Source organism: Muscardinus avellanarius (assembly GCF_963383645.1).
Source record: "Muscardinus avellanarius genome assembly, chromosome: 1".
Classification (NCBI taxonomy): Eukaryota; Metazoa; Chordata; class Mammalia; order Rodentia; family Gliridae; genus Muscardinus; species Muscardinus avellanarius.
In genome coordinates this window covers 239217148-239275003 of record NC_137786.1, presented here as the reverse complement: position 1 = coordinate 239275003, position 57856 = coordinate 239217148, and the positions used below count along the sequence as shown (strand labels likewise).

The 57856-nt window shown below is 61.5% G+C and overlaps 7 protein-coding genes across 9 annotated transcripts in view; 5 read left to right on the top strand and 2 right to left on the bottom strand.

Moving 5' to 3' along the window:
* Positions 1 to 4816: 4816 nt before the first annotated feature.
* On the bottom strand, positions 4817 to 9400 carry PIDD1 (p53-induced death domain protein 1; the record flags this gene model as incomplete). The annotated part of the gene is made up of 14 exons (XM_080693948.1): positions 4817 to 5075; positions 5302 to 5501; positions 5594 to 5707; positions 5778 to 5896; positions 5970 to 6093; positions 6175 to 6536; positions 6637 to 6784; positions 6874 to 7053; positions 7167 to 7292; positions 7366 to 7567; positions 7662 to 7716; positions 7800 to 8009; positions 8328 to 8741; positions 9088 to 9400. 14 exons carry the CDS (start codon positions 9398 to 9400, stop codon positions 4817 to 4819), a joined length of 2826 nt encoding a protein of 941 aa, XP_080550074.1.
* Positions 9401 to 15320: 5920 nt separating this feature from the next.
* RPLP2 (ribosomal protein lateral stalk subunit P2) lies at positions 15321 to 21122 on the top strand. The gene is made up of 5 exons (XM_080703798.1): positions 15321 to 15374; positions 15554 to 15677; positions 18664 to 18712; positions 20835 to 20933; positions 21015 to 21122. Exons 2-5 carry the CDS (start codon positions 15555 to 15557, stop codon positions 21089 to 21091), a joined length of 348 nt encoding a protein of 115 aa, XP_080559924.1. The 5' UTR covers positions 15321 to 15374; position 15554; the 3' UTR covers positions 21092 to 21122.
* Positions 21123 to 24449: 3327 nt separating this feature from the next.
* PNPLA2 (patatin like domain 2, triacylglycerol lipase) lies at positions 24450 to 32209 on the top strand (the record flags this gene model as incomplete). 2 transcript variants are annotated; one of them, XM_080710245.1, is made up of 9 exons in its annotated part: positions 24450 to 24636; positions 30026 to 30258; positions 30343 to 30408; positions 30674 to 30883; positions 31085 to 31145; positions 31231 to 31383; positions 31472 to 31604; positions 31725 to 31847; positions 31930 to 32209. In XM_080710245.1, the coding sequence occupies 9 exons, from the start codon at positions 24450 to 24452 to the stop codon at positions 32207 to 32209; spliced, it is 1446 nt and encodes a 481-aa protein (XP_080566371.1). The 2 variants fall into 2 exon arrangements, with proteins under 2 accessions (XP_080566371.1, XP_080566372.1); XM_080710246.1 differs by lacking the exon at positions 31231 to 31383.
* A 3011-nt stretch (positions 32210 to 35220) lies between these two features.
* CRACR2B (calcium release activated channel regulator 2B) lies at positions 35221 to 38052 on the top strand (the record flags this gene model as incomplete). Of its 2 annotated transcripts, none has more annotated exons than XM_080705851.1 (9): positions 35221 to 35397; positions 35473 to 35584; positions 35875 to 36064; positions 36281 to 36427; positions 36504 to 36591; positions 36660 to 36752; positions 36816 to 36982; positions 37546 to 37617; positions 37878 to 38052. In XM_080705851.1, 9 exons carry the CDS (start codon positions 35221 to 35223, stop codon positions 38050 to 38052), a joined length of 1221 nt encoding a protein of 406 aa, XP_080561977.1. The 2 variants fall into 2 exon arrangements, with proteins under 2 accessions (XP_080561977.1, XP_080561976.1); XM_080705850.1 differs by having other exon boundaries at positions 37507 to 37617.
* Positions 38053 to 39064: 1012 nt separating this feature from the next.
* On the top strand, positions 39065 to 42313 carry CD151 (CD151 molecule (Raph blood group)). Its single transcript, XM_080710635.1, has 9 exons — positions 39065 to 39106; positions 40131 to 40187; positions 40806 to 40895; positions 40965 to 41156; positions 41270 to 41344; positions 41679 to 41783; positions 41852 to 42010; positions 42082 to 42168; positions 42238 to 42313. The coding sequence occupies exons 3-9, from the start codon at positions 40812 to 40814 to the stop codon at positions 42295 to 42297; spliced, it is 762 nt and encodes a 253-aa protein (XP_080566761.1). The 5' UTR covers positions 39065 to 39106; positions 40131 to 40187; positions 40806 to 40811; the 3' UTR covers positions 42298 to 42313.
* Positions 42314 to 45307: 2994 nt separating this feature from the next.
* POLR2L (RNA polymerase II, I and III subunit L) lies at positions 45308 to 48774 on the bottom strand (the record flags this gene model as incomplete). The annotated part of the gene is made up of 2 exons (XM_080698897.1): positions 45308 to 45416; positions 48680 to 48774. The coding sequence occupies 2 exons, from the start codon at positions 48772 to 48774 to the stop codon at positions 45308 to 45310; spliced, it is 204 nt and encodes a 67-aa protein (XP_080555023.1).
* Positions 48775 to 56058: 7284 nt separating this feature from the next.
* Positions 56059 to 57856, top strand: part of TSPAN4 (tetraspanin 4) — a gene marked incomplete at both ends in the record, with an annotated part of 10260 nt that continues 8462 nt past the window's right edge. Inside the window, one exon of the mRNA XM_080693448.1 lies at positions 56059 to 56406. Within this exon, the coding sequence (XP_080549574.1) occupies positions 56059 to 56406 (348 nt within the window). The remainder of the gene's footprint in view (positions 56407 to 57856) is intronic.

The window sequence follows — 57856 nt, the reverse complement described above, 5'->3', positions numbered from 1 at the left end:
AGTGTCCAGAAAAGGGGCCACCCTTGCAGCCCCATACTCCGACGCTGGGGGGCTGGGAGTGCCCCCAAATCCTGGCAGCAGGCAGTGGCTGGGGGCCAACCACCCCTGACTCAGCATCCTCCAGGCCCAGCGGGAGCCTGCCCCACAGGTCGCGCAGCCCCAGTGAGGGGACCCACTGGCTTTGTCCAAGGGGCCACCTAGACATTTGTCTTGGCCACCCCGCCCCAGGACCTGGGCCCCACTCAGCCCACAGACCGAGCCCCTCACCCATCCTTCGACAGCTGATGGCGGAAGAAGTCATTGGCCGCCAGCTTGATGGCCTTCTCAGGGGTGACCAGGGTCAGGTTCACCGCAGCTCCTGGGAGGCATCGGGGGTCAGATGGGGTCAGGGGGGTGGACACGCTCGGAGGCCGGCCGGGAAGCTCTGGGCCAGCACTTGCCTCCTGGTTGGCAAAGCCCCACCCAGTTGCTCCCTGGCACTGCCTCTGCCCTCTCACCCACATTTGGGCGGGTGTGTGCCAGGTGGGCGGGAAGCGGGTAGGATAGGGGCCGCGCTGGCACCTCCTCCCTTCCTCCCTCCACCTCCATCTGTCTGTAGAGTCTGGCAAGAACAGGCCCACCCTGTGCCAAGGTCAGACCCCAGCCGTGTGGGCCTCCCTAGGCCTCCCTCCCAGGAGATAGAAAGCTCTGAGATGGCAGGGCTGGGCAGGCTGCATAGGTGGATGGCTGGAGGAGAGCTCTGTACTCAGGCCCCACGGCATCCTCAGGCAAATCCAGGCTCTGATAGCTCTCTAAGCGGCTTTGCACGATGCCCCTCCCCTTCCCAGTCTCCAGCGAGGCAGGGGAGCGCAGTCCTACCATGCGCCAGGTCCCCTGCCAAGGCCGCAGGGGATGCCACCCAGGCCAGCCCCACCCCAAGCCTCACCCCGGTACATGCCGAAGTAGCCCTCGGAGCGGATGGTCTTGACGAGGCAGTCGGACCTGCGGCGGGCGAGGGGCAGGGTGAGTGGGGCTGGGGGCCAGGCAGCCAGGCCTCCCTGCCCAGCCAGGGGTGCCCAGCAGTGCCCTGCCCTGGTCTGGCCGGGGTCCCCCGCAGCTCCCCTTCATCATGCGGGGGTGCAGAGTTGAGGGAGCCGTGTCTCTCACTGCTGCCCACCCCGGGCACACTCACATGCTTGTGTACATGCGCTGGCCATTCTGCTGGTTCTGCAGCCTCGTCTTGGCCAGGTCGATGGGGAACACGCAGGTGACCCCGATCAGCCCAGCGATACCGCCATTGATGAGCTTGGCTGGCAGGCTGCGTGTGCAAGGGCAGCGTCAGGACCCTTCCCCCCACCTAGGCCAGGGTAGGGTCCGGGTGGGGAAGGGGCGTGGGTGGAGTCTGACCTGATCTGTTTATCAGCCATTTAACTGAGCACGCCCAGGCAGGAGCAGGAGAGGTGGCCGCCAGATGGTGGTGGAGGAGGTGATGGAGAACGGGAGGGGAGGGCGGGAGGGGGAGGAGGCCCTGGGGTCTGAGTTTCAAGGTGTCAGTCACCACTTGTCCTGGAGGGAGAGAGGAGAGGAATCAGGAGGGTGGGGCCCTCCAGGGAAGAAGCCCCCTCCCTTTGCCCCTGGCTGGAGCCAACCTTGTCCTGGGGATGCGCAGGGGAGCGGGGAGGAGGTGCCGGCCACCTGGACCCATCCCTGGGGCCACCTGGTTTCCCCTAATGCCCTCCCCAGTGTCCTCCCAGAGCCCCACACATGCTCAGTACGCACACACTCACGCGCACATGCACACAGGGCAAGCTCCGGCTTTTAAAGGGCCAGGCACCACCTCTGGGGCAGTGGCATCCCGACCCTAGACTGGACTGTGGTGGTTGCCCCCCCCCCCCAGCCTTGAGCAGAGGCAGCTGGCCCCTGCCCTCTTCAGGATCAGGGCAGGCGTCCCCTCCCTGATGCCCCAGAATCCTCCAACTGCCCAGATGGGCTTCACCAGCCCAGGGACAGCTCCTGCCTCCCAGCAGGGCAGCCCCACTCGCCGCAGAGAAGCACCTACCCACGCCCAGTCTGCCGTCCACCCTCCTCTCCGCCCCCCCACGGTCTCACTCCCAGACACCAGGACACAGTGACCAGGACCTGGGGAAGCCGCAGCGGTGTGTGGCATGGGAAGGCATGGACGATGGCTGCCCGAGGCACCCTGGGTTGGTACCCATCTGCTCCAGGCTGAGGGGCCTTACCCATTAGCCAGCCTCAGCCCCCATTCCCCATGGGGGACAGTCATAAAAACTGCACTGTGGGGCTCCCCGCAGCCCCTCAGAGGTCAGCTGGGGTGTGGGGGCTGGCTCCCACCCAGGGCTGCCACCAGGGGCACACGGCCAGCTCACACCCTCGGCCCTCAGAGAGCTTGTGACCTTCACCTCCATTCTGCCCCCTGCCTCCCCAGCCAGACGCCCACGCTGGGTCCTGCTCACCCCAAGGTGCACACAACTCCTCCACCGCTCCAGCAAGCCGGCTCACCAGGGAGATAAGGCCCCAGCCAGGCAGGGGAGGAGGCGAGGGGCCCAGGGATTGGCCAAGGGGTGGGGCGGGGCGGGCCTGGGGGAGGCGACTTTCTCTTTCACTTCAGGCAAACTGGGGATCCCTGCAGCTTCGGGAGAAGGAAAAATCTGGGGTGAGACAGCTTCTGGGAGGCAGGGGACAGAGGGAGTCTGGCGGGCTAACCCTGAAGGCCGGGCCTCAAACCCACACCGGTGGGTTCCTGTCTGCAGCCTGTGGGCCAAGCCAGCATCTGTCTGGGCCCTGGCATACCAAGGCAGGCCCTCTGTGTGCACCTGCCCGTGCACCCTCTTGGCTGGGGGGCCTCTGTTGGGCCAGATGCACACAGTGACCCTCTTGCTGGTACTCCAGAAAGGGCAGCGATGGGCAGGGATGGGTGCCTGCGTCTCCGAGGGAGGCTGCCATGCACAGGCTGCTCACCTGGCAGGTCCAAAGGGCACGGAGCTGGCACTGCTGGCACCCTGTCCTCAATCCTCCCACCAGCATAACAAGGTCCCGGTGGGAGGCCTGCTTCTCCCCGCCCAGCGCCCAGCGGGGGTGAAGGCCTGACCTCTGAACCTCAGCCTGAAATCCCTCCCCGCCCCACCCTCCCGCTGTAAGTAAGCCACATCCAATCCCAGAGGTTGTCTCTACCCTGGGCAGTCACCAGGACCCCTCCTCCCCAGACCCCGTCTCCTCCTGCCTGGGATGAGGGACAGGACACAGGAGCGGGGCGGCCCTGAGGTCCCCGGCACTCCGGGTAGTAAGCGAGCATCAGAGCGGGCCGGCGGCCCGAGGGGCTCTGCTGGGGCTAGCCAGCGGGCGCCCTGGACTGGGCCCTCCTCCACCTTCACTCCCGGGCTCCACCCCTATGCACACAGCTGTCAGGGGCCTCCTGCACTCTCCAGGTTGCCATAGAAACCTGGCCACCCAGCCAGGCCACTGAGGCCCTAGGGCCAGGTCCGCCTGGCCGTCCCAGCCTTCCCCAGTCAGGTAAACTGAGCCACAGGTGGGCCGGGAGAGGGCAGGAAAGCACACAAAGGCTGCCCACAGGACCAATGCGCTCTGTGCCCGCTCTGGGACTCCCCGAGAGAGCTCGAGGCAGCCCCTCCCATCCCAAGCCAGGCTCGGGGCAGACGTCCAGAGTCCGGGCCGGCCGCCGGCTCCCAGCTCAGCCCCCCAGTCCCTCCCTCCAGGGCAAGCGCTTTCAGTTCTGCTGGCTGGAAGGGGTCTGCAAGGGCGAGGCACCGCATCCAGGAACAAAGGGAGAGCGAGCGCGGGCTGCCGCTAGGTCCCAGCCGGGCACAGGCCCCGCGTGCCCGTCTGGGCTCAGCCGGCCTTGCGGTCCCCCATCCAGGGATCGGACTCCGGCCGCGTCTGTGCTCCTGTCTGCGCCCAGCACGGCCGGGTGGGTACCACGTGTGTGCCCCGCAGCCTGGCCTCCAGCCCCAGGATGCCTCTCCGCGGGGACACGTGTGCGCAGGGAGCGCGCCCGGCAGACCGGGGCCGAGCACGGCCTCCCACACCCGGCGACAGCGGCTCGGAGCATCTGCCAGTCCAGGCCCCCCAGAGCCGCCGTCCCGGCACCCAGCACCTCCCCGGCCGCCGCGGCACCCCCGGGCCCCGCCGCGCTCGGGTGGGCGACGCGGAGCCGCCGGGTGGGCACTCACCGAGCTCGGCCGCCGCCGCCGCGCTCGCCTCCCCGCGGTGCCGCGCCGGCCTCTACCTAGGCGGGGAGGCGCGTCCGCTCGGCGCGCGCGTGCTCCGCCCCCGGCCCCGGCCCTCCGCGGGCTCCGGCTCCCCCTCCCGGCCGGCGCGGCCACTGCGCCCAGCCGGGCCACGACCCGCCCCCTGGCGAGCCCCTTCCCTGGTCTGAGCAGGTGGCGAGGACAGCGTGGATGGGGGGGGCGTCCGCGGCACAGTAGGCGCACAGTGGACTGAGCTGCCTAAGCTCCGGGACGGGAGACACACAAGCCTGTCCAGCTGGAGACTTTGTATCCACCCCTGCAGCCGCTACTTTGTAGAGCCAGCTTCTCTCCCAGCCAGGGAGGATCTGGACCCGCAGGAGACTCGGGCGTAGGGTGGGGAGGGGAGCGTGGGGAGGGGAGCGGGGGCAGCGGCTGGGCCTCAGATCACCTGGCCACCCCTGCCCTCCAACTGCCCTGCCGCCTCACAAATACACCAAGCTGAGAGGATGGGTGAACAGCTCAGATTTGTTGCACAGGGGCACCGTCCACACACGAGGGAGGCCGAGTGGACTCTGCCAGTCCACAGGGGCAGGGCAGACAGGCAGGTGGGGCTAGGCCTGGGCAGGTTCTGCGGGCTGAGCCGCTGAAGCGCCTGGCACAGCTGCGGCCTCGGGGACCAGGCCCGTGCGCCGGATGCTGTCCTGGTACTTGTGGTGGCCGAGTTCCAGGACAGCCCGCACCTCTTCAGCCACATCCTGCCGGTCACTCTGCTCCAGGGCCTGCACCAGAAGCGCCACCGCCCCTGGCTGCCCAGCCTGGCGCTCGGCCCAGGAGAAGAGCATGTGGCGGATCTGCCCGTCCAGGTCGTCCCTTGGAGGAGAAGGCAGACAGTGATGGAGGCCTCCTGCCCAGGGCACCTGGGAGCTCACTCCCTTGCAAGGGGTTCCTGGCCCTTGGCCCAGGCGTGGCCAAACCCTTCCTTCCCAACCTGGTGCCCACTGCCCACCTCCCTGGAACAGACTTCTGCCAGTGGCCAGCATGGCCCCCAGGGGAGCCAGGGCCTGGCCCGAGTCTGCGTGGCTGAGAAGATGCTCACCGGAACTCATGCCGGATGCGCTGCAGCTCGCGATAGGGCATGCCCAGGTGCAGGGCCACTGCTGGCCAGTCGGGACCCAGGCGGCTGGCCACACTGAGCAGGTTGCTCTGCGTCAAGAAGCCGGTCTCAGCATCACCCAGGTTCAGGGGTGCCAGGGAGAGGCCAGTGCCCGGCCTGCGCCCCTCAGCCAGCCGAAGTCTCTGTTGGGAGGAATGGCCGTGAGCCCCCATCCCTCCCTAACGCCCCGGGTCACCCAGGACCGCCCCTCCCCTGCCTCAGCTCCCCACCGCACCGGGAGCTTGATGGGCAGAGTGGCCATCCAGAGGGTATCCATGCCCTTCCTAAGCCGGGCGGCCTCCGCCTCCTGGGGCACCTCCACAGGCACCGAGCCCCGGTAGAAGGACACCTGAGGAGGCAGGCGCGCTTTAGCTCTTGTCTCTGCCCCTGAGGCTGGGAGCCCTGCCCCGCTGGCCCACCTGGCCTCGCACGGCCTGAGCCTCCCGGTCCAGCGTGGTGGTGATGTACACCTCCTTCACATTCTTCAGGTGTGAGTAGAAGACAAAGCAGATCCTGCCCTCCACGCAATCTGGGCGGTCTGGGGGAGGGGCGGGCTCAGCAGGGGACGGGGTGGGGTGGGAGACCAGCCGCTCTGGGGCAGGGAAGCCTACCAGCATCCACGTTGATGCCTCGCTCAAAGGCGGCAAAGAACTTCTCGCCCTCGAACATCTCAACCGTGTCGGAGGGCTCGGGGCCGCGGTAGCGCTCCTGCAGCCGCTGCAGGGTGGCCTCCACCTGCAGGGCACCCACCTGGCTTGGAGCCAAAGCCCGTGCGCCCAGGCCTCCAGCTCACGTGCGGCCACCCCTGCTGCCCACCTTGCTCCGGGGCAGGCACTGCAGCAGGACCTGCTCGGGGTCCCGGCGCCTCTGCAGCGCAATGAGGTTTACTCGGTGCAGTCGCAGCCGCTCCCAGGCCTTCTTCGCCAGGCCCCCCACGCATGTCTTGGTGGTATACCAGAGCCAGTACCTGGAGGAGTCGGCGGCAAGGTGAGCCGTGCAGGCAGACCTCAGGAGGGGCTGAGAAAGCCAGGCAGGTACTGACCAGGAGAAGTGTGTGACCTGGAAGCGTGCGTACAGGTGGGTGAGCTCCAGGACCACCTGGGTGGTGATGTCATCCCAGGAGGCTGCAGGAGGGGCTCGGTACAGCAGGTGCAGGCGGGAACGGTCCAGACTGAAGCCTAGACGGAGGGCAGCAGGCTGAGGGCCCTGGCTGTGTGGCCCCCAGCACCATCCCTTCCACCCGACGTGATGCCCAGGGATGTGGCGTGGTGGCCTCACCTGTGACACCAGGGGGCAGAGGCAGCTGCACCGTGACTGGTCTGAGGAAGCTGGAGGAGCTGCTCTGGGAGAGGCACAGCAGGGGGCTCGCCGCGGCCTCGGGCTCCTCCAGGAGAGCGCGCAGCTCTCGGCCGGCCATGCGCACCACCTGGACAGACAGGCGGCCTGAGCGCCTGCCTGTGTGGCCGCCTGAGTGCCCGTGTGCCCCATCTGCCACCCTGGTGCTGCCTCCGCTACCTGCATGGAGACGCGACGCGGCTCCTCCGTGGCGCCTGGTGGAAAGGTGACCTTGACTCCAGGATGGCCGGAGGAGCACAGCAGCGTCCCCTCTGCTGGCACCAGGCAGGCGTTGGAGACAGGGCGCAAAACCACCAGGAACCAGGAGAAGTGGGGCACCTGGCACCGAGCCCAGAGCCGCTGGGACGGGAGGGATAGAGGCACGCAGGTCACAGGGCCGGTCACAGCGAGGCGTGGACAGAAGTGCACTGGCCGCGCCCTGCCTCCCTCGCCCGCAGGCCTGGCAGCCCCACCTTGGGAGCCTCTTCCTCCAGGTGGGTCTCCAGGTCACTCCAGCTGTTGCCTCTGCGGGTCCTGACCACCACCTCCCAACAGCGACGGGTCCGCGGGGGCACGAAGAGCAGCCACAAGCCCACGTCCTAGGAGGCAGCAGAGGTGTGAGGGCGGGGCCAGCCTGCAGCTCCCAGGCTGTGCCCCCAGCCCCAGCCATGCCTGGTGGAAGGCCACCCCATGTGGCCGCAGCTCCAGGACACCACTGAGCAGTGAGTCGTGAGGACCCAGGGAGATGAGGTCTGGTTCTGGCAGCCATAGTCGGTAGTGGATGGTGACGGGGACAGTGGTGGCCCCTGCGGGGAACTGCATGCGGACACCACCGGCCAGGGTCACAGAGCAGCCTTGTGGGGTCACAGGGAAGCTGAGTGAGGAAAGGGAGGGTCAAGGTCAGCCAAAGGGGGCAGGGGTGAGGAGCAGCGAGGGGGCAGATCTGGCCTCCCCTTCGCACCCCATACCTGTCCACATCTGAGGTCAGGAAGAGTCTAGGCATTTCTGGAACTTGGGACGTGCCTGACAGAGACAGACCGTGCTGGATGGCGGTGGTGCCTGCGCCCTCCCGCGGGCCCGGCCCTCCCTCTCCTCACCAAGCTTACCTGGAGAACTGGGGGCGTCTGGCAAAGCCTCACCCAGGGGGTTCCCCTGCAGGCGCACAAAGGGGGCGCCTAGGAGCTCAGGGGGTAGGTCCCGGAGCTGATTGTCCCTGAGGTCTAGCCGAGTGAGCCGCGGGAGGTGGGCCAGGCCAGCAGGCACAGAGGTCAGCGCGTTGCTGTGCAGAACAAGGAGCTGCAGGGACCGCAGCCCCACTGCAGGCAGGTGCGAGTTGGGGCTGGCAGAGTCCTCTCAGGGCCACCCAGGCCCTGGGCGCCAGGCACTCATGCTGCAGCCTCCAGGGAGAGCTGTTTAAGCCTCCCCAAGGCTGAATATGGCTGCATGGCAAGCCCTGGGGTCAGGGAGGAGGGAGGGTAGCCCCGGAGAGGGAAAATGCTCCAAGGTGGCCAGCCCACGGTGCAGGTGCCCCTATGGGGGAGGAAGGGGCCAGAGCCCAGGGAGGAGTAGGGGCCTGGGCAGGGGCTGAGGTGCTCCTACAGGCAGGTAACCCAGGGCGCCCAGTGGCTACTCACCAAGGGAGTCCGGGAGGCTCTGCAGGCGGTTGGAGGCCAGATTGAGCTCACGGAGGCTGCTCAGGCCGCCAATCTCGGGGGGCAGAGTGTCCAGAAGGTTCCTTGAGAGATCGAGGCGCTGCAGGGTGGACAGGGCCCCCAGCGCTCTGGGCAGTCTGTGCAGGCGGTTGTGTGTCACAGTGAGGAAGGTGAGGGCGGTAAGGGCGCTCAGGGTCTCAGGCAGCTCTGCGAGGCGGTTGTCAGAGAGCAGGAGCGCGTCCAGGCCACGCAGGCGCAGGACGCAGGCTGGCAGTGTCTCCAGGCTGTTGAAGCTCAAGTCCAGGTGGGCCAGGCGGGCCAGGCCACTCAGGCTGGTGGGCAGTGTGGTCAGCGTGCCCTGGAGGCAGGCGCCCAGAGCACCTCGACTGTGCCCTCCTGGAAGTGAGGAGGCAGGTGTGACCCTCAGAGGCAGGGCCACAGCTTGGCCCTGCCAGCCAGAGGGAGACATGGGAGAGGCAGAGGCAGGGGCTGCTCCTGCTGGCGGGTGAGTCACCGTGGCCTCCAACAGGAGGTGTCTGCCACTGGGGCCTGGGGAGACCCCCACCGGGCAGCTCCAGGCCCAGCCAGCCCATGCTGGGAGGATGGTGATGGAGCTGAGGACGGGGACCAGGAGGCAGGGCGGGCGGGGCTCCAGTGGGGAGCAGGAATGAGACTGGAGCTGGGTCAGGACTGCCTCTGGGAACAGCTAACACAGGGTCGGGGCAGTGACCAAGACACTTACCTTTGAGGACCAAGGAGCGGAGGCGCAGCCGGCCCCACGGCACCTGGGCCAAGGTGGCTGCTAGCAGCTGCGGGTCCTCGTGGGTGCTCAGCCGCAAGAACTCCACCTGCAGCAGCAGCTGTGGGGGCCGCTGGGCGCACAGCTGCAGCAGCCAGTAGCAGCCCTTGGGGTACAGGTCCAGGTTCAGCCGATTGCCGGCCAGGAGGGGCGGTGGCCCCGGCCCTGCGCCCACAGCCTCTGCAGCAGGTCCTGCAGTATCTTCTGCAGCCGCCGCAGCCTCCTCTGGCTCCAGCCCCTCCGACGCGGTAGCCATCACCCACCAATGGTCCTTGGGGGCCAGACATGTCCCAGCACGCCAGGCAGGCCTGCTCAGACAGGGCCCGAGGAGGCTGCAGAGGCAGGGGGAGGAGTGGGGAGTGAGGAGGAGTGGGAGCTGTGCCCTCCTCCCAACTGGCACAGGCCCTTGAGCCCCCATCTGGCCCACAGAACCCAGGGTCTGGCTGGGCAGGGTGGGGGGCCCAGGGCTAGGAGGGGCGCCAGGCAGGGGGACCCCAGAGCACAGCCGCACGGGGAGGGCTGCCTCAGTCTCCTCTCTGAAATCTGGCCACACGGTCCCTAGACCCATCGGGGCCTGGGCCTGGCCCCTGCTCGGGGTTAAGCGCCCCCTCGGCTCTCATACCCCTTGGATCTGGGAGCGCAGACCCTCCTTCACAGGGGGCGGGGTGGCTGTGCCAAAGACCAGCGCACAGTGTGAGGCGACGGGGACTCAGCGTCCTGGGGATGAGACCCCACTTCCCGCCGTGGGCTCCAGTTCACACCTCGGTCCGATAGGGAGAGCGGGGCAGCCCTGCCTGGCCCGGCGCGATCCGCAGCACCCCGCCGCCCTCGGCGCTGCACTCCCGGCGGCTGCCCGCCCAGCTTCCCGCCCGCGCGCTTCCGGCGGCCCGCGACAGAGGGCCGCCCCCTCCGGCCCCGCCCGGCCGGCCTCCCTCCGGTGCAGGGCCACCGCCAGTCCCGCCCACCCCGCTGCCCGCGACCCCGCTGCGGTCCGCGGCAATCTGGCCGTCCCGCCGCCCTGCGGGGCCGCCGGCGTCCGCGGGAAACCCGCCTTTTCAGAGGTTCTTGGCGCCCAGTCGGGCTTTAGGGCTGTGCCTTCCTGGCCCAAGTAGAACCCAGGCCAGGGTCTGGGGGGGCTTTGGGGACCAGTCGCAGCTGCTGCGGCACACCCATCCCTTACTAGAATCCAGATCCAAAGCTGCCCGTTTACAGCCAGCCCTAAAGACCTCCTTCTCTGGCCCTGCGGAGAGGAGACCCTCCTGGATTTATGGGCATTACTGGGGCCAGTTCCCCAGGCATTGAGCTTCCTGGCACTGCCTCCTCGAATCCTCCAGTCAATTCATCTCACAGGGAGGAAAAGGAGGCTCTGAGCAGCGGCGTGGTGCTGCTCACCTGTAATCCCAGTGCTTGGGAGGCTGAGACAAGAGGACCACAGGTTTGAGGACAGCCTTAGCAAATTAATGAGACCCTGTTTCAAAACTAAAAATAGAAGAAAAAACAAGGGCTCAGCCTGGTGTGGTGGTGCACACTTGTAATCCTAGTACTTGGGAGGCTGGGACAGGAGGAGGATCGTGCAGGTTCAAAGCCAGCCTCAGCTACTTAGTGAGACCCTGTTGCCAAATAAAAAATATAAATAGGTCTGGGAGTATAGCCTAGAGATAGAAGACCCCTGGGTTCCATCCTGAGTACCACCATAAAAAGGGGGGGGGGGGGCTCGTGTAGCTGAGCTGTCAAGTACGGAAGGCAACACTCACCAGGTCCTCACCAGAGAACTTCACAGCAGATGGGCCTCCTCCACAAACCGCGACCCCACTGATGGTCAGTCACCCGCGGCCTCACTCAGCAGTCCAGCAAGCAGGTCCGGGTCTGGAAATGAGCAAACTAAAGCTTCTTTTCCTGCCCGTCCTCCAGGCTAGGTGTGCGGTGTGCGCCTCTTCCCCTCAGCCGACCGGTCCGGAGGGCGGCAAACTGGCCAGGGCCCTCTTTGCACCCCCAGCCCTTCCTCTCATTCTGCTTGTTTTGTGTGGTGTGGCTGAGAATTAAACTCAGGGACACAGCTGCCTCTGAGCTACACCCCCAGCCCTGTTTTTTATTTTATTTATTTATTTTTTGCCACTGGGGATGGAACCCAGGGGCATTCTACCTCTGAGCCCTATTTTATTTTTTATTTGGAAACAGAGACTTGCTAAATTGCTGAGGCTGGTTTTGAACCTGAGATCCTTCTGTCTCAGCCTCCCAAGTAAGAGGATTACAGGCACATGTCACGGCGCCCAGCTTCTCATTCAGTTTCCACATACCTGCCAAAGGCAGAGTTGTTTTATTTCGTATTTTGGTACTGGGGATGGAACCCCGGGGCATTCTACTTCCAAGCTACACCCCCAGCCCTATTTTCTATTCTTTTTTTTTTTTTTTTTTTGGTGGTACTGGGGTTCCTGGAAACCCTTCTACCTCCGGGCTACACTCCCAGACCTATTTTTATACTTTTTTATTTGGAAACAGGGTCTCTTAAGCCAGCTCTATTTTTTATTTTGAAACAAGACCTCACTGAGTTGCAAAGGGCCTCATTAAGTACCTGAGGCTGTTACCGAACCCTAATCCTCCAGTCTCAGCTTCCCAAATGCTGAGATAACAAGCTTGCACCACCACGCCCCACAGTCAAAGGCAGAGTTAGAAAAAACCAAACTGGACCAGGGCATGGTGGCACACGCTTGTAATCCCAATACTTGAGACAGAAGGATTGCAGTTCGCAGTCCAAGCTACTGTAAAACCCTGTTTCAAAATAAAGAATAAAAAGTAGGGCTGGGGTGTAGCTTGAAGGTAGAATGTCCCTGGGTTCCACCTCCAGTGCCACAAAAATAAATAAAGAATAAAAAATAGAACAGAGCTTGGTGGCGCACGCTGGTAATCCCAGCATTTGGGAGGCGAAGACCAGAGCTTAGTGAGGTCGAATGCCCCTGGGTTCCATCCCCAATATCGCAAAAAGATAAAAAACAGGGCTGGGGGTGTAGATCAGAGTAGAATACCTCTGGGTTTAATCACCAGTCCAAAAAATAAAAAAGGGAATACAAACTGTGAAAACATTATGCCAAATAATAAAAAAATTCACAAAAAAAGACTGCATAATTCTGCTTAAGTAGAGTACTCAAAAGCATAGAATCAAAATGTATTCCATTGGGAGGCACCTGGGGAGTTGAACGGGCAGTTTCAGTTCACGGTGTGGGGTCAGAGTTTAGAGATCCATACCTGCAGAACCGGGCGAATGCACCTTTTGTTTCTTGGTGGTACAGGGACTTAAACTCGGGCGTTCTGGCTGAGTTACCCCCGCCCCAATCCTATTCTGTTATTATTTTTGATATTGCAGAATGAACTCAGGGCATCCTACCTCCCAACCATACACCCAGCCTTCTTATTTTTATTTATTTTTTTGGTGCTCAGAATTGACCCCAGTACCCCACCTTGGCGCTATCCCCCAAACACCCTTTTTTTGGTTCTGGGGACAGAACTGGGGGCATTCTACCTCTGAGCTCCGGCCTAAGTAGCTGAGGCTGGCCGTGAACCACGATCCTCCAATCTTAGCCTCCTGAATGCTGGGATTACAAGCATGAACAACCACACCAGGCTTTTTTATTTTTTAAATTAAATTAAATTATTTATTTATTTTTGTGGTACTAGAGGTGGAACCCAGGGGCTTTCTACCTCCAGGCTACACTCCTAGACCTATTTTTTATATTTTATTTGGAAACAGGGTCTCACTAAGTTGCCGAGAGTCTCACTAAGTAGCTGAGGCTGGCTTCGAACCTGCACAATCCTCCTGTCTCAGCCTCCCAAGCGCAGGGATTACAAGCGTGCGCCACTACGCCCGACCAGGCTTTTTTATTTTGAAATGGGGTCTCACTAAATTGCTGAGGGCCTCATTAAATTAAGACTGTCCAAGAATCTGAGCTATTGCAGTCAGAGATTTTCAAGTACTGAGATTGTAGGTGTGCACCACCGCACCTAAATGTGCTGTACTTAATGCCGTTGTTTGTTTGTTTGTTTCTTTCTGTACTGGGGATAGAACCCAGGGGCTTTTCTACCTCCAGGCCAAAAAAAAGGGAAAAAAAAACTACTAGCCCATTGCTGTTGTAACACTGATATGATACCAATACAAAATTTAAAGGCTGGGGTCCCGAAAAGGGGTCAGCGTTCCATTTATGGGCTCTCCAGCTGCTTTTTGCTACTCTTCTCTATTTTCTACATTATTTATTTATTTTTGCAGTACTGGGGATGAAACCCAGGGGCATTCTACCTTCAAGCTACATACACCCCTAACCCTACCCTATTTTTTATTTTTATTTTGAAACAGGGTCTCACTGAGTTGCAAAGGGCCTAAGTAGTTGAGGATGGCTACGAACCCTGTTTCATCCTCCCGAATACTGGGATTACAAGAGTGCTCTACCACGCCGGCTATTTCCTTCTTATTTGTAATAAAGATTTGTTAAAGCTGAACTGAGCTGCCTACTAATCTGTTTGTTTTTTGTGAGTCTGGGAGTGGAACCCAGGGACATTCGACCTCTGAGCTACACCCACTGCTCTATTTTTTATTCTTTATTTTGACTTGCGGAGGGCCTAGGTAGGCTAGACCAGATCCTCTGGTCTCAGCCTCCTGAATGCTGGGATTACAAGCGTGTGCCACCACGCCTGGCCTGCCTATTATTTTTATTTATTTATTTATTTATTTATTTATTTATTTATTTATTTATTTTTGCGGTACTGGAAATGGAACCCAGGGGCATTCTACCTTCGAGTTACACCCCCAGCCCTATTTTTCTTTTTTTATTCTTTATTTTGAAACAGGGTACTACTAAGTTGCTGAGCGCCTCATTAAGTAGCTGAGGCTGTCCCTGATCCCAGATCCTCCTGTCTCTGCCTCTCAAATGTTGGGATTACAACTGTGTGTCATTACGCCTGGCTAGTGTTTCCTATTCAACAAACTTTAGGTGACTAAGAAAAAGATCCCACAGCACCAATTAAACCGTAAGAGAAGTACAGCTCAGAGAGAATGCCTCTGGGTTCCACCTTGGGTTCAACCTTGTGTACCACAAAAGGGAGTGGGGGTTTGGGGTGAAGCTCGGAGGTAGAGCGCCCCCAGGTCCAATCCCGAGTACATTAAAAAACCACCACCAGCACCGTGCCAGGTCCCGGTTTAACCATCGTCTCCTCTTTGTCATTCACTGCTAAACCCCTAAAATGCTAAGCAGGCTTCCCTACTTCACCCCTGCCTCGTGACTTCAGCCAGAAAGCCCTGTCCAACCTTCCTCTTCTACGGAAGGATGAGGCGAAGCTGGGGGACGAGGCCGGGCTCGCACGCCGGCGCGTGATGCGCGCAGCAGGGCTGCGCTGTAGCTGGAAAGCGCCTGCCGCCCCCAGGCTGTCCTGCCTGCTGCCTCCTCTGGCCCACGTGCAGAGCCGCCCTTTCTCATCTTTCAGCTCAGAGTCGCCGCCGCCGGGTGAAAGCCTGCACATCTGGGCTTCCTAGACCTCCTCAACGCTCTCACCGGGCTGCTTCCCGGTCCCGCTCTGCGGGCCAGGGTCGCGCCTGTTCCCTTGCAGGACCCCTGAGACGCGAGCGGCTGGCGTCGCCACGTGGCCGCCGGCCTCGCCTGGGGGTCGGGACTCCGCCTCGGCCCGGGCCACCTGACCCACGGCCGGCCGCGGCGGCTGCGCCCGAGGGGCCAACCCGCCCCGCGGAAGCCCACGGCCTCCTCGAGAACCCACGTGCGCTGCGCAGCCCGGCGGACGGCCCGCACTTCCGGCAGCGGTGCACCATGGGCCTCGAAGTTCGCCGGCAACGCCGACGTGGCCGCGCTGCATGCTGGGAATCGTAGGCGCCGCGCGGCATGCTGGGAACCGTAGGCGCCGCGCGGCACTGGGAGTGCTGTGTGACGAAGGGAGCCCCGGCTCCCTTTGGGCCGCCCCGCGGATTTCGGGAAACACTCGACCCAGGATATTCGCGCACTTGGCCCCGGAACAGCCCGTAGCTGGCGGCGGCGGCGGCGGCCTCCGTGGGGACGGGACACCGTCGCCTCCGCGCCGTCATCGACCGCGCGCCCGTGACGTCACTCGAAGGCGCCCGGAGACCGGAGGCTTCTGGGTAGCGGTTTACCCCCGCCCCCCGCGCCGGCGCCTTCCTTTCGCTCCCCGCCGCCGCCGAGGTCGCACGCGTGAGGCCTGTTCCTCGCTGCCGCCGAGTGAGTGCCGGCCGGGCGGCCCGGGCGCGGATGGGAGCGGGCTGCGGCGGAGGAGGGCGGCGCGGGCGGCGGGCTTCCCCGGGGCGGGCGCCGGGGCGGCCACGCGGGGCGGCCGCGGGCGGGCGGGCGGGCTGGCGGGCGGCCTCCGGGTAACGCCGCGCCCCGTCCGCCCGCCGCAGCATGCGCTACGTGGCTTCCTACCTGCTGGCCGCCCTCGGGGGCAACGCGTCCCCCAGCGCCAAGGACATCAAGAAGATCCTGGACAGCGTGGGCATCGAGGCGGACGACGATCGGCTGAACAAGGTACTGCCCCCGGCCCGCCGGCGCGTCGGGGCCTGGTGGAGGGCAGGTGGAGGCCGCCCGCGTGCTCATCCTTGAGTAGTGTTTCGAGAGTCTAAAGACCAGGCGCGGTAGTGAGTGGGAAGTAAGGCCGTGGTCATCGTGGCTCAAAGCTTAGTTAAGCGGACCAGGTGTGCAATTTTTCCCCCTTTCTTGGCTGCTGGGGCTCTAACCCAGGGATTCCTGCCTGTGAGCCAGGTGCGTTTTTGAGCTGTACTCCCAGCCAAGAAAGGCAATTTTACTGGCACACTGCATCAAGGAAGTTTTTGCAGTACTGTTGGTTGGGACCAGGGATGTTTTATCTCTGAAAATCCTTGTCTTATTTTAGCTGTACTGTGCGTAGAGCCCAGGGGTATGCTACCTTGAGCAACACCCCCAGCCCCATTTTCTTCTTTTTTCTTTTTTGCCGTACTGGGGATAGAACCCCGTGGGGCATTGTACCTCCAATCACACCTCCAGCCATATTTTTTAGTCTTTTTTTCCTTTGAAACAGGGTCTCATAATTTGTGAAGGGCCTCACTAAGTAGTTGAGGCTGTCCACGAACTATGATCCTTCCGTCTCAGCCTCCCAAATACTGAAATTACAAATATTTGCCACCATGCTGGCTTCCCCAGCTGTTTTTTTATTCTATATTTTGAAACAGGGTCTTACTGAGTAGCTGGTGCTGGCTGGGAATCTGCAGTTCTCCAGTCCCCACTTCCCCAAGTACTGGGATTACAAGGGTGTGTCACCATTCCTGCTTCCCACAGCCCTCTTTATTTATTTATTTATTTGCAGTACTGGGGGTGGAACCCAGGGGCATTCTACCTCCGAGCTACACCCTCTAGCCCTATTTTTATTTTGAAACAGGGTCCAGCTGAGCTGCAAAGGACCTCACTAAGTAGCTGAGGCTATGCACAAACCGTGATCCTCCTGTCTGAGCCTCCCCAAATGCTGGGATTACAAGCTTACGCCACCATGCCTGCTCGCAACTCCCTTTTTGCGGTGGGGTTTTCTATGTTACCCAGACTGGTGCCCCGGAATGACAAGCATGTGCTAGTGCACCTGCTAATCTAATTTACTTGTTTGTAGTATCAGCGGTTGAACTAAGACATTTTACCTCTGAGCTTTACTCTTAGTCATGGGTGGGTGGGTGGGTGTGAGAGGGAGAGGGAGGGAGACTGACTGGCCGACTTTGGTAATGGAACCCAGGGCTTTCTACCTCAGGATACACTCCCAAACTTTTTTTTTTTCCTTCTTCTTCAGGTATGGGTATGGAACCCAGGGGCATTTGACCTCCGAGCTACAGCCCCTGCCCTGTTTTTTATTCTTTATTTTGAAACAGGGGTCTCACTGAGTTGCGGAGGCTCTCAGTTGCTGAGAGCCTCACCCTCACTTGAGTAGCTGAGGCTGGCTTCGAACCTGCGCGGATTTCCTGTCTCAGCCTCCCAAGTAGTGGGATTACAGGCATGCACCACGTCCAAGTGCTGCCCTGTTTTTTGTTAAATTTATTTATATTTTTGTGGGATTGGGCTTCCTGCAAGGCCTTCTACCTCCGGGCTACACTCCCAGACCTATTTTATACTCTATTTAGAAACAGGTTCTCTTGAACCTGCACGATCCTCCTGTCTCTGCCTCCCAAGTGCGGAGATTGCAAGCGTGTACCGCCATGCCCGGCTATTTTTTATTCTTTATCTGGAAACACGTCTCCCGGATTTGCAAAAGGCCTCAGTAAATTGCTGAGGGTGCCAGTGCAAAGTGGTCCTCCTGCCTCACAAGTGCAGGGATTACAGCATGCACAAGCATGCCTGGCTCCTGCCCTTTTTTTTTTTTTTTTTTTTTAAAGTCTGGGGTGGTGGCACACTCTTGTAATCCCCGCGCTTGGGAGGCTGAGACAGGAGGATCGCACAGGTTCAAAACCAGCCTCCATCCTCAGCTACTTGGGCTCTTAGCAGCTTGGTGAGACCTTATTTCCAATTTGGAATGGTATCCCAGAGGTACAAAGCTTCTAGGGTTCCATACCCAGCACCACAAAAAAGAGTCTTGCTAAGTTGCTCAGAGTGGCCTTCAACTTGTTAATTTTCTACTTTGGATCCTCAGTTAAGGTTTTTTTTGTGTTTTTGTACCTCTGAGCTACACCCCCAGTTCACAGATAGCCTTAACTACTTGAGGCCCTCTGCAACTTAATGAGACCCCGTTTCAAAATAAAGAATAGGAAATGGAGATCCGGGCATGCTAGCGCACGCTTGTAATCCCCGCGCTTGGGAGGCTGAGACAGGAGGATCGCGCAGGTTCAAAGCCAGCCTCAGCTACTGAGTGAGGCTCTCAGCAACTTAGTGAGACCCTGTTTCCAAATAAAGTACAAAATGGGTCTGGGAGTATAGCCCAGAAGTAGCCTCTGGCTTCCACCCCCAGTACTGCAAAAAGACCTGGAGGTCAGCCAGGCCTGTGATCAGTACATGGAGGGCTGAGACACACGGATCTCAAGTTCAAAGCCAGTCTAAGCAATTTGATGAGGCTGTCCGCATCCTAGAAGAAATAAAACCAGTCTAGGGGTGTGGCTCGGGAGTAGAATGCCTCTAGGTTCAACCCCCAGTACCAAGAACAGTAAACACAAAACAAAGTAAAAGCTGGGCGGAGCATGGTGGCACACTTGGCAATCCCAGCATTTGGGAGGCCGAGACAGGAGGATCATGATTCACAGACAGCCTTGGCTACTTAGTGGGTCCCTCCACAACTTAGCCCATTTCAAAACACAGAATACAAAATGCTGGAGGTGTAGCTCGGAGGTAAAATGCACCTGAGTTCCATCCCCAGTACTGCAAAAATAGTAGTTGGAGTTAGGAGACGCCGTTACTCGGCACCCGCGGCGGCAGTTGGCCTCCAGTTTGAGCGCTGTGGTGGAGCGCCGCCCTGCCCTCTGCAGGAGAGCTCCGCCTTGGCTGACTTCTGCCTTGCTTGCTGCTCTAGGTCATCAGTGAGCTGAACGGGAAGAACATCGAGGACGTCATCGCTCAGGGTGAGTCTCGGGCGGCGCTCCCCGTGCTACGTCCATCCTAATCCCTGCTGGCCAGCCTGTGGCCAGCCAGGTTTCGCTTGTGGACCAGAGCATCCTAGAAGCTGACCCAAGTAAAGAGTGAGGCCTCCGTGGGCTCACGTCGGGGTGCTTCTGGACACTCGGAGCGGCCTGTCTCTGCCCCTTCCCAGGCTGTGTGAAGCTTTCTGCTCTTGTGTGTAGTGCTCACTGACCCCTTTTTTTTTTTTCTTTTTTTTTTCCCTCTTTTTTGGGGGGGGTCTGGGTCTGGAACCCAGGGGCATTCAACCTTCGAGTTACATCTCCTGCCCTATTTTCTTTTATTCTTTATTTGGAAACAGGGTCTCACTAAGTTGCGAAGTGCCTAAGTAGCTGAGGCTGCGTAAACCACAATCCTCCTGTCTCAGCCTCCAAGATGCTGGGATTACAAGCGTGCGTCATCCCACCTGGCTTGTTCACTGCTTTCTGTAAAGGGATTGGGAGCAGGAACTCAAGAGTTCCAGTGGCTGTCATGTTCCTCCCCCTTTTCAGAACTGGTGATTGAACCCAGGGGCATATTACCTCTGAACTATACCCCCTGGCCTTTACTATTATCCTTTTTTTGTGTGTGTGGTACTAGGGGTGGAACCCAGAGGCTTCCTACCTCCGGGTTATATTCTCAGACCTATTCTATGTTTATATTTTATTTGGAAACAGGGTCTCACTAAGTTGTTGAAAGCCTCATGAAGTAGCTGAGGCTGGATTTGAACCTGTGAGATCCTCCTGTCTCAGCCTCCCAAGCACGGGGATTACAAACCATCACGCCCGTCCTATTTATTATTCCTTATTTTCAACCAGGGTCTCACAAAGAAGAGGCGGGTCTTCAAACTGCAGTCCACTGTGTCTGCCTCCCAAGCACTGGAATTAAACATGTGTGCCAGATGTGGTGGCACATGTAATCCCAGTGCTTGGGAGGCTGAGACAGGATCGTGCAGGTTTGAAGCCAGCCTCAGCTACTTAGTGAGACCCTATTTCCAAATAAAGTATAAAATAGGTCTGTGAATATAGCCCGGAGGTAGAAAGCCTCTGGGTTCCTTCTGCCGCAGCACCCAAAAAAACTTGTGTGCCAGCATGCCTGGCTCCCAGCTTTATGTTTTGCTAATCTGGGGATAGAACCCCAGGGGCATTCAACCTCTGAGCTACACCCCCTTCCCTGTTTTTTATTCTTTATATTGAAAAGGGGGCTAAGTTGCAGCGAGCCTAAGTAGCTGAGGCTGTCTTTGAGCCAGGATCCTCGTCTCAGCCTCTGGAATGCTAGGGTTACAAGCGTGCGTCACCACGCCCGGCTTATTTTTTGTTTTTGTAGCAAGGTCTTGGTGAGGTCCTGAGGGTCTTACTGTTTTGTTTGTTTGTTTGTTTGTTTTTTTGGTGGTACTGGGGTTCCTGGAAGCCCTTCTACCTCTGGGCTACACTCCCAGACCTATTTTTATATTTTTATTTGGAAACAGGGTCTCCTAAGCCAGCGCACAGCTGGCTTCGAACCTGTGCGATCCTCCTGTCTCTGCCTCCTAAGCGCGGGGATTACAAGCGTGCGCCACCACGCCCGGCCAGGCTTACTGTATTGTCATCCTTTACTCCGTGATCCTCCTGTCTCGGGCTCTCAAGTCTGGGATCCCAGGCCAGTGCCACTGCGCGCAGCCTCGCCACAGGCTTCCGCGCCCTTTATTTAGGCCGATGGCTTTCTGGTGACAGCAGGCTGGTTGGAGTTGAGTTGTTGCGGGAGCCGTCCCATCCCTCTGCACGTGACAAGCTGGGACAGCAGGCTCCCTGTGCAGTTGTAAACATGTTTGTTCCCTTGTCTCCTGGGTGGGGCTGTTGTGGCCCTGATTCCTAGAAACTGTTCTTGGAGGATAGGGTACTTCCTTGGTAGGTTAGGGTATAGGGGAAGCAAAGTTCCCGAACATGTAGTAGGGCCCTGCCTCTTGTCTTGAAGAACAGCAGCCTGCTTACTGGTGCTGTTAGTTGGGCACGCTGCCCAGCTGTGCCTGCTGAAACCTACCTCCCCAGGACACTCGCCCTCGGGGAAGTGTTTCTGGCTGGGCACCTGCTCACCCTCTGCTTCCTGCAGGCATCGGCAAGCTTGCCAGCGTACCAGCGGGTGGGGCTGTGGCTGTCTCTGCTGCCCCCGGCTCTGCAGCACCTGCTGCTGGCTCTGCCCCCGCCGCAGGTAAGTGGGGGCCTGGGGGTGGCCAGGGGGCCTCCTGATGGGAAAGGGGGATTCAACTCACCCTGTTCTTCCTTCTCACAGCAGAGGAGAAGAAAGATGACAAGAAGGAGGAATCTGAGGAGTCTGATGATGACATGGGATTTGGCCTTTTTGACTAAATTCTAACTCCCCTAAATAAAGCCTTTTTACATGTCTTGAATGGTGGTGTGTATCAGGCACATTGCACTGCACTCCTGTACAGCCTGACTCCCTCTGCGACTGGGTGGGTGGGGCTGGGTAACAAGGGACAAGCTCAGTGTGGCCCCGGAGGGAGCTCTGGGGAGACCTCAGAAACATGGCGCACGCCTATGTTCCTAGTTCTTGGAAGCTGAGGCAGGGAGATCACAGGTTTGAGGCCTTCCTTGGCAATTTAGCAAGGCCCTCAGAAACTTACACCCTGTTTCAAAACAAAAATAGGGCTAGGGTGTAGCCCTGGGTTCATTGCCAAGTGCCTTCCCACGCACACCACACAGGAAGCTGAACTGGCAGAGGGTTCAGGTGGCCTGGGCTCTGCTGTGGGCCTGGCCTGGCCCAGGGTGCTTCCATTCCCCCGAGCCCCTGACTGCGGGCCTCTGCTGGGCAGTTTAGGCCTGCTTCCCCTGGCTGGTGAGGGCCGTGGGGTGGCCTGTGGGCAGAGCACCATTGGTCATCCTGTCCTTTTGGTATGACCCTGCTGTCCCTCCTTGCCCTCTGCCCACCAGGGCAGGAAACTGCAGTCTTAGGACTGCCATGTTCAGGGGAGGAGTGGAGTGAGTGATAGGCTGGGGGCTGAGACCCGCAGGCCAGTCCTGGGGCAGGGTGGTGGGTGTGGGAGGCCAGGACCCGCAGGCCTGTGCGTGGGTCGTGCTTGGGTGTTCTGTGGTACCTGGGATGGAGCCCAGGGCCTTCCATTTGCTAGGCTAGCACTGTACCGCTGACCTACATCCATCCTCACGATACAGGGTCTGCCTTAAAAGGTCTGTAATCCAAGTGCTTTGGAGGCTGAGAGGAGAACCAGGTTCTCAGCCACTTAGCCAGTTCTCAAAAAAATGTATGATAGGGCTGAGGGTGTAGCTCAAAGAGATGGCCCTGGGTGCAATTCCAGTACCACAAAGTGCTTCCCTTACTTGTAGAAGCCAATCTCAAACCTGCAATCCTCTCGGGATCCCAAGGGCTGGGATTACAGGATTCACCACCTTTTTTGGCTTAAATTGTGTTTTTAAAAGATCTTGGGCTGGGAGTGGTGGTGCATGCTTGTAATTAGTCCCCAGTGCCACAAAAAATAAAAGGGTCACGGGCTGGGCATGGGGTGCATGGCTGTCATCCCAGTGCTTAGGAAGCTGAAACTGGAGGATTGCTTTTTAGAGGACAACCTATAACATGCAGCAACATAGCAACGTCCTACTTGGAAACGGGGTAGGAGTGTAGCTTGGAGAAAGAATGCCCCTAGGTTCAATCCTCAGTACCCAGTACTTGGGAAGATGAGACAGGATAGTGGGTTTAAGGCCAGCCTCAGCAACTTGGTGAGACCATTTCAAAAAGGGTTGAGTATGGCTCAGAGGTAGTGTTCTTGGATTCAATCCCCAGCAGAGCAGCCTCTCCCCCCACAAAAAAAAATCTCTGGTCCCGAGGAGCAGGGACTAAGGTGTGACAAAAAGAAGGCATGGGGTGTGTGGGGGGGTGCTGGTAGATGGAAAGGAAAAGCCCTGGCAGGGGCCCCAAAGGGGGCTGGGGGACCGGGCTGTGTGGCTGGCAGGACAGGCTGGGCCTGGGGTGGAGGGCTCCCTGCCCTGGGAGTGGGCCCATGGGCAGGGTCTGGGCCCGAGGGGAAGGGTCCTGCCACCTGGAGTGGACTGTGGGAATGGGCAGGCCACTCCTGGGAGTTGAGGCTGTGGATGGGGCCCAGCCCAGCCAGGGTTCTGGGAAGAGCCCGCCCTGTTCCTGGCGCCCAGGCCTCCCAGAGGCCTGGAGGAATATGTACCCAAAACAGCCTGAGCCTGTGTAGAAATGAGGGCAGAGGTCCCCATGCACTGGTAGCACCGCGAGGCCTGTGCTGGGGCAGGCGGTGGTGAAGGGCCTGAAGCCCCCGCCTCCCTCAGTGGCCGCCCTGAGGCGCCTGGGGCTGCTCTGCTGTACCACATCCCCAAGGTTCCACAGCAGCGACCTGATGGGGCTGTGCCTGACCCCACCCACCCTGCTTCTTCCCCTGCCCAGTGGCACTGCTGCACTATACAACGCGGTCAGGGTCACGTCCCTGCTCGGCCCCTCCCCACACCCTGGCTTGTGCTGTCTGCCGCCGGGCAGCGCTACCTCCTCACCTGGTCAACTGCTCCTTCAGCCTTCGGGCTCAGCTCAGCAGCCCTCCCCCCGCGAGCCCCCGGGACCCTTGGGTGCAGCTTCCTCCCAGCCCCTCCACGAAGCGGGCTGGGGCCCGCTCCCTCCCACGGAGGAACTGTCCTTCTGAGTATGGGTGGCCGCCAGCCCAGGCTGAAGACGGGACAGCCTGACCCCAGCGGGCCCCGGGCCCCAACCCCCTGCAGTCCTGGCACCAGCTAGGGCCAGCGCTGAGCTCCCCCTGGGGAGCCACTGTTCCCAGGAAGACAGACGCACGCTGCGGGCCGCCAGCCCAGCAGCCCAGCCCCTCGCTTGCAGGGTGAGGCGAGGTGAGGGCTCCTCCTGGGTCCAGGCCAGCCCGCCCCGCCCCCAGAACGCGGTAAAAATGCGAAAACGGGGCGGGAAGGCGATGTCATCGGGAACGCTCCGCCTCCTGGCTGTAATTAGCGCGGACGGGACGGGGCTCTAGTCAGATCCAGGTAGACCCCAACCCCGGAGGAAGCAGGGCCGAACCAAGGTACGGGCCAGGAGGTGACCAGGACAGAGGGGCGGCGGGGCCGGGGGGGGGGCGCGGCCGACGGAGGGCAGGGGTCGTGGTGTGGCCGTCTGTGGGGCGTCGCTCCGGCCTGGATGTTTTTGAGTCGGTCTGAGGGTGGGTCAGTAGGTCTTGAGGCCCGCGGCCTGCGAGACGTGAGGTTTCCAGGTCCCGGTATGGACGGTGATACCTGGCCAGGGGCGAGCACCTCGGTGTCCCGGTGGCTACCGTAGGCGGGCCCCGGAGGAGAGGCCGGCAGCCACCCACCCACCCAGAAACCGGGGTCCTCCCTCGCGGACACTCAGATCTGCGCGGGGCTAGGGATGCCCGCCCGGCCCGACTGGGCTCCCAGGCGCCCGAGATGCGGGCGGGGGCGCGGGGCGCTTCGCCGGGGCAGGTGGCTGGGGCGCAGGTGTCCGGGCCCAGCGGAGACTCCGGCTGGGGCGGGGCATCGGGCGGGGCCCTTCCCCGCGCGCTCGGATTGGACCGCGCGCTCAGGCCACGCCCTCCACAGGCCACGCCCCCTCCGCGCTAAACGCCGCCGCCGCCGCCGCGCAGCACAGCGTCTCCGCCTCCGCGGGCGGGGACGGACCTCAGCGACGGCGGCCGCCGGCGGACCCCGCGCCGCGATGTTGCCCCGCGAGACCAAGTGGAACATCTCGTTCGCCGGCTGCGGCTTCCTCGGCGTCTACCACATCGGCGTGGCCTCCTGCCTCCGCGAGCACGCGCCCTTCCTGGTGGCCAACGCCACGCACATCTACGGCGCCTCGGCCGGGGCGCTCACGGCCACCGCGCTGGTCACCGGCGCCTGCCTGGGTGAGCGAGGCCGCGGGGGGCCGGGGCTGGTGCGGAGAGGCGGGGCCGCGGATGCTCTGCGCCTGCGCACAGCGCCCACCCGGGGGCTCGGGGGGCTCGGGGCGCGGAGGGCAGTGGCACGGTGAGGGGCCGCCGGCCTGGGCGGGGCCTGGTTTGTTTTGCTCCGAGGTGCCCAGGGGTGGGCGGGCCGGCGCGCTCCCGGGGCACCGGCGGGGCGGCGGGCAGGTGGCGCGGAGCTGTCTCATTGGATAGAGAAAGTAAGTCGTGGGCGGGGCCGTGGGGCCGGAGGCGGCGCCCAGGGGCGCTGGGTGCCAGGGGTCACCGCGTCCCGGGCCGCCGTGGCCGGCGGTGGTCCTAGTAGGAAGGTGGCCTCAGAGGGCGGTCCGGGCCCTGTGGCCTGGCCTCTTCCGAGGCCCCTGGGGAAGAGCCCGGCTGGGCTCAGCGCCCTCTGCTGTGCACGACGCCCGGCTGCTGCCAGTTCTGCTCAGCTCACCGGGTGGGTGTGCTTCTGGACTCTGGAGCCCTTGGTCAGGAGTGCAGGGGTCAGTGTGCGCTGGGCTGGGCCTCTCACACACACTTGCCGCTGCCACGTGGAGATGCTGTTTACAGCACACAGCGTTCTCAGGAGCCCGGAAACTGCCCCGCCCCAGGCGGCTAGGCAGCCAGCGCGACAGGGATCCTGCCCAGGTGAACCTGCCTAGGTGTGTCCCGCCCCTTGCATGGCCCTTGTCCTGAGGGGTCAGGTAGAAGGGGCACAGGAGCTGGGTTCACTTCTGTGCCCCTGCCCTCCCGCTCCCACCAGACAGTCCGCAGGATTGGACCCAAGTTCTGGACACCACTCCTACACAGCTACCCCACCCCATTCCCAACAAGCCTCTCACTAGTGGTCATGGGCAGGTAGCGCCCAACAGCATGGCAGGTGCCAGCTGAGAGCATCCCTGACCCAGCAGGGGTACCGGGGGAGGGCATGGCCCTCAGCTTCTCCCTCAGGCCCGCCTCTCTCTGGGAGACCACTCTGGCACTTTCCTGGGTCAGCGCCCCTGGGCCCCCAACAGGAGCGTTGGGTTGCTTGCTCTCTGCTGCCCTGGGACTGGTCTTCTTTTCCCTGAAGGTGGGCCCACTGCCTTCAGCCCAGTGCCCTCGGGCCTGTGACTCCTGGCTGGGCTGGGCCTCCTGCGTCTTCCTGCCCACCCCCATCTGGCCAAGTAGGTGAAGGCTGAGACTGGTCAGAGTTGAGCCGCTGCCTTCTCGTCTCTCCCGGGCTCCCTGCCATGCCACGCCAGACCCGGTGACTCATGGGGACAGGCAGTTGGGAAATACCAGGCAGAGGCCAGTTCCCAACCCCAGCTGGCCAGCTCCTGCTGTCCACCATCCCTGGGGTGGTGGCTTGCTGCCCTCTACCTAGAGACAAATGGCAAAAGTTGTAACTGGACAGGCAAGAAGCTGGGGGTATAGCTCTGTGGTAGAGTGACCCTGGGTTTAATGAACAGTACCCCCACACACGTAAAATAAGAGCCAGGTATGGTGGTGCACCCCTGTAATCTCAGCACTTGGGAGGCTAATACAGGAGGACCATAGGTTTGAGGACAGCCTCAGCAAGTAGGGAGACTCTCACTAGAGAATGTGTTTCAAAATAAAAATAAGATAGGGCATGGGATGTAGGTCATAGGTAGAATAGCCCTGTGTGCAACTTCTAGTACCGCAAAAAACAAATTAACTGAACAGAAATGAAAAGGGGTGTTAGACGTGGTGGCGCACACTTGCAATCCCAGCATTTGGGAGGCTGACACAGGAGGATAGCAGTTTTCAGATAGCCTTAGCTACTTTTTTTTTTTTTTTTAAACGGGTCTGGGGATGGAACCCAGGGGAATTCGACCTCTGAGCTACACCCCCCTGCCCTATTTTTAATTCTTTATTTTGAAACCGGGTCTCACTGAGCTGCAGAGGGCCTCACTAAGTAGCTCAGGCTGTGAACCCCAATCCTCCGTTCTCAGCCTCCCAATAGCTGCAGCTACTTAGGCCCTTTGCAACTCAGTGAGACTCTGTTACAAAATAAAGAATACAAAATAGGGCTGGAAGACAGGCGTGGTGGTGCACGCTTGTAATCCCAGCATTTGGGAGGCTGAGACCAGAGGATCGCAGTTCGCAGACAGCCTCAGCTACTTAGTGAGGCCCTCCGCAACTTAGTGAGACCCTGTTTCAAAATAAAGAATAAAAAAACGGCACAGGATGTAGCTTGGAGGTCAAATGCCCCTGAGTTCCATCCCCAGACACACACACACACACACACACACACACACACACACACACACACACACACACTAGGGCTGGGGATGTAATTCAGAGGTAGAATGCCTCTGGGTTCAAGCCCCAGTATCACAAAATAAATAAATAAAGAATAAAAAATAGAGGCCGGGTGTGGTGGCGCACGCTTGTAATCCCCACGCTTGGGATTACAAGGCAGAGACAGGAGGATCGCGCAGGTTCGAAGCCAGCCGCGCGCGCTGGCTTAGGAGACCCTGTTTCCAAAAAAAAAAAAAAAAAGTAAAAATAGGTCTGGGAGTGTAGCCCGGAGGTAGAAGAGCTTCCAGGAACCCTGGTACCACCAAAAAAAAAAAAAAAAAGAAAGAAAGAAAAAAAAAAGAAGAAGAATAAAAAATAGGGCTGGGGCTGTAGCTTGGAGGTAGAATACCCCTGAGTTCCATCCTCAGTACTGCAAAAAATAAAGTGAAATAAAATTCAAAGGATTGGGGCTAGGTGTGGTGGCACGTGCCTGTAATCCCATGACTTAGGAGGCTGAGATAGGAATGCAGGTTTGAGGACAGCCTCAGCAATTTTTTTTTTTGTGTGTGTGTGTGTGGGTCTGGGGATGGAACCCAGAGGCATTTGACCTCAGAGCTACAGCCCCTGCCCTATTTTTTATTCTTCAATTTGAAACAGGGTCTCACTGAGTTGCAGAGGGCCTCACTAAGTAGCTGAGGCTGTCCGGGAACCACGGTCTTCCAGTCTCAGCCTCCCGAATGCTGGGATTACAAGCGTGCGCCACCATGCCTGGCTACAGCTTCAGCAATTTAGTGAGGCTCTCAGCAACTTAGCATTTTTTAATTTCAAATTAAAAAATAGGCCGGGCGTGGTGGTGCATGCTTGTAATCCCCATGCTTGGGAGGCAGAGACAGGAGGATCGCGCAGGTTCGAAGCCAGCCACGCGCGCTGGCTTAGGAGACCCTGTTTCCAAATAAAAATGTAAAAATAGGTCTGGGAGTGTAGCCCAGGGTTAGAAGGGCTTCCAGGAACCCCAGTACCACCAAAAAAAAATAAAAAATAAAAAAAATAGGGCAGGGGGTGTAGCTCAGAGCTTGAATGCCTCTGGGTTCCATACCCATACCCACAAAAAAATAATATGAGCATGGTGGTGCATGCCTACAATCCCAGTACTTGAGAGGCTGAGACAGGAGGATAGCAGGTTCAGAGACAGTCTCAGCAACTTAATGAGGCCCTCAGCAACTTAGCGAGACCCTGTTTCGAAATAAAAATAAAATAGGGTCGGGGTGTAGCTCAGCTAGAATGCCCTTTGGTTTGCTCCTCAGCACCAGAATATAAAAAATAAAGGAAGAAAGAAAGAAAGCTAGTGGCTATAGTTCAGAGGTAAAATGCCCCTTGGGTTCAATCCTTAGTACCGTAAAAAGGGGGAGGGTGTTGGGGATGTGGCTCAATTGTAGGGCGCTTGCCTAGCATGTGTGAGCCCCGAGGTTTAATCCTAATACTGCAAGAAAAAATGAAAAAAGGAAGCCAGGCACAGTGGCACATGACTGTAGTCCTATAATCCTAGTATTGGGAGGCTGAGATGTTTAAAAAAAAAAGCCAGGTGTAGTGGTCCCAGTACTTGGGAGGCTGAAACAGGAGGATCATAAGTTTGCTGCCAGCCTCAGCTACTTAATGAGGTCCTCCACAACTTAGACCCTGTTTCAAAATAAAGAATGAAAGGTCAGGCATGATGGCGCACACTTGTAATCCCCACGCTTGGGAGGCTGAGACAGGAGGATCATACAGGTTCAAAGCCAGCCTCAGCTACTTAGTGAGGCTCTCAGCAACTTAGTGAGACCCTGTTTCCAAATAAACTATAAAATAGGTCTGGGAATATAGCCCAGACGTAGAAAAGTCCCTGGATTCCATCCCCAGTACCACCAAAAAATAAATAAATAAATAAATAAATAATAGGCTGAGACAAGAGGGTCGCAGGTTCACAGCCAGCCTCAGCTACTTAGTGAGACCCTGTTTCAAAATAAAGAATAAAAAATATAGGGCCGGGGGTATAGCTTGGAGGTAGAATGCCTGAGTACCATCCCCAGTAAAACACACACACACACACAAACACACACACACACACACACACACACACACACACACACACACTAGGGCTGGGAGTTTAGCTCAGAGGTAGAATGCCCCTGGGTTCAATCACCAGTCCCCCAAAACAACAACAAAAATAAATAAGGAGAGCACGGTAGTGCACACTTGGGGAGACTGAGACAAGAAGATTGCAGGTTCGAGGACAGCCTCGGCAAGTAGTGAGACTCTCATTAACTTAGTGATGGTACTGGGGTTCCTGGGAACCCTTCTACCAACGGGCTATACTCCCAGACCTATCTTTTCTATTTTTATTTGGAAACAGGGTCTCTTAATCCAGAGAGGCTGGCTTCGAAACTGCCCTCCTGTCTCCGCCTCCCAAGCGCGGGGATGACAAGCATGTGCCACAATGCCCAGCAATGAGACCCTGTTTCAAAATAAAGACTAAAAAGTAGGGCAGGGGGTGTAGCTCAGAGGTAGAATGCCCCCTGGGTTCCACCCCGAGTGCTGCAAAAATAAAAACAAATAAAAATAAATAAATAAGAATAAAAAGTAGGAGCCGGGCGTGGTGGTGTACACTTGTAATCCCAGCATTTGGGAGGCTGAGACCTGAGGATCGTGGTTCGCGGACAGCCTCAGCTACTACTTAGTGAGGCCTCTGCAACTCAGTGAGACCCTGTTTCAAAATAAAGAATAAAAAACAGGGCTGGGGATGTAGCTAGGAGGCTGAATGCCCCTGGGTTCCATCCCCAGACCCGCAAAAAAAAAAAAAAAAAAAAAAAGTAGGGCTGGGGGTGTAGCTCAGTGGTAGAACATCCCTGCATTCAATCCCCAGTTCCACAAAAAAAAAAAAAAAAAAAAAAGAAAGTAGGGCTGGTGTATAGGTCAGAGATGAACCCAAATATCGAGCCCCTGGGCCCGGTCCCTAGTATAGCCACACACATACCCCATCAGTCCTCCTCGTGCAGGGCAGTGGGGCGTCACGGTTCAGGGGGTGTTGCCAGGCCCGGGAGTGCTGACCGACCCTGGCCCGCTCCTGCAGGCGAGGCTGGGGCCAACATCATTGAGGTGTCCAAGGAGGCCCGCAAGCGGTTCCTGGGCCCCTTGCACCCCTCCTTCAACCTGGTGAAGACCATTCGTGGCTGCCTGATGAAGACCCTGCCTGCTGACAGCCATGAGCGTGCCAACGGGCGCCTGGGCATCTCCCTGACCCGGGTCTCCGACGGGGAGAACATCATTATTTCACACTTCACCTCCAAGGACGAGCTCATCCAGGTGGGTCCTGGGGCTGCTGGGGGGGGCGACAGGGAGCCCCCCCCCCCCCCCCGCCCTGCTCACTCGGCTCTGCCCTGCCCTCAGGCCAATGTCTGCAGCACTTTCATCCCTGTTTACTGTGGCCTCATCCCTCCTTCCCTCCAAGGAGTGGTGAGTAGCCCGCCTGGCATGCTGGGCGCCTTCGGGGTGACAGTCAGCTGTTCTCTGGGCTGTGGGACGGGTGGCGGAGGAAGGCGGTGGTGCCCAGCCCGCGGGCCTCGCTTCCTGTTGTGCAAGCAGCCCAGGGAGCTTATGCTTCCTGTGCCCCCCGCTTTGTGCCCATGCCAGCCACGACCAGTGCCTAGTGGGGGAGAGGCCTGGGCCGGGCCGCCGGCTGCAGCCCCCCACCTGTGACCGTGGCTCTCTCTGTGTGAAGCGCTACGTAGACGGTGGCATCTCGGACAACCTGCCGCTCTATGAGCTGAAGAACACCATCACCGTGTCGCCCTTCTCGGGCGAGAGCGACATCTGCCCGCAGGACAGCTCCACCAACATCCATGAGCTCCGCGTCACCAACACCAGCATCCAGTTCAACCTGCGCAACCTCTACCGCCTCTCCAAGGCCCTCTTCCCCCCGGAGCCCATGGTGAGCCCGCCCGGCCGCCCAGGGGCTTCTCTCCGCTGGCCCGAGGGCCAGGGCGGTGCTGCGGCCTGGCACCCCCTCAGGGAAGGCAGCCTGCCTCTGCAGCCTGGACTTGGGCGGTAGGAGGGCCGGGGCGGAGGCGGCCGCTGCAGGCGCTCGAGAGCAGGAGGCCCTCGGCTCCAGGGTGCCCTACCCCTGCTGCAGGTGCTGCGGGAGATGTGCAAGCAGGGCTACAAGGACGGCCTGCGCTTCCTGCGGAGGAACGGTGAGTGGCAGCTGCAGAGAGGGGGCCGGCTCCCGGCGGCTGGGCCCAGGGCCGGCTGACCATGGGTCTGCCGCCCTCCACCCAGGCCTCCTGAACCAGCCCAACCCCTTGTTGGCACTGCCCCCTGCCTGCCCGTATGGCCCAGAGGAGGCGGCAGAGGGGCCCCCCGCAGAGGAGCAGCCTCAGACGCAGGAGGAAGATCTCATCCTGGAGCGCCTGCCTGCCCGCCTCAATGAGGGTGCGTGCAGAGAGGGAGGGGGGCATGGGAAGGCAGGCCCGGTGGGCGCTGGGCCGGCTCCCCTGACCGGCGCCTCCTGCACCCACAGCCCTGCTGGAGGCCTGCGTGGAGCCCAAGGACCTGATGACCACGCTCTCCAACATGCTGCCGGTGCGGCTGGCCACGGCCATGATGGTGCCCTACACGCTGCCGCTGGAGAGCGCGGTGTCTTTCACCATCCGGTGCGAGGCCTGGGGCGGGGGCAGGGGGCGCTGGGGCAGACCTGTGGGACCAGCCTGAGCGAGTTGGCTGGGAGGCCGGGGGCCTGTCCTCAGGCGCTGAGGCCTGCTCCTCTCCCCCAGCTTGCTGGAGTGGCTGCCTGATGTTCCTGAGGACATCCGGTGGATGAAGGAGCAGACGGGCAGTATCTGCCAGTACCTGGTGATGCGTGCCAAGAGGAAGCTGGGCAGTCACCTGCCCTCCAGGTGAGCCGCCTGCTGCCGTGCCCGGGGCACCGTGGCCTCGAGAGCCCCCACTGAAGACCTCCCTCTTGCGTCTCTGCCCTAGGCTGTCTGAGCAGGTGGAGCTGCGCCGAGCCCAGTCGCTGCCCTCGGTGCCTCTGTCCTACGCCACCTACAGCGAGGCGCTGCCCAACTGGGTCCGCAACAACCTCTCCCTGGGGGACGCGATGGCCAAGTGGGAGGAGTGCCAGCGGCAGCTGCTGCTGGGCCTCTTCTGCACCAACGTGGCCTTCCCGCCAGATGCCCTGCGCATGCGTGCGCCTGCGGGCCCCGCCCCCGCGGAGCCCTTGCCCCCGCAGCACCCGCCGGGCCTGCCCCCTTGCTGAGCGCGGGCCCTCCCGCCTTCCCAGGCGCCAGGGGTGCCCCTCGACTGGGGTCCTGGGCCTGGCTGAGGTGCACCCTGCCTCTCCTTGCCCACTAAGGAGGACATGGGGCCCTCACGGCTGCATACGGGGCTGTGAACCCCCTCCACCAACCACTCACTGGCCGCACTGAGTGGGGAGGGGCGCGGAGTGCCCTCCCTTGGGGCCACAAGACCCCTCGCCTGTGCCTTAGTCTTTCCCTGGCCTGCCGCCCCTTCTCAGTCCAGGACTACTCCTGAGAACACCGCGCCTGCTCCTCCCCAAAGAATACGTGTGAAGAATTATTTATTTTCGCCAAAGCAGATAAAATAAATGCCGTAGCTCAGCCTCTGTCTCTTTCACTTCTGTGTGACCCCCCCTTGCTTGGGGGCGGTGGGTGGAGTTTGTTCCCCTACCCCAGCGGAGCTGGCCATTGTCTATAGCCAGATGTCAGGCCTTCCAGGGTTGCCCTCCAGGCCTGGGGCCACTGCTCTGGCAAAGACCTGGGCATATGGCCTGCGCTGCCCGAGCCCGCCTTGCTGACCCTTGGGCATAGCTTTCCAAGGGCCAATAGGAATATATGGTCCAGACGGGGGTACAGCCTGCGACAGCGTACCTGTCATGCACCAGTCTCTGGGTTTCATCCCCAGCAGTACAGAAAAAAATGTTTACAAAAGGTGTCACCCACACCTTCGTTCCACAGTGACAGGGTTGGACTACAGTGGAGGGTGAGGCCTCTGAGGCCGGGACCTGGGACTGTCAGCCCCGCGCCACCTTTGGCACCTGCCCAAAGCTTTGTGCTTGGCTCCATTCTTCCAGGACAGGACGGGACGTCACCACTCCGTGGGCCAGGTGCACCTGCCTCCGGATCCCGCCCGTCCTGTACCCTGTCTACCGCCAGTACCTGGAGAGGCTGCAAGGGCTGGAGCACTGACGCGGGTGAAGTCCTGGCTGAAGGTGGCCTTGTCCTGGAACACAGGGCTTCCTGAAGCGACTGCCAAGGGGGCAGTTCTCCGGGCCTTGGGGTGAGGGTGCTGGGGCAGAGCGTGGGTTTGGCTGGATTTCTGGAGTTGTGCCCGGCTCAGCCGCCACCTGCCCCCACCCAGGGTGTGGGGCGGCTGCGGTGGCAGCCCCCAGCCAACAATAACGGTAGTGGGACCTGGGGCAGCCGGACTGGGTGAGCCGGCCAGGCAGGTCCCCGGCCTGTGTGCCAGGGCCACCCCCTTGGTCTTGTGCTGGAAACCCAGCCTGTTGTGGCTGCACTGGAGAAGCAGAGGCCACAGGTCCTGAGAGCTGCTGTGGCAGGTGGGACGCCGGCCTCCAGGTGGGTGACGGCCAGGCAGGGAAGAGGCCAGGGCCCCGGCAGGGCTGTGCTCCAGGAGTGCCGAGGGGTGCCAGGTGGCCCTCTGCCCCACACCCTCACAGGAGTGCGGAGGCTGCCTGGTTAACGTCACTGTCTAGTACTGCATGGTATCGTTTAAGAAGCTGGCAAAACCAAAATCTGAGAAGGAAAGAGCGGAAAGCCAGGTCCGCGGCCGGGGTGGGGGAGCTCCCGGAGTCTGTGGTCAGCTTCCCGCCGGCGTTTCCGACCCGCTTTTTGGCGCTTGGTCTGTGTCCTTGGGATGGGGGAGCTGGTGTGCACGTCCCGGAGGCCGGCCCGCCCTTGGCTCTGCCTGGACCGCCGCCCGGCCGCAGGGTCCGGCTGCCGAGGCAGGGGAGAGGCGGGGACACCAGGGTGCCTCCGCCCGGCCTGCGAGGGGCCGGCGCGGTCCCCAGCCTGCGAGGGCCAGCGCCGCGGCGGCCGGGGTCCGAGCGGGCGGGGCGGCCAAGTTTCCGGGAGGAGCCGCCCGCGGCAGGTGCGGCGGCGGCGCAGCCCGTGCTGGCAGGTAGGCGTGCAGCCCGCGTGCCCCGCTCGGACCCGGGGCGCCTAGGCTGCAGGGGCGTCCCGTCGGGGCACCCGGGGGCAGAGGAGGCCGGGCGGCCGGAGCAGTGCCGGAGCTCGGGCGCCTGCGCCCGCCCGGGCCCTTCCTCCCGGCTCCCGGGCCAGCTTCCGGCTGGGATGGACTGTGGGTTGGTGGCCCGCCGGCCCCAGTGGGTGGCACGGCCTGGGGGCAATGGCCCGGGCTCTGTGTTCTCCTTTCCCTCGCCGCGGGTCCTTGGAGACCCCCCTCTCCCTAGGAAAACGGGCGGGGTGGTGGAGAGGATCCAGGCTTGGCCTGAGGAGGGGACCGAGTCCCAGGCCCAGCGGCCTCACAGCTGGGTGTAGCTTTGGGAAATCCGGGATCTGGACGTTGTAGGAAGGACAGGTGGCTTTGATCAGGGGTGGAGCTCCCCGCCAGGAGCTGGGAGGCCCGGGAGGTTCCAGGAGGTTCCGGGACCTGGAGAGGGAGAGGCAGGCAGAGAGGCAGGACCCTTGTTGCCAGGGGTGCTAGCCCAGAATCTGGGGGTGTTCCTGAGAAGGGCTGGGACTTTGCCCCTGTGCTCCGTGGGGCCTGGTTGCAGGTGGGAGGGCCCTGCAGGTGGGAGCTGTCAGGAGGTCAGGGCATCACTGGCCCAGGCCAGGGCTAAGGAATAGGCTGGGATTGGTGGGGACTGGGGGGTTTGGACCTGCCTCCTCAGTCCCAATTTGGAATCCCCATCTCGGGGATGTGGTGTGCCCCTCCTCCCCGGCCGTGGCTATCAGGAGCTCTGTAGACTCTCCACACTCCGTCTTCTGGATGTTGGACCCTGCCCCGTTTGTCCCCCACTTCCTCTGTCCTGGCGGGCAGCCTCTCTCTGGGTTGGGACCTCTGCAGTGCCTGGTCCTGGGCAGCCCCCGCAGTCTGCAACCCCAGGCGCCCCAGCCCTGCAGCACCCCTCCATCTGCCTGGCCTTCCCTCACTTCATCCCACCTGGGCAGGGAGGGCCTCAGCTGCCTGCTTGCGCCCCATGCTGCTCCCCGCTCTCTGACCCTCCTTTGGCTTCCCAGAGCCCTACAGAGCCAAGATCCTGCCCCCATGGCCAGCCCTGGGGAGCCGGGGACTGGGGAGTCCCAGGAGGAGCAGGAGGAGGAGGAGGAGGAGGAGGGGGCCTGTGCTGCAGGGCGGCCGGCTGAGGTGCTGAGGCAGGCCCAGGAGCTCTTCCTGTTGTGTGACAAAGAGGCCAAGGGCTTCATCACCCGGCAGGACCTGCAGGTGAGCCGCAGTCCCGAGAGGCCATCACGCCCAGGGCTAGCCTTGGCTGCTCACCCTGCTCTCCCATCCGGCCAGGGTCTGCAGAGTGACCTGCCTCTCACACCTGAGCAGCTGGAAGCAGTGTTTGAAAGTCTGGACCAGGCCCACACCGGCTTCCTCACCGCCCGGGAGTTCTGCCTGGGTCTGGGTGAGCAGGGGCCTGCCCACCCCCAAGCATCCAGAGACCCTGGGCTGGCCCACCTGGCCTCTCCGTTCCCCTCCCTCACTGCTGACCCTGTGCTGTGCAGAGTGGGCCCTGACCTCTCTCTGCAGCCAAACCAGGTGGGACTGGGAGCCTGGCTGTCACCTCCCATTCCCAGGCCAACAGAACCAAAACGAGGAAGCAAAACAGGAAGCCGGCCCGAGAGCGCAGGATGCTCGGGAGCCGGGCGGGCCGAGTGGCAACCCACAGCCTGGGATTTCCCTCTCCTGCCGCAGGGAAGTTTGTGGGGGTGGAGTCGGCCCAGGGCCCGGCGGCCTCGCCGACTCTGGAGGAAACCTTTGAATCGGGCTGGTCGGATGTGCAGGGCAACCTGGGCTGCCTGGAAGAGGAGGAGGAGGAGGAGGAAGAGGAGGAGCAATTCTGCTCCGCGCTGGAGCAGCTGGGGGTGGCCCGGGTCCTGGGCGAGTGAGTCCGCGCTGCCCCCTGCCGCTCCGGGCCTGCGCTCGGCCGGGGTTGCCCGCCCGTCTGCTCCCGCCCGGGGTGCCGAGGCTGCGCGGGCCGAGCCGTGGGGGGGCCGGGCGTGCTTTCCCGCAGGTCCGCCTCGCGGGGGCCGGGGAGGGCGGGGCCGCCGGGGCTGTCCCGGGCCCGAGGGCCTCGCCGCAGCCTCGCTCGCCCCTGCAGACAGCGCGCCGTGAGGGCGCTCTGGGCGCGGCTGCGGCGCGAGCGGCCCGAGCTGCTGGGCCACTTGGAGGAGGCGCTGCTGCGCGCGTCCGCCTGCCTGGAGGAGGCGGCGCGGGAGCGGCGCGGGCTGGAGCGGGCGCTGCGGCGGTGAGCGCGGCGGGCCGGCGGGGCGGCGGGCAGCGGCTCACCCTTCCGGGCAGCGGCTCACCCGCCCCGTCCCCAGGCGCGAGAGCGAGCACGAGCGGGAGCTGCGCGGCCTGTACGAGGAGCTGGAGCAGCAGGCGCGCGAGCGGCCGCGCGGGCGCAGCCAGGTGGGGCCCCGGCCCGCCCCCCCCCCGGGACCCCGGCCCCGCCGCCCGCTCAGCCCGCTGTGTTGCAGGGCCGGCCGGCGGACGAGCGCGGGCGCCGCCTGGAGCAGGAGCTGCGGAGCCGCGAGCAGGAGCTGGAGCGCGCGGGGCTGCGGCGGCGCGAGGTGGGCCGGGCCCCGGGGGCGGGCGGGGGCCCGGGCGGCGCTCACCGGCCTCTGCGTCCGCAGCTGGAGCGGGAGCTGCAGGCCCGGGCGGCGGAGCAGCGGGAGGCGCAGGCGCAGCTCGCCCGGCTGCGGCGGGCCTACGAGGCGCGGGGCGCGCAGCTGGAGGGGGCGCGGGCGCAGCTGCGCAGGCTGGAGGGCGACGCGCGCGGCCGGCGGGAGCAGACCCAGCGGTACGCCCCCCCCCCAGGCCGGAGGGGCGGCGGTCCGGGGGGAGCCGGGGTGGCTGCCCTTGCCGGTGACCCCAGTACTTGGGAGGCTGGGATAGGAGGACCACAGGATGCTTGCCGGCCTCAGCGATTTAGGGAGGCTCTTGGCAATTTAGTGGGACCCTGTTTCTCTCTCTTTCTTTCTCGGTGGTGGGGACTGAACCCAGGGATGTCGTACCTTGGAGCCACACCCTCAGTCCTGTTTTGTTTTTTTGTTTTTTATTTTCAAGCAGGGTCTCACTAAATTGCGGAGGGTCTTGCTAAATTGCCCAGTCTGGCTTCGAACCTGCCATCTCCTCTCTCAGCCTCCAAAGTACTGGGCACGAAACCAGTGAGAGTCTGTTTCATAATAAAAAGTAAAATACGGCTGGGGGCGTAGCTGTGTGGCTCAGAGGTAACACGCCCTGGGCTCAGTCCCCAGTCCCCCCTACATGCGCACACACGCGCACATAGACACACACGGTGGAGGGCCTCTGAGGGCACCCCAGGAGCCTGCCTGCATCAGGGTCACCACCTCTCGCCCACAGTGACATGGTTGTGGTCTCCAGGAACATGCAGAAAGAAAAACTCAGCCTCCTGCGGCAACTGGGACTGCTCAGGTTCGGAGAAACCCAGACTCTGGGAGGGAAGGGCTCAGCTGGGGGGCTCCCAGCTCCCAGATATTCTGGGTCTTCCACCCCACCCACTGAGAGGGAGCCCTTCCTGTGTCCGCCCTCCATCCCTCGTGCTGCGGCCTCCACCAGGCTCCTCTCTTCTGGCCTGGGGAGCCAGGGCCCAGCCACCCTCCCTGCCACTGACGCAGCGGCTTTGAGGTCTTGGACCCCTCAGGCCACTCAGCCGTCACACTCCGCCTCCCTAGAGAGCTGAACACCCGGCTTCGGGATGAGAGGGATGCCTATGAGGCCAGACTGCTGGGCGGTGGCCACAGGAAAGCTCTGGCCGAGGCCCGCCTGCCTGGGTCCACCTGCTGCTGCTGCTGCTGCAGCTGGGCTCGGCCCCCGAGACGCGGCTCCGGCCACCTGCCCAGTGCCTGAAGACCAGCCCGGTGGGCCTCACCTGGAGAAGCTGCTCTGGCAAAGAGACTTGTCCTGGGCGGGAGTGGGTCTTCTGTGGGCTCTGCCCAGCAAGGCCCCCACCCACCTGAACAGAGACCGAAGGGACACTTGTGCGTGGCCAGGGTCTCCTGTGCCCCTGCCGGTCTTTACCAGACCTGTCTCCGTCCAGCGTGAAGGACAGAGAAAAAATCCTGGTCAATAAAATCCACCAACTACTGTGTCCTCGGCTCTCCGTGTGTCTGAGAGCCGCCGCATATGCGTGCTCACGAGTGGGGTGTCCGTGGCACACCGACACATGAGAGGTTCACAGAAGGGTGTACCTCGTGTGCTGGGCTGGGCCCCCAGGCTTGGAAGTGGAAGCCCCCAGACAGCTCCAGCAGCCCCGGCCTCAGCAGGGAGCACCACTGTGGGCCCAGCGGCTCCCAGACATCTGCTGCCCTGTCCTGCCCAGCTGGGCCGGAAGCCCACTGCGGATAACTAAGGTGTGGTCCCGGCGGTAGCGAGCCGCCCCTGACCCCCGCGGCCAGCTCCCGGTCATCCGGAGTGCACGCCCCGTCCTTTCTGCCTCTCCTGGGGCGCCATTCCCAGCCTCGTGCCCTCCTGACTGGGGAGCTCCTCGGGGAGACCCTCCAGACTGCACCCAGAGGAGCCCCTGTCCTGCTCTGGTCCGCACCGCCAGACCCTCCCCACCCCAGGTCGGCAGCTGTTGTGCGAGTCCTGGCGGCACTGGGAAGGCTCCCGGGGGAGAAACGGGGCCGGGCGCGGCGCAGGGAGGACCCCTGGCTGGCTGGGCGCCGCCTCCCTTCTCTCGGGCGTGGGGGCTCGCCGGGCAGCGGGCGCCCCCAGGCCGGGCGGGCAGCGCTGGCTCCCGCCGCAGCGAGTCGGGACCTGCCGGGCGCCGTGGGCGTGGCCCGGGCTGCGGGAGCCGTGGGCGTGGCCTGCGAGTGGGCGTGGCCTGGGGCCCGGCCCGCCATCTCCGGCCGCAGCCGCCGCCCCCGCAGCCGCCGCGGGGCCTGGACTGGACGCGTGGTCGGTGAGTGCGCCCGGCGGCGGCCGGAGGCAGGTGCGCGGCAGGCCCCGCGCCCTCGCCCCAGGCCGCGCCCACCGGCGGCCTGATTCGGAGGGAGACGGGCGCCGGGCCGGGGTGGGGGCGCCCCCGCCCTGGGACAGGCATGGCGGCCTTCCCGCAGGGCCCCGGGACGCGCGGCGGGGCGCCCATGGCCGCCGACTCGGTCCCCTTCCCTCCGCAGGCCCGCCGGTGCAAGGGGCGGGCCGCCGGCCTTCGGGGCGGGGGCCGGTGGCGGCGGTGACCTCATCGCGGTGACGCGGGGCCGCCGCGGCGGAGTCCCGGCCCCAGCGCCGGTGGAAAGCCTGGCTGGGTGCGGGCAGCCCGTGCGCCGCGGAGCTATTTGTGGCTGGCCCCTGCTCCCACGCCGGCCCTTTCCCTGGGGACTCGCAGCCGCCAGGCCGACCTGGGGGGGCGCCCAGCGTCAGCCTGGTCCTCAAGTTGCTGGGGTGTGTCCGGGGCGGGGGCGTCTGTGTGTCGTTGCCCAGGGAGGCGCTGGTGTCTGTGCCCCCCCAAGCCCGGAGTGGAGGCCCGTGTCTCCCCCACCGGCTCAGGGGTGAAGGTCTGTCTCCTCCAAGCAGGGGTGGAGGTCTGGGCCCGCCATCTCAGGAGTTCAGAAGCTCCGAGGAGGAGTCCCTGTTTCCCCCAGCCCAGGGGTGGCCGCCCTTTCCTCCCCCAGCTCTGTGGTGGAGATCTGCGACCCTACCCAGGTCCAGGGGTGGGGGTGGCTGCCTTTTTCCTCCTGGGGCTGCAGCTGCATGATGAGGCCCAGGGCAGAGCCCCAGAGACCTGAGGTCCCTCCCTGGATCAGACTGTCCAGGAATGTCCTCTGCCCCACCCTAGCCCAGACCAAAATACCAGGCCTGGCTACTCCTCTCTGCCTCCGGAGCGGAGCGGGCCCTGTGGCCTTGGAAAGGTCCACTTGGGCCTCCAGGAGGAGGGCTGGCAGAGAGGGCCAGCCTGTGACCAGCGGCTTGTTCCTGCTCTTTAGCCCGGCGTTCTGGGGAACTTCCGTCCACCTGTCCTTCAGCGGAGTCTAGACAGCCTGGTGAGCCTGGGCGGGGTGGAGCCGGCAGCCAGGCTGGAAACCGCCCGGGGTGCCCAGCTGCTGCCTGGCCCCAGGCCCTCCCCCGGAGGCTGCTGTGGGTGGGGCGGGTGTGCCCGCGGGCCTCTTCTTTGCTCCTGTTGGGGCACCTGCCCCGCAGGTCTGGAAGGGAGCTCAGATGTGCAGGCTCCCCCTGCTGGCAGCGACATTTCCTTACACTGTCCCGTGCACCTCTGTGAGGGGTCCAGTGGGGCGGGTCCAAGCGCCCAGCGCGCCTCTGCCACCTCTGGTGACGTGTCTCTGAGTAGTAGGTTCCTGCCAGCCTGTGAGCCTGTGGTGCCTATGGCCGGAGGCCCGGGAATGCTGTGGGTTGGCTCACCCCAGGGTCAGCTGGGGTGAGTCAGTGGGTGGTGCTGGGGTCCTGCAGGCCTGAGCCTGGTGGCACAGGGGTCCACCTTTCTGCATGGGGCCAGGGCTGCTGAGCGGTGGCCTAGGAAGGGACTCGAGACCCCTCCCCAGGCCTTCTCCCAGGGCAGGTGGCTGGCTAGGCCGCAGCTCCCAGGTGGCCCCGCTGTCTCCTGTCCCACTGCCATGGGCCTCTGACCCCACCCTGCCCCCCAGCCCAGGATGGGGGAGTTCAGCGAGAAGAAGGCGACCTGCGGCACCGTGTGCCTCAAGTACCTGCTCTTCACCTACAACTGCTGCTTCTGGGTGAGTGGCTGCCGTCCCGCCCGCGGCCCCGCAGAGCCAGGGCGGGTGCTGACTGACCTCTGCCTGCAGATGGCGGGCCTGGCTGTCATGGCAGTGGGCATTTGGACGCTGGCCCTGAAGAGTGACTACATCAGCCTGCTGGGCTCCAGCACCTACCTGGCCACAGCCTACATCCTGGTGGTGGCCGGCGCCGTCGTCATGGTGACCGGTGTCCTGGGATGCTGCGCCACCTTCAAGGAGCGGCGGAACCTGCTGCGCCTGGTCAGCGGGGCATGGCGGCACCCAGGCGGGGGGTCGAGTGTCACTGTCTTGGGGTCCGGGCCCCAGGGGTGGGTCTCCAGGCACACTCACGGGGTCCTCGTCCCTGCTCCTAGTACTTCATCCTGCTGCTTCTCATTTTCCTGCTGGAGATTATTGCTGGGGTCCTGGCCTACGTCTACTACCAGCAGGTGAGGGCCGCGGGCAGATGGGGGCCATGCCCAGGATAGGTGTGCATGTGAGTGACACCCCCAGCCCTGCGGCCCCACAGCTCACCACTTGGCCCCTGGGTCCTGGAGGTGGGTCTGGGTCTCATGGGGGGGCAGGCCACAGGGTCCTGACTGCACCCGTGCCCAAGCTGTCCACCTTGGGCTTGTGGGGAGGCAGGTGTCCAGCATCCCAAGGTGTCTCCAGCCCCCCTCACGCCCTGCTGTCTGGCCAGTCTGTACCTTCCACTCTGGGGCCTCCTGGGGCCCTCTCCCGGCTCCATCCTGGAGGTCTCAGACTGACCCCCACCTTCCCCAGCTGAACACAGAGCTCAAGGAGAGCCTGAAGGACACCATGACCAAGAAGTACCACCAGCCTGGCCACGAGGGCGTGACCAGTGCCGTGGACAAGCTGCAGCAGGAGGTGGGTGCCGCGGGGAGGCGTGCCCCGCCCCGGGCCGCAGCCCAGCACTCAGCGCGGTTCTCTTGCAGTTCCACTGCTGTGGCAGCAACAACTCTCAGGACTGGCAGGACAGCAAGTGGTTCCGCTCCCCCGCGGCGGGCAGCCGCGTGGTCCCCGACAGCTGCTGCAAGACCGTGGTGCCGGGCTGCGGGCAGCGGGACCACGCCTCCAACATCTACAAGGTGGAGGTAGGTGGCCACCTCCGCTCCCCGGGCACGCTGGGGCCGCGGGCCGTCCTCAGCAACCCCTGTCCCGCCAGGGCGGCTGCATCACCAAGCTGGAGGCCTTCATCCAGGAGCACTTGCGGATCATTGGGGCCGTGGGCCTCGGCATCGCCTGTGTGCAGGTGAGCCTGGCCGGCGGCGGGCGGCGGGCGGCAGGTGGCTGGCGGCGGCTCAGCTGCCTGTCTCTACAGGTGTTCGGCATGTTCTTCACGTGCTGTCTGTACCGGAGCCTCAAGCTGGAGCACTACTGACACCCAGGCCTGCCTGGTGTGGCCGGGCCCCGCCACCCCCTCGTCCCACCGACTACTGAGCTGACACTGCTGACCACTAGGAAGGTGGCTTCCGTGCGCCCGTGAGTGCATGCCGCCACCATGACCCCTGGCAAGCCCGCCCCAGGGGTAGCTTCAAGTGCCTTTCACCCACACCTAATCCTCAGGCGCTACACCACGTGCTGAGGCCGGTCCTTCCCCCAGCACCTGTCAGAGGAGACTGTTCTGTGGGTGGGCCCAGGGCCCAGGGCCCAGGCCTGTGTGTTGGTGTGAACGCGGGCAGGTCCCGTCCTGAAGGTGCCTAGGAGGCCGGCCGGAGCCCTTCAAGCCTGCCACTGGCTCGCCGCAGACCCGAGCCCCCAGCTGTGGGGCCTGCGTGACAGGAGCTGAGGCAGCCCCTATCTGTGCCTTGGCCCGTCCCGACTGCCAGGGCCCTGCTGACTTCCCCTGCTCTCAGCACCGCCATGGACGCCACGTGTCCCTGTCCGCTGCCTCCGTGGGAGCTGGGGCATTGCTGGCCCGCTCAATACTGTATCCCAAATGCCAAGCGCTCCTGCTGTTAACAGGTGCTTAATAAACGTTTAACTGACAGATCGGCCTGTCCACAGTCTATATAGGGCAGGAGTCAGGACTCCGTCCCGGTCAGGGTGGCCCAAGAGAGGGAAGTCCAATGGCAGGAACAGCTGAGTGCCTTCTGAAGGGTGGAGTCTCAGGAGGAAGTGAAGGCAGAGAGGCCGGACCTGCCTGTGGCTCCAAGCCCTCCCAGCACTGGGGAGCCCGGGCGGTGGGGGCAGAGGCCGGGTGAGAGCAGCTGGCCAGGCATGGTGGGCGGCAGGCGCTTCAGAGGTGGACGTGTTCAGACGATATGGTGGGCAGGCCAAGGTATGGCTCCTGGGAGACGGCCTGTGTGTGCCTTCTGCCTGTGGGGCTGCCCCAAGTCCCTGAGGCTTGGGTTGTGCTAGAGGACCCTGGGTCAGGCATCTGGCAGCCGGCAGCTGACCCTGAAGGGCACGTCAGAAGGGCTGCTTCCCTGCACTCCTGGAGGGCACTAAGGCCCCGGAACAGGTGCAGGCGCCTGGGTGCTGGGACCTCCCCTGGCCCAGCTGTGGGGTCTCAGGGCTGCCGTGCGGCTGTGGGCTAAGGTTGGCCCTCAGGCCAGAAAAAGGCATGGCTCCTTCTGGGGATGGGACCCAGGGGCAGTCTACCTCTGACGTACACGCCAGCCCTATTTTTCATTCTGTATTTTGAAACATGGTCTAAGTTAGGGCCTAGGTAGCTGAGGCTGTCCATGAATCTGTGATTCTGTCTCAGCCTCCCAAGTACTGGGATTACAAGTGTGTGTTAGCACACCCAGTTTTATTTTTTACTTTGAAACAGAGCTGGGTGTGGTGCCACATGCCTATAATCCCAGTACTTAGGAGGCAGATACAGGAGAATTGTAGGTCAAACTAGCCTCAGTGGGACGTTCCCAGTTAAATAAAATAGAGCTGGGGGTATGGCTTGAAGATTGAAGGCCCCTGGGTCCAGCATCAACAGCACACACACAGTTACTTTGAAATGGCCTTTTTTTTTTTCTTGTGGGTCTGGAACCCAGGGGCATTCGACCTCTGAGCTACACCCCCTGCCCTATTTTTTATTATTTATGTTGAAACAGGGTCTCACGAAGTAGCTGAGGCTGTCCGTGAACTGCGATCCCTGGTCTCAGCCTCCTGAATGCTGGGATTACAAGCGTGCGCCACCACGCTGGCCTTGAAATGGTCTTTCTAGGTTGCTGAGTTTTATTTACTGAGGCTGTCCTCAAACCTACAACTCTATTGCCGCTTCCCAAGTACTGCCTGCACCACCATGCCTGGCTTCTGGCCCAATTTTTCTTTGGCAGTACTGGGGATGGAACCCAGGGGCATTCTACCTCCAAGCTACGCTCCCAGCTCTATTTATTATTCTTTTTCTTTTTTTGGTGGTACTGGGAATGGAACCCTTCTACCTCCGGACTACACTCCCAGACCCGTTTTATATTTTTATTTGGAAACAGGGTCTCTTAAGCCAGCAAGGCTGGCTTAGAACCTGTGCGATCCTCCTGTTTCCACCTCCCAAGCGCGGCGATTACAAGTGTGCGCCACCACACCTAGCTATTCTTTATTTTGAAACAGGGTCTCACTGAGTTGCAAAGGGCCTAAGTATAGCTGAGGCTGGCCATGAAGTACGACCCTCCGGCCTCAGCCCCCTAATTCCCCTAATGCTGGTATCACAAGCATATGCACCATGCCCGGCTCCTATTTTTTATTTTGAAACAGTCTCACTAGGTTGACGAGTCTCATTACATGTCAAGGTAGTCCTTAAACTTGTGACCCTCCTGTCTCAGCCTCCCAAGTCCTGGGATTACAGGCATACACCACCACACGCGGTTCTATTTCATTTTTTATTTGGAAACAGTCTCATTAAGTTGCGAAGGGTTTATATTGCTGAGCTTGGCCGTGAACCTGCAATCCTCCCGTTTTAGTTTCCAAGTACTGGGATGGCAGGTGTGCGCCACCATGCCTGGCTGAAAATGTGGTTTAGATCCCAGAGGCGTGGGCCCCTGCGCCTGGCCTGGAGTCCAGAACATGAGCGCGAAGTAGGCCCCCGAATGCTCCTGGCTGCTGAGGGACCTTCTAGGCTTGGGCTGCTGCCCAGGGATGGTGCCTCCCCCTGGGCAGCGAGGCCATGTCTACCGCCGTCCACCCCGATGGACTGGCAGGAGGAAAGGGATGTAGAGCCTTGGGGTAGAAGACTGCTGGAAGGCCACCCATGGGTGAGACTGGCCCAGCACCCAGCCAGGCCGGGGCTCGGCTGCTCAGATGTGAGGGTGCAGGTTCACGGGCACAGGGAGCCCCAGACCAGGCCAGGTAGCAGGACATGCAGGGAATCCGTAGGAGTCTTCACTGGCTGGCTGCTTCCAGGGGAGCAGGAGGCCGTGGCCAGGCGCCGCTGGCGGGAGCCCGCGGCCTGGCGGTCACTTCTCCAGGGGCACGTAGTTGAGCAGCTTCTCGATCAGGTCCACGTGGGCCAGGAGCATGCGGCGGCAGCAGTAGCGCTTCAGGCCCAGCGCGTCCAGGGCGTCCCTGTGTCCAGGGCAGAGTGGTGAGGCTGGCTGTAGCGACAGCCAGCTGCCCCTGCGGCCTGCCAGCCCCGCCCGTCTCCCCAAGCTGGCAACGCCTATGGCACTCAGACGCCCGAAAGGAGACAGCGCGGCCTCTCCCACCGAGTCGCGGAGGCACAGGGTGCACCCATGTGTGCCACCGCGATCCAGGGTTTTTTCCTTTTTCATGGTACTAGGGACTGACCCCAGGAGTGCTCTAACACTGAGCTACACCCTAGATCTTAATCTTTTTGGAGATAGGGTCTTTAAGTTGCTGAAGCCAACCTTACACCTGCAACCCTCCCGTCTCGGCCTCTCAAGTACTGGGAGTGGAGGAGTGCGCCATCACAATCAGCTCTACTCCCCTTTTCTGTTTTTTTTTTTTTTTTTGCGGGTCTGGGGATGGAATCCAGGGGCATACAACCTCTGAGCTACACCTGCCCTATTTTTCTTTTTGGTGGTACTAGGGATGGAATCCAGAGGCTTTCTACCTCCGGGCTATATTCCCAGACCTTTTTTATATTTTATTTGGAAACAGGGTCTCGCTAAGTTGCCGAAAGTCTCACTAAGTAGCTGAGGCTGGCTTCGAACCCGTGTGATCCTCCTGTCTCAGCCTCTCAAGCGCGGGGATTATAAGCGTGTGCCACCACGCCTGGCTACACCTGTCCTATTTTTCATTCTCTATTTTGAAGCAGGGTCTCACTGAGTTGCAGAGGGCCTCACTAAGTAGCTGAGGCTGGCCTTGAACCGCGATCCTCCTGTCTCAGCCTCCTGAGTGCTGGGATGACAAGCGTGCGCCCCACGCCCGGCTGCTCCCCTCTTCTAACCCAGGGCTCCAGGCAGGGCCTGTGTGGGGAGGGCCATGAGCGGGCGTCAGGGCTCTGCTCGCCTCACAGTCTTCAGCAGACAGAGGAGCAGGTACCCTCACCAGGGAGCCACCTGCCAAACCAAGTAGAAGCCTCAATTTCACCCTGCGGCCTTCAGAAAAGTCCCACACCACTGACTCCAATGCAGAGATGTTAGTTCTGGAAAGAGGCTACTCTAAAAAACAAAATTACGCAACTGGCAGGAAAATGGCACTAGAACACACATATATATTTCTACTCTTGTGTGGTACTGGGGATTGAGCCCAAGGGCATTCCACCTCCAAGCCATACCTTCGCCTTTGGCCCAATTTTTTAGTTTTTATTTTGAAGAGGCTCTTGCTAGACTGATGAGCCTCACTGCTTGCTGAGGCTGTCCTGGAACCTGCAATCCTCTCAGCCTCCCAAGTACTGGGATCACAAACGTGCACCGCCATGCCTGGCTTAAATGTACTTTTTTTTTTTTTTTTTTGGTGGTACTGGGGTTCCTGGAAGCCCTTCTACCTCTGGGCTAACTCCCAGACCTATTTTTACATTTTTATTTGGAAACAGGGTCTCCTAAGCCAGCGCATGCAGCTGGCTTCGAACCTGCGCGATCCTCCTGTCTCTGCCTCCCAAGTGCGGGGATTAAAAGTGTGAGCCACCAGGCCTGGCCTTAAATGTATTTAAAAAGTTGGATGTGAGCCAGGCCTGGTGGCACACACTTGTCATCCCAGCATTCAGGAGGCTGAGACAGGAGGATAACGGTTTAAGGCCAGCCTCAGCTACTTAGTAAGACCCTTTGCAACTCAGTGAGACCCTGTTTCAAAATAAAGAATTAAAAAAAAAAATGGAGCTGGAGGTATAGCTTGGAGATAGAATGCTCCTGGGTTTCACCGCCAGTACCACCACCAAAAAAAAAAAAAAAAAAAGCCATGCGTCCATGCTCACTGTAATATGCCTGTAGTCCCACTACTTGGTAGGACGAGACAGGAAGTTTGCAGGTTGCTTGAGCAAGTAGTAATAAGACTGTTTCCAAATAAAACAGGAACCAGGAGTAGTGGTGCACGCTTATAATATTCCCAGTACAGTACTTGGGAGGCTGAGACAGGAGGATCACAACCTCAGCTACGTAGTGAGGCCCTCTGCAATTTAGTGAGACCTTATTTCAAAATAAAGAATAAAAAATAGGGCTAATGGGTAGCTTGGAAGTAGAATGCCTCTGAATTTAAATCCCCAGTACCACAATAAAATAAAGTAAAATAAAGTGAGGTGGAATGCCCCTGAGTTCAATCTCCAGTACCACAAAAATAATAAATAAATAAAAAAGGGGCTGGACGCAGTGGCACCCGCTAGTAATCCCAGCATTCAGGGGGCTGAGACAGGAGGATCGCGGTTCACAGACAGCCTCAGTTACTTAGTGAGGCCCTTAGAAACACAGTGAGACCCTGTTAAAAAAAAAAAAAAAAACAACTAAAAAATAGGGCTGGAGGTGTAGCTTGGAGGTCAATGTCCCTAAATTCCATCCCCAGTATCATTAAAAAGAAAAAGAAAAAAAAGGGGGAGTGGGCCTGGGAGTATAGCCTGGAGGTGGAATGCTCCTGGTTTCAGCCCAAAGCACTAAAAACAAATATTAAAGCTGGATGTGGTAGCACAAGTCTGTAATCCCTGTATTTGGGAGGCTAAGAAGGATTATAGGTTCAAGGACAGTCTCGGCAAGTAGTGAATTTCTCATCAACCTACGAAGACCCTGTTTCAAAATAAAAATAAAGCCGGGTGTGGTGGCCCACGCTTGTAATCCCAGCATTCGGGAGGCTGAGACTTGAGGATCACGGTTAGTGGACAGCCTCAGCTACTTAGTGAGGCCCTCCGCAACTTAAGTGAGACTCTGTTTCAAGATAAAGAATTTAAAAAAAGAGCAGGGGGTATAGCTCGGGGGCCGAATGCCCCTGGGTTCCATCCCCAGAGCAAACAAAACAAAACAAAACAAAACAAACCACAACAACAAAAAAAACAATTGTAACCCCCGCACTTGGGAGGCTGAGACAGGAGGACCGCGCAGGTTCGAAGCCAGCCTCAGCTGGTTTAAGACACCCTGTTTCCAAATAAGATATATAATAGGTCTGGGAGCGTAGCCCGGAGGTAGAAGGCCCCTGGGTTCCATCCCCGTACCACCAATGAACAAAGAAATAAGTAAAACCGGGCTGCAGCTCAGAGAAAGCGTGGCCCTGGCTCAGTGCTCAGCACCCCGGGCAGATACACTGCCGGGGCCGCCGAGACGCCGGCACTCGCCCCCCAAGGCTCGGCGTCCTGCGACTCGGGGCCGGGGGCCCGAAGGCCCGGCCCGGCGAGGCTGGCTCTAAGGGCGGGCGCCGGCCAGGGTCCGCCCGCGGCCCGCGCTCACCCCTCGGTGTACTCGGCCTGCAGCAGCCCCAGGTAGGCCTCCCACTTGTTGCCCACGATCTTGCCGCAGGTGAAGCAGCGCACGGGGATGATCATGGCGGCGGCGGCGGCGGCGTCCGGCCGGGTCTGGCGTGCGGTGCCGAGGCCACGCCCACCGCGGACGGGCCCGCCCCTCGGCCCCGCCCCCGGCGGAGCGTCCCGGCTACGGCGGCCGCGCGCGGCCCGCAGACCTCGGCGCTTCGCGTTTCGCGTGCCCGCTTCCTGGCCGCGGGCGCGAGCGGGAGGCTGCGCGCGCAGGTACGGCGAGGCGCACCTGAGGACGCGCGCGGCTCCGGGCGGGATGCGGGCGGCCGGGGTGGAGGGCTGGGCCGGGCGCCTTCGCCCTGCGCGGCTGCCCGGGGCGGGAGGGACTCCGCGAGGGGGTGCGCCCTGGGCAGGTTTGCTGGCCGCCCAGAGGACTTAGTGGAGTCCCGGGCGTCCGTCAGCCGCGCCCTCGGGCCTCGGTCGCTGGGGAGGGACTCGCGGGGTCGGAGTCGGCAGAGCCCCTTGGGGCCTGTGCCCCCACCCCCATCCTGGACAGCCTCCCCAGCAGCACTGGCCGTCCCCCCCGGGCCACGTGGGGAGCCACGAGCAGAGGCCACTTCCCTTCCCTGCCCCCTCTCCCCAGACAGTGGACGCACATCCTGCCCGGGGCCAGAGGGGCAGCTTAGGGGCTGTGAGTCACTGTGGCCCGGGGTCAGGCCCAAGCCCCGAGGGGAGCCGGAGGTAAGGGAGACTGGGGAGGGGGTCCGCGACGTCAGCCGGGAGGGTCCCAGGGGATGGGTGTGGACCGGAGGCTTCCTGGAGGAGGGGCCCGGGGCCTGTCCCACCCCTGCTCCTGCCTGGAAAAGTTGTTTACTCTGGGAGAGTTGGGGAGAGAGTCCAGAGCCAGCCTGACATTCCTGGAATTCCACAAGTGCGAGCCTGTGGGCGCCTTTTGGGGGCAGTGGTATCATCTCCTCACCAGCCCCTCCTCTGGCCCCCTGATTTTCCAGGAGGGACCCTGGCTGCAGAGCCCCGGGCTGCCTGGTCCAGCCCCTGTGCACCCCAGAAAGGGCGGAAGCCCGCCCTTGCTCTTCCCTGGCCCTGCCCCAGGACTCTTGGGACCCTCACAGGTCAGCCCCCACCCCAGCCCTGGCTGGCACATCCCTCTGTGTGCCTTGGGGGTCGAAGCGGCCTGGGACCTGAGCCAGCTTCTCGGGGCAGCGGTGGGAGGGGACCCCAGCGCAGGCACTGTGCCTGTCGGCAGGGCTGGGCAGCCCCCCCCCCCCCAGTGTGCAGATGGGACCCAGGCCGAGGCCGCTGGGAGCAGGAGGTACTGGGTTTATGAGAACGGGGTGTTGAGCCTGGCATGGTGGGGCACGGGCACAAGGGTAAGGCCTGCTTTCGCAAGATTGCTGCTAGAGGAGGGGGAGGGGTCACTTCAGGGCAGGGGACGGCGGAGCCAGCCCAGGATTGGGGTTTCAGCTGTGGGCATTACCCAGGAAACTGGCAGCCACGGTCAAGGAAGGTGCTGGGTGGCCAGGTGCACAGCACTGGGCTGGGACTGAGCTGGCCATACCCTGGCCCTATACCACAGCCTCAGTTTCCCTATCTGTGAAGCACTGGTGGTAAAGAAGCTACCTAGCCGGAAGGGGGGCAATTCCTATACCACGAGGCTGGCCAAGACCTCTGGCCCGGAGGGTGAGGATGGGGAGGTCCCGGCCCCCCAGTCTCACACCTCTGACCTGGAGGGTGTGCTGGGGGGCAGGTGCATCCGTGTGAGCTGCAGTACTGGGTGCCATCAACACACACTGGGACACCGCCAGGACGCCAGCCCTGCCCCCTGAGCATACTGTTTCAGTGGCTTCTCGCTGCCCTGGGGCCCCGGTGGGGGGCACAGGTGGTTGGGGCTGAACTGGCCTTACCTGGATGACCCTTTGGACATAGCCCTGATGCGCTGGAGATCGCTCTCTTTTTCTCTCTTTTGGTACTAGGATTGAATCCCAGCACATTTTAACTCTGAGTTACCGTTCAGCCCCCTGCCCCCTTTATTTGGAAACAGGGTCTCACTAAGTTGCTGAGGCTGGCTTTAAACCTGCCATCCTCCTATCTGGGCCTCCCAAGTATTGGGCTTATAGGCATGTGCCACCATCCTTTCAGCCCCCAGCCCTTTTAATTTTTATTTTTTATGGTACTGTTTTTTCTTTTTCTTTTTTCTGCAGTACTGGGGAAGGAACCCAGGGGCATTCTACCTCTGAGGCTCCCCCAGTCCTATTTATTATTCTTTATTTTGAAACAGGGTCTCGCTGAGTTGTAAAGGGCCTCACTGAGTAGCTGAGGCTGGCCGCGAACCGCGATCCTCCTGCCTCAGCCTCCCGAGATTACAAGTGTGTGCCACCATATCGAGCTCTGGTGCTGGGGATTGAACCCAGGGGCTCTCTAAGCCATACCCCAGGCCTACTTTATATTCTGTTTTGAAACAGGCTCTCCCTAGGTTACTGAAGGTCTGGCTAGATTGTTGAGATGGGCCTCAAACTTGTGATCCTTCTTCCTCAGCCTCCCAAGTACTGCTGGGAACCCACCACGCCCAGCTTGGGTGGCCCCTTGGCTTCCGGCTCCTGGGAGCATTTTGGCCTCACTGTGGGCCCCCAGCTCTTGTAGGTCCCTCCCACATCACTCCCACCCATGTGACCTCCAGCAGAGAAACTCCTGAGGGTGCAGGGGAGCAGGGTGCTGGGTTTCAGTGGAGGGAGAGCCCAGGAGGAGAGCCTGGGGCCTCTTTGCCCAGTCCCCCAGGGACCTCCATCCCAGCTGAAGTTGGGGGAGGCGGGGGTGTCTCCAGCCTCCAGAGGCTCAGGCTAGGCCGGGAGATGGCCCCGCCAGGCTGTGTGTGGCCCCCAGCTGCCTCTGTGGGTGGGTGTCAGCCTGCCCGGCAGCATTTGCAGTGCCCCTGCCTGAAGTGGGAACTGGGCCCAGCAGGGCTGCGGCTGCAGAGGAAGCCACACCAGAGCCTGTTTGTGTTGGCACAGCCCTGCCTGCCTCCTCAAAGCCACCCCAGAGCTGGCTCGGCCCGGGAGCCAGGGCGGGCACCTCTGCCCTGCTCTCCACCCTGGCCCGTGTGGAAAGTGGGGTTGGAGCCCCTGGGCCTGCGCCGCCACCCCACTGAGGGGTCGCTCCACTGCAAACACCCGCCCAGGCCGCTGTGGCCAGCTGTGTTCGGAGCTGATCTGGGAGGTCCCCGTTGTGGTCTCCTGTGGCTCGCCCTCAACGCTTGCACTGTACCCTGACCCACAAGAGCGAGGGCGTCCTTGTCTTGGGTCCTGGCGGCAGATGGATGGGCCTCTTGGGACAGTGCTGGCAGGCTCCATGGGCAGGGCTCGAGGCCCCTTCCTCAGTTGTGGTCTGCTCAGCTGAAAAGGGAGGGGCGAGCTGGGCATGGTGGCACACGGATCATGCTTGTGATCCCAGCACTCGGGAGCCGTCAGAGGACCAAGATTCGCTGACAGCCTCAGCTACTTAGTGTAAGTAGAGGCCCTCTGCAACTTAGTGAGACCCTGTTTCACAGTAAAGAATAAAGCCAGGCGTGGTGGCTGGGGAGGCTGAGACAGGAGGATCGCATAGATTCAAAGTCAGCCTCAGCTACTTAGTGAGACCCTGTTTCCAAATAAAATATAAAATAGGGCTGGGGGTGTAGCCTGAAGGTAGAAAGCCCCTGAGTTCCATCCCCAGAACTGCAAAAGAAATAAATAAAGAATAAAAATTGGGCTGGGGGTGTAGCTAGGAGGTAGAATATGCCCCTGGGTTCCATCTCTAGTACCCCCCCCCAAAAAAAAAAAAAAAAGAAAAGGGAGGGGCGGAGGAGTATACAGCACAGGCTGGTCTTGGCCGGGGGTGGGGGCAGAACGCTTGTCCCTCTGTGAGCAGCCAGCTTTCCCTGTATTTCCACGTGAGCACACGTTCTCTGTGTTTGCTAGCCTGTGGTCCTGCCTGGCATCTGAAGAGGCCCAGGCGAGAGAGCCCCTGTTGGAAGCTGCCCTTCTGGGGCCACTGGCCAGTGGGCTGGCCCCTGAATCTAGCTGTGCACCCCCACCTGGTCCTGCACCTGCCCCCTTGGGAGCGCCAGGTACCCATGGCCTGCATCCAGCCTCCTGTAGAGCACATGCCTGCTGTGCCAGCCACTCACCAGCCCGCCAGGCGGCCTTCAGGTACTAAGTACCTCCCGGCCTTCTCCCTGAGGCAGGCCCAGGTGGGCATGGCCTGGCCAGGCGCTCACAGCATCTCCACCCAGGAGGAGCCCGGTCCTCACTCCGCTGCCTGTGGCCTTGGGCTGAGCTGTCAGATCACATCAGATTGGCCTCATCTGCTCAGCTGGGTGTTATATACAGGGTCTGTTTTTTTGTTTTTGTTTTTGTTTTTTGCAGTACTGGGGATGGAACCCAGGGACAGTCTACCTCCGTGCTACACCCCCAGCCCTATTTTTTTATTCCTTTGAAACAAGGTCTCACTGAGTTGCAAAGGGCATAAGAATCTGAGGCTGTCCAGAACCGAACTTTGACCCTCCTGTCTTAACCTCCCGAGTGCTGGGATTAAAGCGTGCTCCTGGCTTGTACATCGTTTTTTAGGAGGGACGGGGTCCAGTGTGCAGAGATACTGGGGTGGCATCCTGGATGCGGGGCTCCCCTTTGCCCCGCCCATCACCCCCTCCTTCTAGTCTGTGCCACACTGGGGTGCAGGAAAGTGGGGTTCGATAGCCTGGCCCTGGCCCCCCCTCAACCTGGCAGTCCTCCCCACCCCCACCTGGTGCTCAAGAAAGATGAATGGAACTGGGAGGGCAGCGGGTGTATTCATGCCCTGCTGCGGCTCCGCTGTCTGACACTGGGCTGCAGGGCCAGCTGCAGGGGTGGCCTGGTGGCTCAACCATCTGGGGAGAGCCCGGTGTGGCACTGAGGTGTATGGGTGGTGTCTGGGGCTCCAGGTCGGCTTCTCCCCTGAGTTGCTGTGGCTCCTCCCCACCCGTGGCCAGAGTGTGTTCACTGCTGTGGGCGCTGCAGTGTCCCGGCCCTTGGACCTGTGGGGCTGGCTGAGTTGGGCCTGGCACTGGGGGCACCAGGGGCCTAGTGGGGTTGTGGGTCTGGGGACCTGCTCCTCGGGCAGAGCTGGGTGGTGGTCTCTGCTTCCCGCTGGGCTCCTGATGTGCGCCCCCGTCCCAGTATTCTCCCTTTCCTGGGGCCTAGACTGGCAGAGGATCCTCAGGGAATAGTAACCTGGGGGAGGCCACGTGGCTAGGTAGGGACCTCCTCGTTCTCCCACAGCCAGGGACACTGCCTAGGGGGCTGCAGCCGCAGTTTCCCTCAGAGCCGTCAGGGGGCAGCAGAGGGCCGGTGCAGTGAGCTCAGCTTCTCCCCAGCAGGGGGCGCGCTCACTGGGAACCCAGGGGCTCTCGCTGGCTTCAGCCTCCCCCCAGAACCACCTCCCACCACTCAGTCCGTCCCTCTAGAGGACCCTCCAGAGCTGGTCAGCCCTGCTGATGGGCACCACTCCTCTTCCTGCCCTCCCCCCTCCACTTGGCTGTGGACTCCCTCCTTGGGCTGCGGTTTCCAGGACTGCTCCATGGGGTAGATACCACCGCCGTGACCACTGTGGAGACAAGGAAGGCCTTGGCAGCTTGAGCCCAGGGTGCGCCTGGCCCCCTAGGCCTGGGCTCACTCCCTGTCTGTCCTCTGGGATGCCGGTCAGTTGGGGAATCTTGGTGTCTCACCCACACCACAGGGCCTCTTTCTTTCTTTCTCTTCTTTTCAGTACTAGGGATTGAACCCAGGGGCATTCTACCTCTGAGCTACATCCCCAGCCCTATTTTTCATTCTTTATTTCGAAACAGGGCCTCACTAAGTAGCTGAGGCTGTCCGAGAACCCGGATCCTCCTGTCTCAGCCTCCCAAATGTTGGGATGACAAGCGTGTGCCACCACGCCCGGCTCCACGGGGCCCTTTTGATCTGACCCTGTCTGTAGGGCTGGAGTGGGGGTCTGGGCCCAGCCCGGAGGACATGTGTCCCCTGCCTTCCGCGGTACATGTGTGGTGGGCTAACATACATTAGGACACTCATGAGTGCAGGGTGCAGGGTCCTGGTGTGGGTTCCTCTGTGTCCTCCGGAGTTCAGAGGGGTTGGGGTCTCTTGCTGTAGACTGGCTTTTATTTGGCTAATGCAAAATGAATTTTGGGCCCATTGTTCAGAAATTATGGGGAATTTGAGCTGGGCATGGTGGCACATGCTTGTAATCCCAGTATTTGGGAGGCTGGGATAGGAGCATTGTAGGTTTGTGGCCAGCCTCAGCCACTTAGGCTCTCTGCAACTTAGTGAGACCCTGTTTCAAAATAAAGAATTAAAACAAAAATAAGCCAGACGTGGTGTCGCACGCTTGTAATCCCTGCGCTTGGGAGGCTGAGACAGGAGGATTGCACAAGTTCAAAGCCAGCCTCAGCTACTTAGTGAGGCTCTCAGCAACTTAGTGGGACCGTTTCCAAATAAAATATAAAATAGGTCTGGGGGTATAGCCCGGAGGATGAAAGCCTCTGGGTTCCACCCCCAGTACCACCAATAAATAAATAAATAAATAAATAAATAAATAAAATAATAAAGTAAAAGGACTGGGACTGTAGCTCAGAGGTAGAATACTGCTGGGTTCAATCCCCAGTACTGGGGGGGGGGGTATTACAGAGAATTTCAAGATGGTGCTAGCAGTGTCTCAAAGCCGCGGGTCACTGGCTGCTCTTGCAGCTGGTTGGGCTTCCCCAACCCCCGTGACACCAGTCCAGGGGCAGAGCGGCCCACCTGGGCCTGCCCAGGACCGTGTGGGGGGGGGTCCTTTGAGGTTGCCCCTGCACTCCAGGGTCCCGAACCATCCTTTCAAGTCAGAAAACCTCACCGACACCCCCTCCTGGGCACCCAAGGCTCCCTCCCCCACGATGCCTGGAGCCGGAGGCGCCCCAGGTTGACAGCAAAGATGTCACCCCTAAATTTGCTGAGAGCTTTGCCTGGTTGGAGGTCGGCTTCCTTCCGGCGGCGGGCCGTCGTGGGTCAGCTCCCGCTCCTCGCCCGCACCCTCCTCCCCGCCGGCTGGGGCCGGGGGCGCGGGCGGGGGCGCGGCGGCGCGGGATTGGCCGGGGCGCGGCGGGCGGCGGGCGGGGGGCGCTGCGATTGGCCGCGGGCCGGGGGCGGGGCGCGGCGGCGCGGGATTGGCCGGCGGCGCGGCAGGTGTCGGGAGCGGCGCGGCGCTCCGGCTCGGCGGCCGGGATGGGGCGCCCCGGGGCGGCGGGCGCGCGGCGCTGACTGCGGCCGGGGCCGGCCCCGCTCCTGCGCCATGCGGCGCTCGAGCACCGACGAGTCCACGTACCGGCGCAGCCCGTCGCCCGAGGGCAAGGAGCCGGGCTTCGCGCGCGGCGGCCCCTTCCGGCGCGGCAGCAGCCTGTGCGGGCGCGCGGGCGCCGGGGACGCGGGGGACGCGGGCGGCGCCTTCTTCGGCCTGCACGCCAACCCCGGCCCCAAGGCGGCCCAGGCGCGCTACGCGTCGCCCAAGGGCAACAAGTACGTGGTCTTCTACCTGGACCTCTCCTTCATCTTCCTCCTAGAGCTGCAGCGCTGCAGCATGGCGCGCGGCTGCCTCCAGGGCGTCAAGTACCTGATGTTCGCCTTCAACCTGCTCTTCTGGGTGAGTGGCCGGCGGGCGTCCTGGGTGCCGGGCTGCCGCGCCTCCCTCCCCTCCTGCTCGGCGGGAGGTGTCGCGCGCGGGCGGGCCGGGCCGGGCACCGCGCTTCTGCCCGGATTCGGCTTCGGGCCCTGGGCAGGGCGGCCCGCGCTGAGCCGAGCTTCCCCCTCTCCTTGCCTCGCCCCCTTCCTGCTGCGGGACTCCCGCTTCCCCGGAGCCCCGCTGGCCCGGCACCCCAGGGCGCTGGCGACGGCGAGGGGGTGTGTGCTCAGCGAGGGTGCCCCCGACCCTGAGCTTAGTGGGCGGAGAGCGCTGGCTTCCCGCCTCCCTGACTTGCAGAGACGTTTGCTGACCAGGCGGGCATCCAGGGTGGGACCCCCTCCAGCCCAGATGAGGACGGTAGGTGGGGAGTGGCCAGGGCAGGCTCCACGCCCTGTGTGAGCGAGCTGCGTGGGGCCTGGACCCCGCTGGAGTTGGGAGTGGCCCGGGCCATGGCTTCCCTGGCCATGCTGGGGAAGGCTTGCTGGAGAAATGGTACCCAAGGTCATTCCAGGCTGTCTTTGCTTCCTGATCCAACTCTGTCCACCATGGAGCGAGGGAGCTGGAAGGTGCCGTGGGCCCCAGACTTCAGAACGCTGCTCTTCGACTGTGGTCCGGTTCAGGCCAAATGTGCAGAGACCTGGGTCTGTCCGGCTTCCTGCCTGGCCCTGGCTTGGGCAGGGGCCTGGGGTCATGAGGGGTGGCCCGAGTAAGCTGCTGCTCCAGGTGTCCAGCTCTGGAAGGGGTCTCCCCAGGGTTTGTTCTCTGCGAGACGCTTGTGGGAGGGCGAGGCCCAGGTCGGAGGCCAGGGGGTGCTGCAGCCGCAGGGGTGGGTGTGGGCCGAAGCTGCGCCCAGCTCTTGGGAAAAGGGGAAGTCTTTGGGGGGGAGGGTGGCAGGCTTCAGTGGCACCTATGTGGTTAGGGCGAAGAGTTGCCAGCCCAGCCAGTCCCAAGCAGTGTGATAGTGTGGAGAGGCCGCTGCAGGTGACAGTGTGACCACAGCTGACGGCCGTAGGTGTTGCTGTGATGGTGGTGGGCAGTTGTCGGGCAGAACGGGGGAGCTGTGGGGGATGGGTGGGCTGCTGGACCTAGCTGGGTCTGGCAGCAGACTCCTCCCTTGCTGGGGGCCACAGGCCCCTTCTCTGCTCAGCATTCTCCCTGACCTGGGCACCTGCCTGCAGGGGGAGGGAGGGGGGCCCCCAAAGGGGGTCTGCCTGCCCAAGAGCAGCCTGGTCCAGTGGGGCTGGCTGGGCTCTGAACCCCACAGGGCCTCGCTGCCAGCTGCAGAGCAGGCACGCTCCGCCGCTCCCCAGATGACGTCCTCCCTCCGCCTGAGAGGAACAATCCAGCAGCCCCCCCGAGGACCCCCTGGGCTGGAACACCAATCCCCCCCCGAGCACCCCCTGGGTTGGAA

Bases quoted from the DNA above. Each gene is read 5' to 3' on its own strand.
- RPLP2 (XM_080703798.1), top strand. From the start codon at position 15,555: ATGCGCTACGTGGCTTCCTACCTGCTGGCCGCCCTCGGGGGCAACGCG. The intron at 15,678-18,663 runs GTACTGCCCCCG...TTGCTGCTCTAG, and splicing joins ACGACGATCGGCTGAACAAG to GTCATCAGTGAGCTGAACGG. The intron at 18,713-20,834 runs GTGAGTCTCGGG...TGCTTCCTGCAG, and splicing joins CGAGGACGTCATCGCTCAGG to GCATCGGCAAGCTTGCCAGC.
- CD151 (XM_080710635.1), top strand. From the start codon at position 40,812: ATGGGGGAGTTCAGCGAGAAGAAGGCGACCTGCGGCACCGTGTGCCTC. The intron at 40,896-40,964 runs GTGAGTGGCTGC...CTCTGCCTGCAG, and splicing joins CCTACAACTGCTGCTTCTGG to ATGGCGGGCCTGGCTGTCAT. The intron at 41,784-41,851 runs GTGGGTGCCGCG...GTTCTCTTGCAG, and splicing joins TGGACAAGCTGCAGCAGGAG to TTCCACTGCTGTGGCAGCAA.